This window comes from Leuresthes tenuis, unplaced genomic scaffold (assembly GCF_036924035.1).
Source record: "Leuresthes tenuis unplaced genomic scaffold, fLeuTen1.0.hap1 SCAF_16, whole genome shotgun sequence".
Lineage (NCBI taxonomy): Eukaryota > Metazoa > Chordata > Actinopteri > Atheriniformes > Atherinopsidae > Leuresthes > Leuresthes tenuis.
This window is the reverse complement of record NW_027325370.1, coordinates 18825702-18886709: the sequence shown is the minus strand read 5'-3', so window position 1 is coordinate 18886709 and position 61008 is coordinate 18825702. Positions and strand designations below refer to the sequence as shown.

At 42.1% G+C, this 61008-nt stretch overlaps 2 protein-coding genes across 2 annotated transcripts; one reads left to right on the top strand and one right to left on the bottom strand.

Moving 5' to 3' along the window:
• The first annotated feature begins 593 nt into the window (after positions 1-593).
• bcl2l1 (BCL2 like 1) lies at positions 594-30937 on the top strand. Its single transcript, XM_072366648.1, has 3 exons — positions 594-726; positions 4301-5059; positions 26162-30937. Exons 2-3 carry the CDS (start codon positions 4505-4507, stop codon positions 26303-26305), a joined length of 699 nt encoding a protein of 232 aa, XP_072222749.1. The 5' UTR covers positions 594-726; positions 4301-4504; the 3' UTR covers positions 26306-30937.
• A 2126-nt stretch (positions 30938-33063) lies between these two features.
• On the bottom strand, positions 33064-37427 carry cox4i2 (cytochrome c oxidase subunit 4I2). The gene is made up of 5 exons (XM_072366649.1): positions 37342-37427; positions 35071-35164; positions 34295-34459; positions 33546-33677; positions 33064-33460 (listed from the first exon to the last, which is right to left on the bottom strand). The coding sequence occupies exons 2-5, from the start codon at positions 35162-35164 to the stop codon at positions 33327-33329; spliced, it is 525 nt and encodes a 174-aa protein (XP_072222750.1). The 5' UTR covers positions 37342-37427; the 3' UTR covers positions 33064-33326.
• Between the last annotated feature and the right edge of the window lie 23581 nt (positions 37428-61008).

The following is a 61008-nucleotide window of genomic DNA, read 5'->3' as shown; positions in this document are numbered from 1 at the left end:
ATGTTGAGCTTTAAAAGTGTAATCTCATTGAGAGGGGATTGAAAATGTGGAAGAATGTTTTTTTCTTTTCTTACTATGCCCGCAGGGTGGCACTGTAGTCAAACTGGCAGTTGGCTTGAAGCGCGCTAGATTTGGGGGTAACAAAGGTTACTATGGAGACCCCTCATATCTTTTGTTGTCAATTTAAGTGGAAAGATGCCTAACAGCTGCTACATGGGCCCATGTAACGTGAACGTTATTAGTCAGTAAAGCAGTAAGTAAACAGGGAAGCACTGGGAATGTGATAGTTGCACTCAACTCCTAACTTCTACAACTCACATCAGGGTTTAGACATGATGCTTTATTAAACTTGCCTACTTTTAGCCTGTTAGCACTAACATTAGCGAGCCACGGCTAACGATACCTGGGACTTCCTGTTGGCCCCGAATAACTCAATCAGTTAATAACCCGCAAATCGTATCAAATCAATGAGAAGACTCTGGTTTGTTTCCTTTATTATATTTCATGTAATGTACGTGGAGCTCGTGAGCCATCTGGCTGGAGTGATCTGAGCCAGGCTGGCACTGACGGTTACGTAGCTGTGGGCGGACCTGCGGTAACTAGTAGCTGGGCTAGGCGATCCCTGTCGGCGTTAGCCAAGCAGGCTAGCAATGACGGATTGGATCGCTCCTACCGGGGATCGGTTTGTAGGCCACCAGACATGATTTTGTGGAGACCACCCTACAAGTAAGAGCTCTTGGTCAATGTATGAATGTAACTGGGATGTCTGTGTTGATGGCGTTGGTGAAATTATGCGAGAAGTAGCGCCGGTAAGGGTGGATTTTCCTTCCTGCTACAGCAAAGAGGTCGACAGATTTGGAAGAAGGTGTCACCTTAATATAGTTCATTAGATATTTGAAAGCCGAGTGTATTTGTGCTTGATGATAGTTGTAATTAGGAGTTACTGTGGCTACTTTTACCCGACAGATACACATTAAGGAGCGTGCAGCTTACCGCTGTGAGTCTGCACACGTCTGTGAATGTAACAGTGACAGCCATCTTCACTGCAGCGACCACAGTCATGTTAGCATAGGTGGAGCAGCGTCTGTCCTCAGAGCTTGTTAGGAATTGCGTGTTGCAATGCTCATTGCTGCTGTGGTGAAACCTATTTAAAGCTGGAGCAGGGTGGTGTCGCAAAGTGGCATTTTTTTTTCCTTTTTTTTCTTCATGTGATGTGATTAAATGTCCAGGCCCCGGTGGTAATGTCAGGAGAAGGATATGGCCTGTGTTGCCTTCAGGAGCTCCACCGTTCGTTCGATGAGTAATTTAGTTTTAAAAAAATAATAAATAATTGCTTCAAATATTTGAATATATGCCAACTGTGTGAGTCATGGGGAAATGTCATGCGTCAACTATATTTCAGTGTATTTACAAAGCCAAAGATTCTCTGAACAGTGAGTGACGTCCAAGTACTGGTTACGAGCACAGTATCGAGTAAATATTAATTTACATCGCTTTTCAAGGTTTTTTTTTTTTAATTACCTAACTGAGGGAAGACACTATTATTTCGTCTCAGGTTGGATGACCAATCGGACGTGTTTGGAGGGGATTTTTAATCCAGCAAGTGCGAGAATCTTCTACAAGACCGATGGAGCTGCGAACGCGTCCTGTTACGTAATAGGGGGTGGGCTGGGCGTGCACGTAGGATTAGGTTTGTAGGAGAGTACGGGCGACACACACAGTCCTGCATACAAGTGACTATCCAACACCATTCCTGCATTTTGACAGCTTTTGGACAGACAAAGCGAGACACTGACAGATTCCGAGTTTTTTCTGATTGAAATAAGCGGTGACCGGACGAAGGACAAACTCCCCTGGTTGGCTTATTTTTTTTTTATTACCCAGCGCTGGTAAGACATTTTACTCCTCATATCTGAAGCAATCTTTACGTCAGAGAGTTAGAATTGAAGTTCGAGTTAATGTTTCGCCTGGAGATATAAATAAAATCGCATATGGGGCTGACACAACCCGAGAATAATGTACCATGGGGAGTTTAATGCCTTTAATGTGTATGTGACAGTCCAGATTCCACCTTGATAAACATAAAGAAAGGGTTAATATTTAAGCGAATATCTTCTATAAAGCGTGTTGCGTTCAGGTGCAACTTTTCCCCGCTGGTGTTCCTGAGCTACGCAGTGTTTACATCAGTGGTGGCCTATTAAAACCCGAGCCACGTGTTGGGAGCTGGGGACCATGTGGCCATTGTAAACACTGCCGCCGCCTTGTTGGTCTTTATCGGCTGTGTTGAGCCGTTTCTCTTTATTTTATGGATAAAACAGCTTGCTTGTTAAAAGTTCTACTGGAACTACAGCAGATCTATTGCATGATCTTGTTTCTGGCCTGGTTGTGCTCATAGGAAGAATAGTTTTTGTATTATGTAATGACGCCAGCACGATTTGCATGGAGCTTTCATACATCTCTCTGGCACTCTAATTATTAGGGCCAGCCACTTATCAGCTTAAATGTCAATATTGTTACAGGGAAGGTCAGGTTGCCATATGACAGCCAGTAGATAGTTTGGGATCATTGGCGGGTCAGTGTTGCTCCCACATCTTTTTGTGTATGCCAAAAAAATAGGGTACAGTGACAAGGGAAGACAAGGGAAGGGCTTTGGAAGTCAGCTGCTCCCTCAGACTGTCTTTGTTTCAGGGATGCAGCTCCACTTTCATTCACTAAACTGCCTGGAGGACATGCCCAGAAATATTTTAAGAACTCTTTGATATGTCTTAGTAATTATATGAAGCTGGTGTCACTGTTATGATGCAAGAAAAAAGCTATTGTTTGCTTTTGTAGTGGCATTGACGCAAAGGTTAGAATAGCGCAGCAGCTTGTCTTTGTATCTTTGGGTTTAACAGCAGATCGAAGTGTTACAGCAACAGATACTAATCACCTCTCACTGCTATTTTATGAATACACGTTTTCTTATGTCAACACAGATTTAATATGTAGTAAATTGTTATTTTCTCAGTCATTTGACATGCTGTGAAATCTGCGAAAAATGTCAGCTATCGTGCCAGAGATGTTCTCTGTTTCCTTGCTTGATGTAGAACACTAGAAATGTCGAAAGCCTACATTTTGCTTCCATGCAACCAGACTTTCTTGTAATCGTTGCAGTAGTTATTCAGGCTTTCTCAAGGTCTTTTAAGGGTTTTCTTTGGAGTTTTGCTGCTTTTTCACTCATTTTTCTTTTTTTTTTGTGGTCCAGGCCATAATCCTGAACACTTTCAGAGGAATGTGTTTTGTTTGTTAAGACACTTAACTCTGACCTGTGAATTATCCGAGCAGAAAAAGAAAAGAGTAAAGCTTGTGAGAACTGTACAAACTCTGTTTTTGTCCTGTAAACTGTAGTTTGATTTATGTGTGCGCATGTTGCAATCAATCACAGCACCTATTTCCTGTTTTCCTATTTCCGTCAGCTCTGTTTAACGAAGACATGCGAGCCTTTCTATCATGGAGTTCTAGACTGTAGTTGTAGTATGATACATCAGTGGTAAACCACAGAATTACTCAAGAAATTGTTGCCTGTCGAGTTTGTGATTTTGAGTTCAGTATGAGTTCGCTGCATTCTGTACAGATCAAGTACAAAGACACCCTGAGAGGACAAGTACAGGCAGCTGACGTCTACGATATGATGGAAGAGGAATCTTATCGTTATCATGTTGTGTTGAGATCCTGTGTAAACGAATTTGGGATAAAGCCGAGAGCGTCAGGCCTGTTTAAAAGACTGAATGGAAGCCATGACATGAGGGCACAAGGATAAAGTGTGTTAATTATTTCGCATCACATTGTGGAGGTAACAACTTGTTGGATGTCAGTTTTCTGTGCAGATTTGAGGGTGTGTGTAAGTGTGACAGCTTGCAGATCAGTTTGAGAGCAGAGTAACTGGAGCTGAGACAAAAAAAGGTGTCCAAAAGCTCCGACTGGAGGTCGGAGGTCACTGATAAGGATGGGGACTGTCTGCGTGGAGCATCAGGCCAGACCGTCTCTCTGATCTCTCCTCACCTTCCTCGCACCATCCCGCCCTTTGTCTCTCACGCTCACTCTCTCCTTCTCAAACGCACATTTACTCGACCATTGTCTCATTAATATTATCGCCATCTGCTCCATATGCAACAGCCCAATTAGAGAGATGGTCTTTGACCCCACTTGTCCAAATTTAATTTGAGAATCCACAGCCGTCCCTGCGCACACACACACACACACGTTATCATATATGGATATGCTGTGCAGACTTTGACCTTTCATTGTTGTCTCTCTGCAGGGCCTGAGCTGATTTGTCAGCCTTGTGTAGGTTTGGTTTTCACCCTCCAAGTGTCCTGTGGATGTCAGCTGACCATGGTGGTCTGAACAGAGGAAACTCAGGGAGAAGCACGGTGTGTGTTCACTCGTAACACGGCAAGGCTTGACCAAGAGAGGAGCAGAAAGACGGACTGGAGCAAAAAGGAAAAGGATATTTAAACTCAAAATGTCTCAGAACAGAGAACTGGTGGTTTTCTACATAAAGTATAAACTCTCCCAGAGAAACTATCCTCTCAACCACATAGTACTCAATGAGCCTCCGAACAGGACTGGTGCAGGGGATGGGGGAGTGGGCGAGGAGCAGAGGACAGAGACACACGCCAACGGGACTTTTACCGGGACAAGTCCCGGGACCCCGCCGGTGTCCCCTCTGCGTCAGCAACCGCCGCCGTCAACGACGAGCCTGGACGCGGTGAAAGAGGCCCTCCGAGACACAGCCAACGAGTTCGAGCTGCGATACGCCCGCGCTTTCAGCGACCTTCACAGCCAGCTGCATATCACGCCGGCCACGGCCTACCAAAGCTTCGAGAATGTGATGGATGAGGTGTTCCGGGACGGAGTCAACTGGGGTCGCATCGTGGGGCTTTTCGCTTTCGGCGGGGCGCTGTGTGTCGAGTGCGTCGAGAAGGAGATGAGCCCCTTGGTGGGCAGGATCGTGGAGTGGATGACGGTCTACCTGGACAACCACATCCAGCCCTGGATCCAGAGCCAGGGAGGATGGGTGAGTCTCAGAAACACACGCACACACGCAAACAGAGTGTGTCTCATGCTGTTTACTTGCACAGCCTCGCTCATAAAGCTCCCTTTAACATAGCTGGGTCTGAATATTTGGGTGAGGTTAGCTCAGACTGGCTGCATGGGAAATTTCCGTGTTGACGTTTCACTTTATGCACCCCACCCGGCAACAGTCGGGTGGAAAAATCCCATCCTTAAGGTTCCAGCTACTTGTGGAAAGGTGCACGCTTTTGTTTGTGTTTATTTATAGCACATTTTGTTTGCTCGTCTGCAGCAACCACATTCTGTGAAGACTTAACCTGGTTAAATGTGCTGTGTTAGTGTCCTGGATGCATCTTGTGCCTTTTGCTCAGCCATGAGGCTCGACTGCTTGCCGAGCTCGAACGGCAGAGCGTAGTATTAATTTCACCAGTCCGTGAGCCGGTTACCCAGCAGCCGACCTTTCCTCGCGACCGTGACACGGCGCAGGGGTGTGGTTGGCTGCGTGACCAACAGAGGAGAAAAGACTCCAGATTAGATATGATTGTGGACGCAAGTACTGCAGAAGTCAGCAAAGAGCCGTGTGTTAAAACAGTAAAAACAGGACGTTTGTGCGGTCAGCAGCTGGTTCAGCTGTCCTCTAATTGATCAGCGGCTCGGAGCTCAATGAGCTGAATCGAAGCAGGAGCTTAACAGGCTGCATCAGGGCTTTGGAGCTCTCTTTCAGCCCGCTCGCCCGCCTGGGGATCGAAGTTCTCATCACAGGGCAGGATGAAGTCCAGGGCTCTTACAGATAGCCCTTTGTTTCTCTCTGGTCAGTTGATTGGCTCTGTGCTACCACCACCCCCCCCCACATCTCACCGTTTTATCAGTATGTTTTTTTCCTCTTGTTTTCTCCACCGAAGCAGCTGCATGCACACGGCAGCTTTTGTTGTTTTGCTTCTTTTTTTCTTTTTTTTTTTTAAATTTTAATCTAGGGGTAGATATAAAGTGGTCCGTCCTGGTACAGTACAGCCCGAGTGTGTGTGTGTGTGTGTGTGTGTGTGTGTGTGTGTGTTCGCGCGCTCCTGCTCACTTCGACGGCAGTTAAGGTCAGCTCTTTTCCTTTGTCGCAGTCATTTGATGGCATGAAGGAGAGCGAGAGGGGAGGGGCTGTTAATGTCCACCCCAGCGCTGGATAACGCCAGGTCGAAGGTCGATCCTATGGAAACTGCCATCTTTGTGGCTGAAAGCTTGAAGAAACCTTTGTTTGGCAGACTCTGGCTCCGCTGTTGTTCGTACTTTAAATGTACGGCATGCATTTCGCCGTTCGACTGAAACCTGGGGATCCCTCATCACAACTTGAAAATAAAAGCACTTTTATGGCGCAGTGATCCCGGTATTGTCCTGTTGTCCATCCACTATGAAATATCTCAGCAACGACCGGGTTAATTACCAGGACATTTTTGCAAATATCTCACAATAAATTGCAATAATTTGGGACTTCTTTTAATCTTATTGTCACCGTGAAGTCAGGATTTTCCTTTCCCAAGAGCTATGGGCTGTGATTATGACTTGCGAAGACATTTCCAACATCTTCAGCTGTAATTTGCGGTTCTTCTGATGGACATTGTGCTTGCTATCACAGCAGCCTTTTATCTTTGTTTTTGTTCCAGCTTTCAGAACAGCTGTCCAGCCAAACAAGGCTGCTGGCAATTTTCAGAAGTCTGCATCTTGTAGGTTCTTTTTATTTGGTTAGTAATTTTCACCAGCGTTTTGTCATGGTAACTAAAATGTGTCCACGAGTTGATGGACGGGGGCTGAAAACATGTTTACCACGAAGAAGCTGCGGTCCAATATCCCATCGTGATCATTAATAGATATTTCTACCGTTGCTGTTTTCATCAGTGTAACTAACACTAATTTGGGTAATCTATGATCTCATACAGTCAAACTGGTATAAAAACCCACACACACTCCTCAAACATATGCACGTCATTCATTTTGCTAAGCAACAAGTAGAACATCAACATGGCTTAGCATGCAGCCGGCTGATGCTGGCTTGTATGTCAGCGTAACCCGGACTTGGGAGAAGTGAATGACTTCATCTGAAATGCTGAATGGGTCAGTGCGTGGAGTCTGTCAGTTTCTACTGTTTCACTTCTCCTGCGGACAGAGGACATTGCCACGAGCACATGATGCCACTTCCTTCCCTTCTGAGCTCCAACTTGTTTTGTAACGCGTTGTCGATCCTTTCGGCCGACGATTTTGATGCAGCGTCTCCTGCGTTGCTTGATCAGAAACTGACTCTGGAGACATTTCAGTGGGTGGTTTACCGCTACGGTGCGATAGCTTTCCCCCCCCGTACCTTTTCTGTTTTTCCCCCAGCTTTGTCACCATGTCATCACTGCGGTTTTGTCTGTTCAAAGCCTACCTACACCTTCTCTGAAACGCACAAGTCTCTCGGTAAAGGAAACCACACGGGACTTTGTTGGGTCTTTTTTCTTCTGTCTTTTATTTCCCTCTTTCTTCCTTCCTTTCCTCCCCTGACGCCTCCTCACAGGGATGCAGTCAAAGCCGTTGGCAGATGTGGGTATATAGCTGTGAGGCAGGTGTGCCCTTAGTGTTAGCTGATGAAATATCAGTCTTGCCCTAAGCAGCACCAAGGTCACTTTCTGTTTCACTCAGCTATTTCTTCAGTTTCACGATCTTATCCATGCAAATTCTTAAAATATTTGCTGTTTTGAAGAATTCTCTTAAAGGGATTGGAGGAAAAACAATCTCGGGGTGTTCTGACAATTAAAAGGGATTTAAATCGGTGACAGAAATCAATATTTTCAAGCTTAATCTCAGAGTAAAGTGTTAGTGAGCTCTGGGGTTTTCCCCGAATGTTGGGAAATTAAGTGAAAGTTTCAAAACAAGCTTGTATTCATCATGTAGTCCTCTTTCTATATTACTCTACATTTCGTTTAACAGTGAGGAGTTTGTTACAGTAACTGTAGGAAAAATTCCAGATGATTTTCAGACTAAATGTTGTGCTATATGAATTCATTAACAGGCACCGTACAACAACAACAATCCGTCTATACACAAGCTGCATTTTCATGATGATTTCTCTTCTCAGAGCACAAATAAGTGCTGGAAAATGCTGGAAAAACAGTCGAGTTGACAGTTAAATATTGAAAAAGTGAAAGGTGTTTTGCACAACATAGCAAACCTCGCTGCCATAAAAACTGAAAACCTCAGCTTAAACGATCCCTTTGGAGCTTATTTTGGAGCCTCCTCTGTCCAAGGTGCTGAGATATTTAGAAGTAGGTAAGGATGTGAAATGAATGTGCTCAGCCGGATTCTCCTTCTGCAGCGAAAACGAAGCGCAGGAGTAAAGCCATATACTGTCAGATAATAAACCTCCTTGGCAGGCAGCAGAGGTAGAGACAGTGCCATCGACCTAATAATGCCTTTTCCCGCAGAGCAGGCGATGGCAGTGATTACTCAGTAGAGACCGAGCTGCCTCAGGGCAGGGGGTACGGGGTTATTACCAATTATAGATGAATAATATCTCAACCAGCTTCTGGGGAAAACAATGTATTTTTCCCCTCTGACAGACTAATAAAGGCCAAACTCGCTTAGACAAACCACGTTGCCGTGGTCCGGGGACGCTTGACTGCAGCCAGATGGGGATGAGGGAGGATTTCAGGAAAGAAATGAGGTGAGGTGGGGGCATGTTGTAGCCCAGTTGTTGCACTTTGTGCTCACGATAGTTTCAGTGGGTCAAGGGAAAGTTAACTGCAAGAAGAATGAGCTCGTCCAGTCCAGTCTTCTCTTATTCAGTTTAGGTTCCTCTCTTTCTTAATCACCTCAGACACAGAATAAATCCCAATGAATAAAGAGACAAATGTCTTTTCTTTTTTGTTAAAAAGTACATTTTTAAGTGATTTATTGTCAGTAAATCCAACACTAATAAAGTTATGTTGGCCTTCAAAGCTGGACACGTGTAATTCCTCATGGCCATAGCACTCCATTGTTGTCAAAAAATTATAAAGAAATGGAGGAAAAAAAGAAAAAAAAAACCTCACAAAATGTAGTTCAGTGGAACGTTAAAAAAAAAAATAGCTTCAGAAAAATCCCTGCTCTAGTCTGTGTAGGTGTTATTTACCAGAAACTAGTTTCCATCTGTTTTGGGAAATTACCCTTTAAAATAAAATGAAGTTATATTCAGAGCAAAAAAACATTAGCATATTGGCAGAAAGCCAAATCCACTTCAGAGAACTCCGGACGAATGTTTTCGAACAAAGAAACGCGCCGCGTTCACACGTGTGATTATGAATAAATGAGACTGGCTGTGTTGTGAAGTGGGATCGACTCTGGGGCTGTAATTTAAGGCCTAGAGAATATAAGCCCATTGACTTGTTTTGACTCGGGGAAACACCTGAGCTTCCTTTGTGCCTTTCTCCTCTGCAGACGTATTTACTCTCGGTCTCTCTCTCTCTGTAATTAACATGCATGTAGGATACGCAGTTAAATCGACGGAGTCGTCTGTCAGACGGCTCTAACGTAGAGGAGCAGGAAATCTCACCCTTGGGACCTATCCAGACCGCCTCCGTCTCCTCCTCCTCCTCCTTCCCCCCATCCCAAGCCTCATCTTCTATACATCTCTCCCTCTGTTCTCTCCCGTGTCCTTCCATCTCCTCTACGCCTCCCTCTGCCACCAATCGATTTCTGTACCTTATTTTTCTTTGTGCACCCCCCCCCCCCCCCCCCCTCCCCGCTCTGGTCATTGTTTTTGAACTGCTTTCTTTCCCTCCTTGTGTCCCTTTCCCTCCATCCATCTCTCGTCCTTGGACTCCGGTGGCTTAACGTATCGCAGACATGTGACCACACACACCTCGTAAATCTGGCCGTTCTGCGTTTGTCCGTTTATTTTCTGTAAAATAAACACGCGCGCCTGCGACACTGAGATAATTTCTATCGATTCCATCTGACTTTATCTGGGCTCACTGCCGCCTCACCTGCACAGCTGCCACCATTCCTTCGCCTGTCCCCTTCATTCTCCACCTCCTCTCCTCTTTATCACGAATGGCTCACGTGTGGCTAATTAGTGGAGGTGTTGTTTCTCGTGGCTGGCTGGGTTTTGTTTCTGCTCGGGGAAGTTAAGTTTCCCAAACTGGCGGCGTGTTTGTACTCTCACACGTGGCGTGGCTTGTTGTTGTTGTTGTTGTTGTTGTCGTCTCACATATTTGAGCGTTTTATTGTATGGTGGCGCAGTGCAGAGGGGAGGAGACGGCGGCGAGTCAGACTGATCATGTGACTCAAACAAAGGACCTGTGGCCACACATACACCAAACACGCACACACAGAAATTCGCTTTACTGGGCTTTTTTAGTTGTGCTCACAGGTGTGCTATCGCTTTGCAGACAAAACCATGGCTGAAAAAGGACGAGCGACTTTGTCTTTGTCCCTTTCTTTAGCTCTTGACACACACAGAATCCACAACCAGACAATGCCTCCACAAACCCTTTTCTGCATGGAATCGGCGGCGGCGGCGGCTACTTTTGTTCCAACGCCGTCGATAAACGCCTCTGTGTGGTGGGCGGCTCTATGCAGACGGATCACATGAATGTAGCTGCTCAGCCATGGATGCGTCTCCATTGTTTTTGTATGCATGTGTTCAACACATGCATTACGTCTGTGACGTCAGATGTGTGGATTTATGTGTGTGTGTTTATACTCGGGAGTGGGTGTCATAGTCGCCGCTTGAGAATGGCAGCAAACAAACTGCGGGAGATTCACTTGCCTCCAGCTCCATGGCAGCAACATTGGGGGTATATTATGGGTTTTTAGGTGTTTGTTGGTTGGAGTGTGTACGGACCTGCTTATCTCTTCATTGGAGAGAGACATGGCAAAGCTGTTTTTACCCGATTTTTAAAAACTGACTGTAGCATTTCACTAGACACTAGAGCACAGCTGGAGCGACCATGTGGAGAAATGAACAGTACTGTGCAAATGTCTTGATCCAATTGTCCCAAGCAGCCAGACTTTCTTGTGCTCTCGAGGAATAGTTTTTCTTAGGATATTTGCTCCTTTTTTCACTCATTTTCAGTCCAGTCCTCGTGCCTGACCATTTCAGAGGAATGTCTTTTCTCTTTGTTAAGCCACTTAGCTCTGACCTATGACTCATTCAAGCAGAAAAAAAAGACTAAAGAGATGACACAACCAGTGTTGTGTCCACAAATAACAGACAACTTGGCAAAGGACCCATTTTAAATTGTATCTTTAGACACTTTGTGTAAAGCAGCCTGTCACAAAGACGCATCATTTGTTCCCATTTCTTTAGTTGCATCTATGAAAAACACCAAAGATAACACAGTTTGACAGACAGAAAATGGCATTTTTGCACCAACGAGGAGATTCCCAAAGAGCTATTAGCTGAAAACTTGGTATATCTCAGCATGGTGTGCAGTGTGTCCTTAAAACATTTGAGGAAACTGGACAAGTGGAGGACAAAAGAAGAAGTGTCAGGTCTAAAAATGATCTACAGCAGATGAACAGCATCTGAAAGTGATGTCTTTAAGAAAGAGGAAAAAATCCAATGTTGACAGAATTCCTGAAGACCACTTAAAGAAATGACAGAAAACTTATCGAAGAGGGTTCAGGCTGTGTTGGAGAATAAAGGAGCTCAGACCAAATACTGACTGCTTTTGCCTTACATTCTGTTGTCCCCTTTATGTGTGCACATGTTGCAATAAATCACTGCAACCATTTCCCCATTTTCTTGGCAATTTCTAAACAAATGAGGGGCTGTCCAAGACTGTTCCACGGTACTGCACACGGGCAAAAAAAACCCCCATTAATTCATCACATTTGAGCATCTGGAAGCTGCAAATGTTTCTAATTTTTGTTGAAAAACTTGGCAAAAACAGCTGTGATATCAGACTGATTGACCAGTTGTTTTGCCTTTTATATGCTGGATGATTATTGTATTGGCCCATTTAGATAAATCTTCGCCTTTTCCCAGGTTTCCTAACATTATCGAAAGAAATTGGGGTGATTTCAAGACTTTTTCACAGTGCGATATGTTACAAACCACCTGATAACCACTGTGTGTGTTTGCATGTGGGTGCAGAGTTGATGATACAAACACAATGAATAAATCAAAGCAAGGCACTGTTTTCATCTTCTGACAAGTTCTAGACTATTACACATACACACAAATATATATATATATATATATATATTAAAACAACGACTCCCCATTGTGTGTGTGTGTGTGTTTACAGCTGGTGTCAGAACATCAGCTGGTCATGTGACAGAGGAGACCTGTAGCCCCAGAGCATCCCTCACACACAGGAAAACACACAGCAGGGAGACCTCAGTACATCCCCTAATGACTACATTTGCAGCGTTTAGACTCTCTTCATCTGTGTCTCCTTTCTGTCATTTTAAAAACCCACACTGGTGTCCCAGCAGCGAGACGTCCGTGTGCGACATCCAGATGCTGTTTATGTTCACAGGACAGATCTCCAGCTGTGGAATGGATGAATGTGTGTGTCCGTACCGCCAGCACGAGCTGTTGGAGAGGCTTTGCCAGACTGGCAGACATCAGCCTTCCTCCGTACTGCACCGTTACACCCCCCCCCCCCCCCCCCCACACACACACACACACACACACACACACACACACACACCCCGGAAGCCTAGTAACACAGTCGAGAACGAAGACAAGGTTGTAGATAGGCAGACGAAGGCAACGCAGAGGAAGGCAAAGCGGGTGACTCAGCTAGATAAGGATACGGTATGTAGGGCAACAGGTTAAGACGACATGAATGGCGAGGTGTGTGTGTAGGGTACCACTCTCTGTGCAGCGTGCATGTTGTATGTACACAGCAGCTGGATGCTTGTGGTGTGGAGACGGTGAAGACACTGTATTCAGTTGCCTTCTTGCTGCTCCACTTTTTCATAGCTTAGTGGTGAAATCAGGTCACAAGCATGTACCCCTCCTCTCTGTCCCCCCCCCCCCCCCCCCCCTCCCTCTGTCTGCTCATCCCCTCATTTTCTTTCTACTTCTTCTCTCTAGCCCACATCCCCGCTCTTTCTGCTGGGACTGAGTCAGATTTTGTGTCTGTCTTCTGTCTTCCTGCAGTAAAGCCACAGCATCTGCCCGCATCTCTCTCTCCTCTCTGATCCTTTCCATCCCTTGCCATCCTCCACTCTATCTGGCTTTTTCTCTGCTCTCTATGCACATATCTGTGATCAGATTAGAAGGCATATCATGGGATTAGTGACTCTCACGATATGTATTAAAGTGGAAGAGCTGAGGGACGGATAGAGAGCGCTGATTAGTATTTCATGGTAAAGTGGTGCCCAATCTTACACAGGACTAAATGATGATAAAGAGCATCAAGGGCATCACTGTTATATTCATCAATGAAAGGCCGGGGGGGGGGGGGGGCAGTAAAGGCAGACACACAGAGGGAAAGGAGATAATCGAAGCAGAGAACAAAAACAAACTTGTCTTTATCTGCTGCTGAAGTCTTCCTTGGGAAACGGTTTCTTTGGTGTCGTCGAACTATATAAAAATATAGCATCAGTGATGTGGTTTTGTAGAAATTTGTCTGCCACCTCTTGCTCTTCTTCTCTCCTCGTGGGTTCCCCCCCCCCCCCGTCTCAGTTTCCAGTAATTTTCATCACCCCTCTCCTTTCAGCCTCGCTCTCGTGTTCTGGTTCCGTCTCATTGCTCCCCTGCTTTTTTTTGTCTCGCACCCTGCTTCTCTTTGTTTCTTTCTTTCTGTCTAACTCGCGGTTTCTGTTTCTCTCCTCCAGTCCTTCCAGACAGATGGCAGGTCTCTGGGTCATGGTGAGGTGTCAGGGTGGGGTGATGGCCTACAGGGTGGTGCGTTGTGTTGCTGGAGACATCCAGCCATGGAGCATCTCTGGTCTTCTTCGCTTCAGCTGCACTGTCTTAAACATGTGCTCTCTCTGCCAGACATGCACACACAGTCCAGAGTCCTGGGTCTTCCTGCTGTTTCTCAGCAGCGTATACATGCAGTGGGTGTGTGTTTGTGTGTGTGTGTGTGTTCGCTGACAGAATTGGGTTCTGTATAGAGACGGCCCCCAGAGTGCGGCAGGGAACAGATTGGAGTCTGAGCCTCCTTGTCCTGACTCATTAATCTCCTCTTTAATTCATGGTCTCACCGCCGGCTCAACTCAAGCACGCACACGACTCAGACGTAGACACACACAGCGTTTGCTCCGAGGTCCAAAAGTAGATGAAGGAGTACATACAGGCCACGTCGGTGCTTGGCACAAACACTTGCAAGCGTCTCCACCAAAGGCAGGATTCATGATTGGATTTCCTCTTGTTTTTTTGTTTTTTTCTCTGCTTGGAAACGATCCATCACAGTTCAAACCGGTTCTGCCACTCCCCCCCCCCCCCCCCCCCCCCCACACACACACAATTCCTTAAATGCCAGCATCTTTTGTTGAGTCACAACTGGAAGATAATCTTCCATGCAGGTTGTTCTTTGGACTGCTTTCTGGCTGAGCTGGAGTTTTCTGTTGGACTCGCACAAAAGAAAAGGTTCAAAGTTCTCGTCTCGCCACTTTCTCACAAGCTCCCCGACTCGCACCCTGTACTCTCTTTAAAGCTGCGACAATTGGGTCCTTTTGCGCATGGTGCTGCTGCCTGTCAGCTTTAAAATGTCACGTTCTGTAACTCAGAGCGGCACGTCAGGAAAAATATGTGGAGGGGAACCTCATCCAGAGCTCCATAGGTAACGGAAGAAGAACTTCTCCTACACGAGACGTGCCCATTTTAAGCATCACGATCCAAATGAATGCACTATTCATCAGGGATCAGCAAGTGCAAGATGCATTTTTCATATTGTCCTCTCACAGTTGGTGTATTTTTGTCAATATGGGTTGTTTTTTTTTCTTAGGCAATTAATTCCTTTATGCCTCGCCTTTTGCCTGTTATTTTTTCCCCCCCTCTTGCTCATGAAAAGGCTTAAACTAAGTGTCTGAATTGAATGTTTCACTCCTCAGTGCTCAGCTCCACGATAATTCTTTCCTTTCCTGGTCTTGTGAGTTTTTTGGCTGCCGACCTGATTCCCTTATCCAGTCAAATGCCTTTGCAATTGTGATGAGGATGAAAAAGGAACGGAAAGCCTTGAGGAGGAGCAGGAAGGGATGCAACTCGTGGAGTTGATGAGAACACAGATAAAGAGGGAGGAACAGACCCTCAGATTGTTGGCTTTTCTTCTGAACTGCACACAGATTTGAATACTTAAACTTATGAAGACTTAAACTGATGTCATGCAACCACAACACCAGTAGAATAATAAAAATACTGGTGTTTATAATGAATACAATGATTCTAATCATATGATGCCGATGACATGGCACAGATAAGCATGGCATTTATGAGGTTATGCTGCATTTGAACTATGATGCTGAACCAAATTTAGAGTCAGGAAACTGACATGAGCACTGAGTCAAAAACAGCAGTCCTTGGTTTGTTTCTGTGGGAGAAGCAGAAGGGTGGCCAAGGCAGGCGACTCCAGCAAAAAGGAAAAAAAAGATGTTGACATCATTAGCAATGAGAAGCCAGGTTGGAAGATTAATGAAAACAGGAGTCACTGCGTGTCCTCCAGCAGTATCCAGCTGAATCAGGTGCCTCTACCAGCACACATATCAAAAACTGAGCTCATTTAGAAGCATTTGCGGTTTATTGGATGAGTTTCTGTAAGCTTTGTGCTATCCTCCCCCAGGCTCTGTTAGGTTGGACGAATAGCACCTGTGAATTGCAGCAATCCGGTTTCTCCACAAATGCTGAGGAGTTGTAGCGCTGGTTCGATCCCCAACAGCCGCAGTTCACATGTCAAAGTAGCCTTTACCAGTGTGTTCTTTACTGCTTTGGATAGAAGCATCGGCTAAATGTAAAAATGACCTAAAGTATCACCAAATAGTAAAAAAAAAAAAAAAAAAAAAAAGCTAAAAAAGTACCTTCAATACTAGTGGAAAACCTTAGGTTAAGGAAACATTTTGTGGGGATTTGTAAGGGCGAAGGAAAAGGGACACACTAAACTGTAATGTGGGCTTGCAGTGGTGACGCTGCTGTTCAGAAATTTGACCTTCGACCTGCGTTAAGGATGCACGTGTGGACTTCTGCTGCTCCATTCAAGCTCATTCGGAGAGTCTCCTCTGCGTGCTCCAACACACGATGGGAGTGAACCATTGCCCTCAGCTCGATGATAAGCGGTATCTCGTGCTCCCCAGACAGATCTTTTCGCAACCCCCTGATGTGCTGTCATATGTATTTTACTCAGGAGCGGCCTGCACAGCCACTCTTCCATAAATTCCTCCCTCAGGTTCTCCCATCTCGGCAGAGGACTGTGACTTCTGGGTTCTTGTCGGCATCCTCCTCTGTTAGCTGACTTCGGCTGGATGTTCAACTCTGTGAAGAACTTCTGCTGCCAAGTGTTTTCCCTCACATAATAATGGATTGGGTCTCTCCGAACTATCAGAATATACTATCAGAATATATCAAAACATGTTTTTTTTGTAACCTCGTCCAGAGCTCTGTCACAAGACAATTTCATTAAGGGGTGGAGACTAGTAGGAGGTCTTTAAAGAAGGAAAAGAGTCAATTTCAGTCGAAATCCAGAGCTATCTGAAAGATAAAAGAAAAGAAACAGAATGTGCTATGTGAATAAAGCACACAATACGTTTAAATTTATCATCTTGAATGCAGTTAGTCGTTCAGCCTGACTGGGACACGTTGACGTTCCGTCAGTATTTTCTCTGGAAGTTTATCTGGATCTTGGTTGATGAGCTATATCTCTTCATCTGGCCGAGACACTGTGATTACTCCTGTAGCCCCTCGGTGGGCCGTTTGTCAGAGGGCACAGACCTCGCAACTTCATACTCTGCCCACATGAAGTCATGCAGTTTCTCCGGTCAGTACACTGTGTCATCCCATCCTCCTGTAAACGGCTTTTCATCAGCCTGACGCACACAGCCGTGACTTTAATCAGCAAACAAAAACACACGGAGGGATGTCACACGCTGTTCTCTGGGCACACGGACACTGCTCTGTCTGTGTGTGTGTGTGTGTGTGTGTGTGTGTGTGTGTGTGTGTGTGTGTGTGTGTGTGTGTGTGTGTGTGTGTGTGTGTGTGTGTGTGTGTGTGTGTGTGTGTGTGTGTGTGTGTGTGTGTGTGTGTGTGTGTGTGTGTGTGTGTGTGTGTGTGTGTGTGTGTGTGTGTGTGTGTGTGTGTGTGTGTGTGTGTGTGTGTGTGTGTGTGTGTGTGTGTGTGTGTGTGTGTGTGTGTGTGTGTGTGTGTGTGTGTGTGTGTGTGTGTGTGTGTGTGTGCATAAAACCACGTGTTGTTCGCGTAAACATCCCAAGTGTTGCAATTTACAGGAAGTGTTGCTCAGCTACAGCCAGGACAGATGACACATGAAGTACATGAAAGAGTGCTTGTGATTGTCAGGGACCATCAGAGTCTGGGACACTCGCTTCTTGTGAACTCTCAAACTCTGATCCTGCTTTATTCTTTATTCCTTCCTTAATTTTGTGATGATTTAAAAACTTTGCTTTTCGAGGACTGTCTGCACTCCTTTTGCAGAAAGCTCAAAGACATGGCAGTAGATGCGTTTTTTTGTAAATTGTACGTGATTAAGAAGTTAAGAGACTTGTAGATACTGCCCCACTCAAAAGGAAAGTGAAAGAAGCATTCGTTTCTTTAACTTTCATCCTGGCTGTTCATTGAAAGCCGTACCGGATGCAGGCTTTGTTTACGAGGAAAAAACGGCATTCCCACTCCTTCACACCCACTTCATGACACATGCACAAGGAATTCAAAAATCCTTGTGGATGTGTGTGCAGTAGATTTTTTATTTTTTATTTATTTATTTATTTCAAGGTTTAATTTGAGACCATTTTGTGAATTTAATCACAAACATATGAGGATTTCAGGGGGAAAACTGCTGAACCGTCGATCCTTATCAGCTCAAGTTTAAATCCCAGAACCAAGGAGAAGAATCCAATGATTTTAGAAAAGTTTGGAATACCAAAACGCTCCCTTAACTCGTCACAAAAATGTCACTGTGAAGGATTTATGTGCATCTCTTTCTCTCCATGCCCGCAGAGCGTGACCTCATACGTTGAGTAACTTTCCACTTTGCCTGCCCCGCTCACATGTCTCTTCTCTCTGGATGGGACTGGTTGATCTAGATTTTTTTATTTTTTTTTTGCCAAGTCATTGTTCTTCAGAGAGCGTGTTGCACACATACACACGCCGTTTGATAGCGGGCTCGCGTGAGCAGGCGGAGTCTTTGTCAGCCCTCGGAGCAGGTAGAGAACCCTTTCCGCTGGACTCTTGCCTGCTTGCGAACGACACAGACAGACTCCGCGCTTCAAGCAGTTTCCTGCCGCCGCTTGTGGTCGGTGTGGAACGTCATGTGATCTGTCGGTTGCTGGAAAGCGGCCCTTGACTGTCGAAAGCGAGAGGTCTAGATCAGATGTTGCAGGCAGATACAGAAGCCTGTTTAAATGCAGAACTGCGAGCTCTCTCCTGATATTAAACGGCAATTAGGGCACAACATCTAATCATTTAGTTTTTCAAATTACAGTCGAGCGCCACCAGTTTATTCAAAATGCTTTTATGATACACAGTAACTCCACAAACATGAGGTTCAACTGACAATAAAGATCTTAAAGTGATAAACATTGCATGTTGATTTTTCAGTATCTGGTGCAGAGAAGTCTTTCTTCTTCCTTCTTTCTTTTCGGGGACATTTTAAAGGTCCCAATAGTTCCCTACAGTCTCTCGCTCTGGTGGAAATCTAGCTTTTAACCTTTCTAACATGTGCAATAGATGTTTTTGTTGTGTGCGAGTTATAAAACGTATAAAAGTGAGTTTAGACGGTCTACGTAGACTATTTCGAGGAACCGAATCCAACCAATCCTGAATGCTTGTGGGGTGGGGCTGTAGAGCTCATTAGCAGCATTAGGGAAGGCTGGTGTTGGCTGCCTTACTGAATGAGAAGGAAGAGGTAGAGTCATATCCTGTGGAATTTGAAAGGCATGAGAGTTCATTTCCTGGCAAAAACATAGATACACAGATAGGTTTTTAGATGATTTAAAACTGCCAAAGCCAAGAATCCAATGATTCTGCTTCTTCTTTAGGTAAAAACCCTCAGGAAAACCTGCTCCTCTCGGGATCAAATTTCTTTAAAAAAAAACTATTCTTTTAGGCTGTTTGTGACCAACTCTTTACTACTTGTCAACAGCTTTAAACGCAGTGGCTTTGAGTGCAGTTCCAGCTGTTGATTTACACAAACTTAAAAAGTTCCAGCATCCGTTTAGTTTGTAAAATAGGCTAGACTACACTCTTTTCCACATTTTATCATGAATATCAGGATCTGTGATATTTCTGTTCCAGAATTTCCACTCGGTTGTTCACTTGATATACCTCTTATCAGCCATAACATTAGGACCATTAGGCAAGTTAAGGTGGCTTCTTAACGTTGATGTGTTGGTAGAAGAGCAAAAAACCAGGCAAGCATGAGGATTTGAGCCGCTCTGACATTAGATATATCGTGACGGCTAAACAGCTGTGTCATAACATTTTCACAACTGCAGATCTTGTGCGACGTTCCTGGTCTGCAGTGGTCAGGACCGAACAAAATGATCCAAAAATAAGGAAAAGCAGTGAACAGTGACGGACGCAGGGTCATTCAAAGCTCACTGATGCACGTGGGGAGCCGAGGTTGTCTCGTTTTGACTAATATGAAAGATGCAGTAGCCCAAATTGCTGAAAATGTTGATTCCGATTCAGATAAAAGGGGTCAGAACACAGTGCACCACAGTTTGTTGTGTGTGTGTGGTTGCTCCATATGCTCTCCGAGCCTTGCGCTGTTGGCCTTCATCTTCACAGATCGATTACACATACAACTGTGAATATAAGCACTGTTCTTTTCCAAAGTGTCCCCAGCTTATTGGATTTCAATCCGTCTTCAGGCTCACTTTGCCTAAAAGGGAGAGGACGTGAGGCGTTAATCAGCGTCTGGTGTGTGTGCGTCTGTCATGGTCAGGAGGTTTCGCCATCAAGGGATTTGAGCGTTGCAGCTTGTTATGGTGCAACACTGGAGCAACCAACAAATCCGATGAATGCTGATGAATGGGAAGCTATTGCTAATTATCGCTAAAATGCTCGTTTCTCCACACGTAGTATCGGGCCATTTATCAGCCGCGGATATGGACCAACAGACCCGGACACACGCTAATCGGCTGCTTTCTGGTAGCCGTGGTAACCACCTGCAGAATCTTTTTACCTGTGCCCCCTCTTACGTTTTCACTCTCTTTCTGTCTTTGAATCCAACCTTCTGCTTTCATGAGCTAATCCTTCCCTCATCCTTCTTTTACCCTCCCCAGCTAACGAAGAAAGACAAACTTAAAGACGTAGGAAAAACAGGATGGGGGAAGAAAAAAAAAACGAAAAAAAGCGGAGCCGAGGCCTGAAAGCGCTCTGCAGGCTGCTGCCTAGCACCTGATTTCCTCTGGGAACACAGCAGAGATGAAGGAACGAAAGGCGTGACCGTGTGAAAGGAGAAGGGAGAGAGCAGATAAAGACGGGGTTTACCTGTCAGATGGGACAAGAAGAGATTGAGCATATCAAACCAACAGTGCTGCTCCGACATGTGCATAGTGAATTGACTGGTAATTCTGGAGTCCCACGGGCCTTCAGTTGATGGGGTGCTGAAATTAAAATAAGGCTCTTTCTGATTTCCAGGCTAATAAATTACATTTGTGGAGGGATAGCGGAAAAGTCGTGTTTCGAATTATGTGTGCAGATGCAAAGAAGCAGGAGCGACGGCCGATAGCTCCAGGTGATTTATATTCAAATTTAACAAGTGACCGCGGCAACCTGAGGACGTTTCTGCCAGTGGAAAGGTTGAATAGCAGTGTTTTATTTCTCTCATCTCTGCCAGCGTCTGCACTGGTTAAGCTGTCCGAGATGGCCGATATATGAGAAGTAACAGCTGGTTTATAGAGTCATTTTGTGATGGAGGCAGGTGTGGCCATGATTTTTATGAGTTACTACAAATATTTTTGTGAGCCTTTTCTGAAGGAGTTCCATGAACTCTTGACATGGCAGGGTTTGCAAGCCTGTGGCTCACATTAATGGAAATCTGACCAAACTCATTTATAGGCCACTTTTGTCTTCCTGAGTCTGGTTGTGTCTAATTTTATTTTTGACTTATTGTCAAAAATTCCCACTAAATAGGTCAAACCAACAGTAAATGCATCATACGTCATGTTTTATGTGTATCCAAACCCTAATACATCTTGACATTAACAAAAATGTGGAATATTACCAGAATCCTTCAAGTCATACAATAATATTTATGATGATGATAATAAAAATACATTGGTGCCTTTTTTTAAAAAAACCCAAAAAAACCAAAAGACTCTTACCAAAGCTTAGAAGAACAAACGTGTAATGAGCCCCGTGTTTAACTTTACGAAATTAGTCCAGCAGGGATGTGTTGTGGCAGTTGCAGAGTTTGTGGTGGTCTGAAATTAATGGGAAGGAGTTTGAAGGGATTGTTCCATTGGTGTTAATTATTAGGTTATTGACTGAAGTGTATCCAATACCCCCGATGCTGTGAACTCTGTTAACTGTGTTAATATTCAACAGATTCTACCGCTTCTGACTTCCTCTGTGGGATATCATCGTACGCGTAACCACAGCCGAATTTACTGCACATTTACTGTGATTTTTGTCAGATAATGCCATGGCTGTAAAATCTGAATTTTATCAGAGCAGAGCGACAGTCTGGAAATGCTTCAAGCTGTTGACACAAAGTCTTAATAGGCTGATTTTCTGGCACATTTAGCTATATGACTGAAAAAAACGGACAAATCTGTTAATCAGAGGAGCTTTTTGGGGGGAATTCGGCAGTATTGAAATACACTTTTACTGTATGTGCAAAAAAGGAATAACTATGGTACGTGTGCAGAGTGCCTAGAGCCATTTCAGTCTACTTAAGCATGAACATGCAGGAGTGATTCATACCCCAACCCACAATATCCCGCTTTTAGGGGTTCAGGCTGATTTTGGGGGGGAACGTTTTGATGAGAATTAGAACAAACTCAGTGTGGAATGTTTTTAAAGTTACTCGATATTCAGATGTGGGGGATGAGAGAGGGGAGGACGAAGGGAGTTTGGATGTGTAGAGTAAAGTTTGGTGTCATCAACATAGATGTGAAAGTTAGTTAGGCCCCAACACTGATCCCTGTGGGCTACCATGAGTAACTATTTGTACCTATTTGTGCTATCCATAGAAATGTAGCATCATTAGCATGTTAAATTTAAGTATTCTTTAAGTGTAATTACATAGCTATTGTGTTGTAATTGAGCAAATATAAAACATCTTATGGTAACTGATAATCATCGTAGCTGCTATACTCCATTTTTAGCGTTTTAGGTGTGAACAGTGTAGGATCTCTCCCAGTCGACTATGAGTGAGTGTGTTGTGTTAAATATGAAAACACAGAAAAGGGATGTTAAAGTTTGAGTAGTATGTTAGTGTTTCTTTTATTCTTTCCATCCAATAGCTTAAGCATACGATCAGTCCACCTTATTTCAGAATAGATTTTCTCTTTACTGAAAGCATGTCTTGGCATGTTCGTTTTACAGGTGTCAGTCAGTCATCACAAGGCACAGTTGCGTCCTCTACACCCACATTCTTCACATTTTTCTGGGAGGTTTCACAGGATGGGATAGGCAGTGGACAGACTGCCCCTTCCTTCAGAAAGAATAAAGAAGCAGCAGTAAAACACTGACTCATAGTACATGCTGTAGATATGTGTTATCTCACTACGCCATTATCTACTTAAGTGCCATTTGTTGGTCTCCTGTGGCCACTTTCGGCTGCTTGACTTTTAATGCTGCTCTCAGTTCTTAAGAGCAACTTTGCTGAGGCACTTATTGTAATCCTCATTTACTTTCCCTGAGTTTTACTTGCGTCTATCCGTCCATGTTGTCATCATGAGTTATGGGCTGCATCCGCTGTATCCAGGCCTGTACAAAGTTCAGATGTCGAAGCTAAATATTTACTTTTTCTTTGGCAGCTTCCTCCCATACACGCATCAAAGAGCCTCTTTGATTCCTCACACTTATTAACAAGGTTTTGGTAGAGAGTGTCATGGGGTTAGTTTGCAGGGACACACGGTTTCAGTGAGCAACAGATGAGGAATGAGGAGTGTTGAAGAAGGAATTCTTGCCTTGAGTGAACTTCATGTGAGGGACGAGCATCCCTCCAGCGAGGCCTTAAACCTGCTTCTGTGTTAGATGTGGTTGCATATTTTGAAATTCCACAGATGCCACTGACGGACTGAGATACACACTCGAAACAGTTGAGAATAAAAGCTCCTCTAGAATGTTTTCTCAATGAGATGGGCCATATTTTACAGTAGAAGTGCGCGCATGTTTACTTGGAGCTAAACCATGAATGAATAGAGCTACTGTGAGGAAGAGGCTTGGCTCTTGTAGCCCTTCAGATCCACGGAACAGTGACTGTGTGCTACCACTTTCAGCGTGGCTCAGATTTCTATTTCTAAGCCGAAAAGAAAAGACGGTGAACAGGAGAAGCTTCTGTGATGTCGATCTAGTGTTTGAAACCGAATGACAGCTGATGTAATGACCAAGAGGGCTTTGTGTGCAACCCTGAATCAGCATTCTTCAGTTTTCTTTGTGTGTTTTGTTGCAACATGTTGTGCTCTTGCCAAATGACCAGTTTGATCTAGTTAGGCTTGCCTTCTGTAAAGCCTTTCAACTGGACCTGGCTGACTTTATTGCACATTTCCCTTTGTTAGCTGATCCTGTTTAAACAACAGGAACCAACAATGTGTTTGTCGCAACGCTTTCTGACTCCATTAAACTGTCTGTGGCACTCAGCTTCAGACAGTCTGACAGATCAGTGGGAATTTATTGGTTTCTGTTATTTTTGTTTTTGTGAAAAATACAGACTAAAATCCATCCAGCACCGCCAGCGGTTAGGACAATGTATGGTGGGATTTACTTGAGAATAAAGAAGCCAGTGTTCATTATAACGGTGGTCACTGAATGCAGCACAGGAAGAAAGAAAGAAGAGGCTTCGGTCCCATTTGTGCGTAGTTTGTTGCTGCTGCGATAACGCACGTTTTGGAGCTGCCGTTTTCTGACAATGTGGTGATGATGTCACACCTTAGGACTGAGGTCATCACCGACACAGTCGCCCCCTTATCTCCCATTAGCACACCCACACTCTTCAAATTCTCAGAGATGGCATTGCGTCCTAACGTCTCTGTTATCAAACAGAAGAAACGCTCCTGGACTGAGTCAGGATCGTCCCCGTTATGCCACCTCGCCACCTCTCAGACATTTCCTCTCCGCAGATGTCACCTCCTTCGCCTCTTGGTTTTCTGTCAATCATATGCCTGACAGGTGTTTTTACCCAGAGCGAAGAGTTTCGGTGTCCCCAACCTACAAGCCACGCCATTTCCTCACTGATCCTGTTTGTGTCGTTACTCGTTTGCTTGAGATTTACATCGGAAGAGGTTGATTAAATTCTTGAGAACTTCCTTTGTTTATCTTTTGCAGGGTGTCAGTTTTGCTAGAAGTGATGTCCTCCCACTAAGTTTCCACCAGGGTCACAATCCAATATCTTTGCATTGCCTTTGTTTTTGTAACTATTCTCGTTTAAAGCGATGATGTCAGGTCGGTCTGCTGTGCTGTGTTTACCACAATTTACGGCGATTGTCTGCTGAAATAATCAATTATTCAGCATGGAGCTTTATGCCTACAACCACACTCTTAATCAATGTATGGTGATCTCACATTTTTCATGCTGTAATTGGTCGCACTGATGGACTGTCCTCAGGCTCCTCTCATCTCTCATAGTCTGGAGAAACTAGAAATGCATTCAAATTTTTTAAGAGGCCATCATTATCGCAACGGAAGAAACGTATATTCCTTTAACGTGTCTGTGCCGCGGCTATAGGACTTCCATCCATTCAGCCACGAACACGTGCACCATGGCCTCCGTGCACGTGTTTAGAGGGAACCTCAGATTTTAATAGGTAATACCCTGGTATCCTGGGAACATCCCCACATGTTCTATAACAAGGGTCGCGTCAGTGTTGGACTCAGATGCTTCAGTATCAGTAGAAACTCTTGGAAAAATAACTTTTACCTCCTATTTGTCACCACCCTTTACTTTCAGGAAGTCTTTTCTTTTCATCTGATCACCTTTCATAGAGTTTCCTGTATCAGCCACCCCTCCTATTTCTGATTAAAAATGACCCTCTGCTGAGTTCACTTCTGACTAAGAATCTAAGTCATGCTCACATTTGTTTTACAAATGTTTGCTGAGATGAGGCTTCAACGCTGTCGTGGCGAGGACGAGCTTCAGGAGTGAGTCAGTGGGGCTGCGTCCATCTCAGCTGATCAGATGTCGTGTTTGTGTATGGGTTCGGAGCCTTATTGGCGCCTCCCAGTGGCCCTGAGAAGGAAACTGCGTACTCGAGCTGCTCATTTCCAGGAAATGATTTCAGTGGGCGGCAGTGTGGGCTTGGCAAATTGAGGACAACTGTGGGAAAGAATGTCAACAACAGCAGTGGTTGTGGAGGGATAGGCTGCAGCCCTGATGGGAGGCTGGAAAAGCATGGGGAGAGTGGGGAAATTTGTCTTTAATCAAGGAGATCTTGTTGTTACAGTGCAGCCAGCATCGATGCAGGTGGCTTTTTAGTTTTTTTTCTTTTTCTCTTCCTCCTCTCTGGTGTTGAATTACCTGTATGATTACTGCAGTGGATGGAAATTTCCACATATGTCGGTGTGGGTTGTGACAATCATACAGATAACCAGATGTGGATGCCTCAGCAGCAGCCCGTTTGCAGACCTTTACAAAAGGGAATCTACCTGACTTACTAAGCTGCCTTTTTTTCGTTTTATTGTTGAATGGAGAGTTTTTGGTTTTTTTTTGGGGAGCGCTGCATGATTGTTGGTTTTTGTCACGTTTGAAATCACCTCACGTGTGCTGTCAGATTCTCCGGGGCTAACCCTTTGCTCTCCGTTTCTCCTCAGGAACGCTTCGCCGAGATCTTCGGGCAGGATGCGGCGGCCGAAAGCAGGAGGTCTCAGGAGAGTTTCAAGAAGTGGCTGCTGGTGGGGATGACCGTGGTAACCGGGGTTGTGGTGGGTTCGCTCTTCGCCCAGAAACGCCTGTGAGAGGACGACCGTCCTTTCTGTCTTCTCGCGTCTCCCCTTCCCAGCCGCCTCCCCCCACTAGTCTCAACATTAAAATGAAGGTCCTGTTCGTCTCAACAGAACTGCAGAATATGTTTACTTACCCTTCGTCGCGCATCCCACAGCAGACTGAGAATCCTTAAAAGTGGTTGAACTTTTGCGAAAAAGACAGCGAAAGAGTTTTAGTATTCTTGTGTTCACTTATTCCACCACAATACAAACATGTGGTTATACGACACAGGCTTGTTATTTCCTTATTCCTTCCTTATTTCCCCCACTGTCCACTTGTTTCTCCATTATTTCCCTGTGCTATTATTAAAGATCTCATTTTCTTTCTCATTCCTGAATGTTTGTATGTATTAGTTTTAACAAATTTTCTTGTTTCTTAATCTTAAAGCGGATGGCAACTGATTCTAGATTTACAGTTAATCCAGACCTGTCCGATCAAGAGTCAGTGTGTTGTGGAGAGTGTTGAAGCTTGTTTTGTTGCCCGTCCCCACAGACCGCTCTGCAACAGCTTCGTATGTGCCATATGGGGCGTGGAAGCAGGGGAGGATGTAGCACCTGCCCCTGATCACCTTCTGTAGTGTCCGTTCCCCGCCAGCCCCCCCGATCACCAACACTGAGATCATAATCCATCTCTCCATACCCTGTTTCTGTCGCGCACTCTCCTTCCTGCTCATTGCTTTTATACGAATGATAGAATCAGCTGACTTATGCAGATTTTAGTTCACAGAAAGGTTGGACTCTTGACCTAAATGAACAAAGTCCCCCGCTTGGTTGTGTTTGTTGGTGCGTTTGATTTTTGTATTTCTGAAACATTAAAATCTCACTTCTCCCTCTAAACTGTGCTTTATGATCATGCTTTGCATCAAGTTGTTCTCGCTGCTGTTTGGTCCGCCTGCTGCCAGACTGCCAGACCGCCGTGTCTGGCAGGCTCCCAGAATCGGTTAAACCGAGGCTCATATAAGCTGTGGCTCACACCTTCCATGCTCACCATGCAGTAGCTGAAGACTGCAGCAAACACTGTAGCAACACACGCATAAAGCAACGCTGTTCGCAGCCACACTCGTACACTATATGCTGATTGTCCTGGGTAGAATACGCAGATGTAAATCTGTCATTATTTAGATTTTACTGGCTTTATAAAGAAAGAAATGTCATTATGATACAACAGTGAAGCACTTGTAAGCAGATATAGGGACATTTTTAGGTACTGGTGACAAGTCGCGCTTTTGACTCGACGTCTGACAGTTTGACACAATTTATCTTCCAGTTGCACTCATGCAATCATTGTCAGGATGTCTGATTTACTCTTGAGCTTGAATTTTCATTGCTGGTCTCAGAAATGGCCAATTCTTCACCAAAAGCCCGCTTGCCGGATTTATTCCAAGGTTTCTTGTGTGTCCCGTGACCTTCATTCAGACAGATTTTATTTATTTGCAATGAAGGAATCTGTGAGGAAACTACAGTACTGTGCAGAAGTCTTGAGCCACCCCTCATTCCTTTATATATAGCCAGGAAACCTGGAAATAGGTGAAGAGATTTACTGAAATGTGCAAACTTAAATGGAAATATAGGATATAAGACAAGAGTTTGTACAGTTGCTCTGAGCTCCTTTATTCTCCAACACAGCCTGAACCCTCTTAGACAAGCTTTCTGTCATAGTCCTCAGGAATAGTTCTCCAGGCTTCTTGAAGGACATCCCAAAGCTCTTCTTTGGATGTTGGCTGCCTTTTGTTCTGTTCTCTGTCAGATGATCCCACACTGCTTCAATAATGTTGAGGTCTGGGCTCTGGGGAGGATTCATCCCTCCATAAGACCTGTTGCCACTGATTTTCAGTCCACTTCTTGTGTCATTTGGCATAGCTCAGCCTTTTCTCCCCGTTTCCCTTCCTTAAGAATGGCTTCTAGAAAGCCACCCTTCCATGGAGACCATTTCTGATGAGGCTTGGGCCAACAGTAGATGGATCAGCTGAAGGTCCAGATGCATCTCTCAGGTCCTGTGTCAGGTCTTTGCTGGATTTTTTCCTCTTTCTTAAGGACATCACTTTCAGATACTGTTACATGAATACATCTACTGTAGATATTTTTTAGGCCTGACATTTGTCCAGTTTCCTTATATTTTTCAAGGACACACAGCACACCATGCTGAGAAATGCACCTACTAGCTCTTTGGGAATCACCTTGATGGTTCAGAAATATTATTTTCTGTCTGTCAAACTGTGTTATCTTTGGTGTTTTTCATAAACTAAAGAAATGGGAGCAAATGATGTGTCTTTGCAACAAAGAGCCTAAAGATACAATTTAAAATAAGTTCATCTGAAAATGGTCAGGTACAAGAACTGGACAGAAAATGAGCGAAAAAGCAGCCATTGTCCAAAGAAAAACTCTGAAAGACCTTCAGAAAGCCTGGAGAACTATTGCTCAAGATCACTTTAAAAGATTACAGGAAAATCTGGCTGCTTGGAAGGAAACAGAAAGAAATGAGGGCTGGATCAAGACTTTTTTTTTTTTTTATATAAGCTAATTATCCCCTTCTCCCGTTAAGATTTGTACCTTCTTGTAAACGACTTCAGAAAATGATTACCCCCACGTCTGTTTACAAATACTTTATCATGGCAGTTTGTTTGTACAGCTTAGGGTTTGCGTGTTTAATTGTGGATCATCCGAACAGTTCCAGCAGTCAACCAGTTCCACTTTCTCAAATGTGAGGATTTGCAGTGCAAACAGCCATTAGCTGTGAGCATAATTGCTCATAGAAAAAGTTCAGCTTGGGTTTTGGGGGGGGGGGGGGGGGGGGGGGTTGAAACAAAGTGCCACAGTATTTTCTGTGATTATTTTTGCAATAACGTCCCAATCGTGTGCTGCAGTTTTAAACTGGACATTTCTGCTGTTTCTTTTTACCCGCCATGTCTCTTTTCTTTTTTTCAGCCATTATTCAAAGCTGTCATTTATCAGCGACACACTTCATGCTTGGTGTCGTCATCGCCACACAGAGCATCACAACCTTTGGAAGATTTATGTAGCAAACTGGCAAAGCAGCTGTCTTTCAGGAGACAAAGCGGTTCTGCATCAGATGTCCTTTTTGTTTCGGTAAATTTGATTTATTTTTTTCTTTTTTCTTCTTAATCTGTCGTGTTGTGTTTGTTTGCAATCTTAAGCAAATCAGCAGCTGTCGGTGGCCGCCGCAGCACTGTGAAACGAGGCAACTAAACTTTCAGATCTCATCTCACACACTCACTTCAAGTTATCCACGCATCCCCTTCACAGTCCACCATCCCCTCAGGCCCCTCTTCTCCTTCTCCGCCGTCCCCTGGCACATCGACTCTGTCAAATCTCCAGCCGTTTCTCCTCCTTCATCAGCTCCTCCTTTTTCTCCTGCAGTCCCCCGGCTGTCACCGCGCCTAGTCACGTGTGTCAGTCACAGCTGGTCCACCTGCTGCCTCACACAGACACACCTCAGCTCGCACACGCGCCGGTAACACACACGCCTGCCAAACAGACGCAATCCCCAGGAGACGGAGGGGGAAGGAGACCTCGTCTTTGTTTCTAAACACCTATCCATCTTTAATTCAAAGCTCGAGTCTTGAGCGCTTGTCTGGTGTTTAACACGCCAGCAACAGCCAGCTCCGTGCATCTACCAGGATCGCTTCAGACTTGCTCTCCTTCCAACTCAACGTCCTGATGTGTTAACGCAGCACAACAAAGGCAGGCGCTGTTTTCTCATCAAAGCAGAGACTCCGGCCGCGTGGAGCCACGTTAAAGAAATAAAGACTAGCATTTATCTGTGAAACATCACAACATTCTCAGCGGGAAGGCCTCCGTCTTCATAGCAGGTCTCGTTTCTCTCCATTCACTGACGGTCAGACTAAAAAACTGGAGTGAATATTGATACCTGAAACGTTTGTGTCTTGAGCATCGTTTTATTTGCCAAGGTCTGCTCTCATACATTCCAGTACAGTATATATATCTATTTTTCTAGTGTATGCCCCATTAAGAAGCTGCTCACAACCTTTTCTCTGCTGTCTGGGCCCACACTTAAACGACTTCTATTACTACACTTTTTGTGTGTGTTTGTATGAGTGTGTGTGTGTGTGTGTGTGTGTGAGAGAGAGTCTCTGTCTGGCAACATGTTCTTGGAGGAGGCACAAATGAAGGAAGAGTGACAGCATTGGCACGTCCCTATATATATGCTTGTTATTTAAACTGATTAGAATAGTACATTAGCTTAGTGACATATTTAAAGAAAACAGAACTGATGGCTTCTAAACTTAATTTATATTTGGTGTAAAAAGCATAACTGTGCCCCTTCAAATGGCCTTAAACTCCATCTTTGCATTGATGTACATTGTCAATTGTGGGTTTTTTCTTTTTCTTTTTTTATGATTGTTTGACTGCTGCAAGATCAGAAAATGCAAACAAAAGGGAGAGGATATTTTCAAAAAGAAGAAGAAAAAAAAAAAAAAAAAGAAGAAAGTTGGTGTCTGGTCCTTTTTTGTTGAGTGCAAAATTAAAGATCGCAACCATGTCCAATGGTCTCTTTGTATGTCTTTAGAATGCCATTGTAAAATTTTAAATGACGCTGTACCCAATAAAGCTCAGTGCTGGGGGATGTTCCGAGTCTGTTTTTCTTTTCTTTGCTGACGTTTTGGAATATTCTGTATATTACCAGAAGACCTAAATGACAGCTCAGTCAGTAACAGGAACTCAGAGGTGAGTATAAATACATTTTTTTTAAAAAAAGGTCAACCATGATGTAATGAGGATATTTAGATTAAAATCTAATGCCAGTCTAAGCCCCAGGCAGTGTTACAAAGTCATTCACCTCTGTTGGAATGGCACAATCATGGTTTGAAGCAGAAAGATCTCCGATTTCATTTTGAAGCCAAACTTCAGAGAAAAAATGAGGAGTGAAGATCTTTGATCGGTTTATTATTTATAACTACGAAGGTTGAAAGGAAAAAAAACAAGCATTTGTAACATTATTCCACGCAATTGTTACTGATGCTGGGAGGGGGGGGAATAACTGGAGACTCCAGCCGTTGATATTTCACCAACTGAATAAGTAGTTTTGATAAATGAATGAAAATAATTAATTTCTGTGATTTACTGTCCACCCTTCTGCTTATAGGAAGGACATGGAGAGTTATCCCAAACGTCTCAAAGACTTCATCTTGAACTTTAATGCCACTGTTCAAATTCTCAAAAACTTCAGTCCAAGAAAACCATCGTTGGCCTGTCATTTTTAAGAAAGAGGTCAATCCTCAAATTCTATCCAGAAAGCCCAAACGAGATGCAGACACGGCTTTGAACTTCTGTCTGATGTTCAGAAAACTCCACAGCATGCTTGTTTGTCTACCAAATTGAACCACCGCGCATCATTAGGACATAACGGCATGCACTCGAAGCAGAGAACGTTCAGTTTTCTCTTTCAGGAAAGCACCTACAATCAGAAACACCGTCGGCCACAAATAAAATGTTCCCACAAAAAGGAACTCGTGACTGATAATGTGCAGATGATACTAAATAATTCAACCATCCTCATACTGGAGGGAAAGACCCTATGAATCGTAGGACACCACATGTCATTTATATTCTCCTGAGACCCAGGTCCCCATATGAGAGCATATACTGTATATACTTTTTCTCTCTCAAACACTTCTTTCAGTTCAAAGCCAATGCTCGTGTTTTACACTTAACAGGTTATACTCATTTCAGATAGCGAGGAGACATTTTAAAATGTGTCCTCGCATGTCTCGCAATGTCTCCTCAGGCAGAGATTTTAGGCCTGGGATTTAAAAGGATATGTTATCATGCCCACGTGGCATTACATATGTTAGAGAAACCAAATGACTTCTAAAATGGTGAAAATCCAAGCATAAAGCCACCTCTACTCATGAAGGTTTGTGGGGTGGAGAGGAAGAGATATTTTGAAGATATACACATTTGACACTATGACACCAAATACACCTAATTTTGACTTTATCTTGAAGTGTTTTCTTTATCAAGACAATATAGCCACAGACGGCACTGTAATGGACCTTAAATGAAGTGGAGTTGGGTGTGGCTTCCAGCCCCCACCTCCCACTCTTTTTTGATATTTAGACATTTCCTCTTTTTTTTTTTTTTAAAAACAAAAAAAAAAACCCAACATCTTCCACCTTGGTGGACGGCAAACTTCTCACAAGTTTGCACATCAACAATTCAATTCAAAGCTTTTTCCCCCAAGATGCAAAGGCATGTTTTGGAAAATAGTTCCCATCTAAAGCGCCAGATTCCCACGGTTATATTTTGGACTTCCAGCTACAGGGATGCAGGTCTTTGTAATAGATGTGGATGGTATGGTGGTGGGGCAGGTAAAGTATTTGTGTTGAAAGAATGATAGTAAAGCTTCCGTTTATCAGTAGCAGTGTCAGTTACTGCAACTAACACTGTGCTATAGGCAAGAAAAATAAGAATAAAGTATGCAGCTTAAGAATTCTGCATACCTATAAATTACGGATCTTAACTCTGTCAGGTAACATTTAAAGAAATAGTCCAAAACTTAAGACTCTTGGCTTGAAATTAAATGTTGTACACCAGAATGTACTGCATCTCTGACTTGTTGTACAGTAGAAGTGTGAAGTGGGTGGAAATGGAATCCTATACTCCCCATACTTGGATGAATCCCTTATAAAAAAATAAAAAAACCAACATGGTTACAGATGAAAGCAACATTTCTTTTATTATTAATGTGTGGTTACACGAGGAAGGCCACAGTTATCCCTGTGACAGAAGGCTGCAGTGGTTGGAGGGGAGGCTGGCTGGAGAACCAGAAGTAATGCAGAGTGAAATCCCCCCATGACAGACAAACAGTTAATAAGCTCCTTTCCTCTTAGCGGCTGTTATATTATGTTTAAATTCAGACAGACTGTAAGGACAGCCTCCGAGTGGAAGAAAATCATGACCAAGGTGACAGGGTCACACTCTGTACCACCTCGGCCCCAGTCCAACCATTGCTTTACTTCCACTGGCCCTTCTCATAGTCCCACTTAGCGGAGAAGCCTTCGATCGGGTTGATCCTCATGTCCAGCATCCTCTTCAGCTGCTTGGCCTGCCAGTCACCCTCAATGGTCCTGGGGTGTGGAGGGAAGACTGGGGGGAAAAAAAAAAAAAAAAGATTTATTGATGAATCTCAGAGAGGTAAGTTCCTGTCAGAGCTAAAACGGGCAGGTTTTACCATAGATTCTCTGCCACCACACCACCAGGCCAGTGAAGCCAATAAAGAAGAAGATGCCACCCATGACAGTCTTCCACTCTGATGTCTTCTGCTTCATCTCTGGGTAAGTCTGGCAGAAACTGAGACGATACACTGCAGCAGGGGAGAGGTGTTTCATCAGTATGATATGTAGATATCATCCCTGTTAAACTCACTGCACCATCCCTCTATCACTTCCAGTTTTTAATGTTTGTATCTCCCGAGCTGCGGGTCCTTCTTCTATAATCTGTTATTCAGCAGTAGAATAAGTATTCAACTGGTTTGATAACTGTAAGGTGATATATCAGTGGAAACATCTCCATAACAAATAAATATCCTGCATTATCAATCTTCTTTTAAAATGAGCTAAATGCTATACTGCAAGAAAAAAAAAAAGAAATTAAAAAAGAGCACTTTGACTTATTATTAAAACATGACACAATAAACCCAGTGAGACCCGCAAAACTGCCTTGAGTAACTCCATTAGTTACATCAGACAGTGAGACTCAGGCCACAGAATCGAATAAACATTATAATGCCAGTCTGCATGGACAAAGGATCCCTACACTTTACTTAAATGATTAGATATGATATTTGACCACTGTTACTTGTTCTAATAACTTCCTGAGTGGTATAAGATGGTGTCATTATAGGTGAAAATACTAAAGTGATATGCAATCACCTCAGAACTATTTTCAAGTAAAAACTTTGGATTGTGTGACCTAACTTACAGGCAATCTTCTCCTCTTTGGTCAGCTGACCCCAGGGTCCTTTCTCCTTCTGTTTCAGCTTCTTGTCAGCATCAGTCAGGACATCTTTGTAGGCTCTGTCAGGCAGAGGGTGGTCCACGCGGTCATAATACATTGGCCGAGACATGTCAACCGTATCCGACACCTCTGGTGGGACAACATGGGGTCATTTGCAGGACAAAGTGCTTCAGCATTGTAAAGATATTAGCTGTTAAAATGCATCTTCTGTCATGTCCTTTACACAATCCAATAGAGACACGAATGCCCCAAAGGAACATCTGCCTTTATGGACATCTGGTTATTGTGGTGCAGCAGTGCCATCTGCTGGTTTGACACACACCATGAGCTTAATTATGACTTTAAACCTTCTCAAGACTCCCCAGCTTTGTCTCTCTCTGCATACGTCCACACAACACGTTTCATGAAAGGTTTTAGATGTAATAATGATTTACACCTCATGAGTTTCTGAGACGCTTTAGGATTGACAACAAAAAAGGGGCAGACGCCGTTTGTTGCGGTTTCTGTGCCCAACATGTTTAAACCTCCCCGTTTCCCAGCACCATGTTGACAACAGCCTTATTAAAGAAATATTAACAGTACTGCAAGAAATGTTTTCAAGAGCACAGAAGCTCCAATTATTCGTGTGTCATTTAATTTTTGTTTAAAAAATAATCATACAAAAAAATAAAAATCGATGCAACATCTGAAACTGCCAGTTAACATCCACTAAGTCAAAGAAGAGGAAGAAAAGGGGTTACCATGACTCGCCATCCTCACGCTGTTAATGGGCGTGGCCTCCGTCGCGCGCCTCGCCAAAAGGCTTGCCACGCGCACTGTAATCAAGCGCTGCATCTGGAAATAGATAAGTAAAAGTTTATTATATATTTTCTACTGTAAAACCAGGTGGTTATTCTTGCTTTATCGATGTTCTGTACTATATTCCTTTTTTTACAAAAGAAAAAAAATCTACTTTAATCTCTTTAGAATTATTTTTTGGGAAAGCTTTAATGACCTTCTGTCTTCAAATATTTGTGATTAACTATGCGATATTTCTTCCGATAGTTAAGTCAGAGACCGTTGATGTTTTAGAAGCATGATCAAATTTTTTGTGTTCGTTTTTTTAATCATTCTTCATTCAGCCACCTGCTTAGTGTTGCCAATTAGCACTCCTGTTCCCACTTATCCATCACCTTCGCCCTCCTTATAAGATCTTGTTTTAGATTTGAGTTCAGCCTTTTTCTTGGTCTTTGCAAATACTCCCTTTTTTTTTCTTCAAACGTCTTATTGAATTAATCACGTTTTTGTCTGCTTCTCAACCTGCTACTTATCCTATTTGAACTGTATCTTAACCTATTGGCTGCTACTTCTTAGCTTTGATGGTTTGTATGTTTCAAATTAGAAAATCAAAAGGTCAAGCTGAAAATGATGGTCAGAGAAACACCCAAAACACAGAAGGGGAAAAAAAATTAAGGTAAAAAGGTACAATTCTAACCTTGATTAATTTGGCAGATGTGGCACTCTAACGTTTTTTAACAAAGCTTTTACTAATTTTGCTTACAATGTGTTAGTATCTCACTATTAGGCATCATAAAATCCCTCTGATGCAAATCAGGTTGTATTCATGACTCAGCAGGGTGCTGAGAATCTGTTTTGCTATTTATAGATTATACCCACAAAAAATATGCACAAACTAAATTTAAAGAAAAAACAGCCCTTTTTAAAAAATAAATAAATAAAATCATCTAGTTATGCCAAAAACTTATAGTGGCCACACTCTCTGCCTGTTGTTCACATTAGTGAATCAAAGGATCTCATTAGGTGCTTTACAAAGGTGGCTGGCATGAATGCCAAATCCCTTCTTTATCTCTCCGGTGACCTCATTATCTTTCACTGCTCATCGCACATTGCACTGTAAGCTAAAAATGAAAAGTGAGTCATTGAAATGGAAGCAAACTTTGAGATCTTTGACACTTAAATGATTTGATCTGTGGAAGTTCTTCCAGAAGTACACTGGAGACGCTGCACTGAGAAAGAAGGCGGCTTTGAAGTGACAGTGATGTTTACCAGGTGTTCTTTGCAGGGATACAGACCTGTCTCTGTTTTATTTCTCTGCTTGAGTTTTTATGGTTGTCCTTAATTTGTAAAGCTCTGTGCATTGCACTCATGATTGAAAAGTGCCAAATAAATGAAGAAAGTTATTAAGTTACATTTATCTCCTTGATTAACCTAATCATTACTACCAGTAGTCCTAATTCCTAAGTCTAAATCCTACAATTAAGTGATTTTATTTTTATTTTTTTCATTTTTTTTTAATTACACCAACCTGAGTTTGTGCTCACAATGTAACTGTGTGAACAGATTTACTCTCATTGCGTTTGGAAGGACATTCATTTTCATTCTGCTCCCTCTTACTTGAACACTTCCCCACTGATTTAGACCAGCAAAAAACAGGTCACTCTCTTTCAAAAATTCCCCTTTGCCAACAGTCCACACAACGTCGCAAAGATAGCCAAACAAGCGCACACACAAGGCAAGCGAAAGAGACAGAACTTGGCAGCGAGTCAATGTAAGAGTTCAAGTTGACCTTCTTATAAGGACAGAGGTAAATCTCTTTTGCGTGATTATTTGTTGCAAAAATGCATTAGATAAGCAGCGAATCAAAATCTGCATCAGTGAAAAATACCACGGCGCCTTCATGTTTACATTTCTGCACAGCTGTTTATTCCCTGCAAGAGAAACCTTTTTCAGGACTACAAACTCTTATTACAATCTTCTGTAGGTACAAGATCATCAGCTTTTACATACTTAATTTATTCTCTAGGTTGTGTTTTATCTTTGTATACTAACACACGTCCAGAAGTTTCTCAGCTCAATCTGTGTTGCTGTCCTTCCTGCACGTCCGCCACTTTCCCTAAACGTTTGTAATTGGAGTGTGTGTGTGTGCGTGCAAATGTGGGGGGTGTATTCCTGCATCTATCCCCTCAAGTTTTCCTCCATCTGTTTATTTGACCTTGCAAAAACATACTCACAGTAGTCCCGAGATTGGAAGATGCAGCAGCAAAAGACCAAATCTTGTGAGAAAACGGCTGTCTTGGCCCTCTTTCTTGTTTTGTCTGTGCTGTTATCGCCTCCTAACACCAAGCAGGAACCAACTGGTGGGCGGGTGACAGAGGCTGCAGGGGAGGAAGAGGGAGAGAGAAGGAGGGAGGGAACTTGGAATGGGGGAGAGATAAAAATTTGTACAAGCAAACATCAAGCAAAGTATGTGAAAGGACTGGCAGAAAGAGAGGGGGCTGAGTTTAGCCTGCAGGACAAAAGTGATACAAGGACACTTTGTCTGTCTTATACCGTCCTCGCAGCTCCGGCTCAGACCAAGCAGAGATTTTGGGGTCCTTTTTTAGATGAGGTTTCATGCGGAAACTTGGGGACTTTCTCTCACTTTCTTTCAGCGGAGAGTACCAGACTGTGTGAGCATGTGAGTGAATAAAAGGGTGTGTGGAAATAAAGAGTTTTCTAGAATTGCCCCCTTACTAACACCTCAGTGAGTGTATGTTGGCACCAGGCCACCTTTATCCCATGGCTGTTTGGTGGCCAACAGTCAAGGAGGGGTTGAATGAGGACAGACTTATTCGCACTGACCTCCTAACAACCAAAGCACAACTCTAGTTAACCTTCAAACATTTCTTTTGTTGGACCCACTAATACTAGATGTGACCAAAAGTGCAAATGGGCATTCTCTGTCCTGTGATTTCATTGCTATTATGAGTTTAATATAGTAAAGAGGTCAGTCAGATGTCTGTGCTTTATTGGTCAACACTCACATTGGGTTATATAACACTTCATGCTCTAGCTGGCTAACCCTGTGTTGGTTTGTCGTCTGCATATTCACCTGTTTTTCCTACATCCATCAGCCAAACAGGTCAAAGTACAGTCAGAGAGACAATGTCATTTGGCAGGAAGAGGAATGTACTCATGAATTATTGTCCTGTTTATATGTCTTTGTATGTCACCTAATCAGATGGAGGCTGTGTAAAACTGGTGCTGAAGTTTACTCGAGTAAAGTTTTGAGGCATTGAATATAATGTTATATTTGTGATTAACTCTACAGAAGTTGATCTAACTCAAATAGAGAAGCTCTTTAATAAATCCTACCTGTATGAATCTTGAAAACTTAAAAAATGTCTCTTTATTTGCATCTATGAAAAACACCAAAAATAACACAGGTTGACAGATAGAACATAGTATTATTTGCAGCAACAAGGTGATTTTCAAAAAGCTGAAAAGTTGGCATATCTCAGCATGGTGTTCAGTGTGTCCTTAAAAATCTGAGGAAACTGGAAAGTGGAGGACAAAAGAATAAGTGTCAGGCCTAAAAAACTATCTACAGCAGATGATGAACAGTATCTGAAAGTGATGTCCTTAAGAAAGAGGAAAAAATCCATCAAAGACCTGACACAGGACCTGAGAGATGCATCTGGACCTTCAGCTGATCCATCTACTGTTGGCCCAAGCCTCATCAGAAATGGTCTCCATGGAAGGGTGGCTGTCAAGAAGCCATTCTTAAGGAAGGGAAACAGGGAGAAAAGGCTGAGCTATGCCAAATGACACGAGAAGTGGACTGAAAATCAGTGGCAACAGGTCTTATGGAGGGATGAATCCTTCCCAGAGCCCAGACCTCAACATTAATGAAGCAGTGTGGGATCATCTGACAGAGAACGGAACAAAAGGCAGCCAACATCCAAAGAAGAGCTTTGGGATGTCCTTGAAGGACCAAAGGATATTGATCCACTTAAACTGTCTCCCTGCCAGTCTGTTACAGATGCAAGCAGTCCACTCTGTGGCTTCCCCATGCTTGGATGAAGGACTTGTAAAATCTAAGTCTTTCAGTTGTCATTTTTATAAAAAGAAAGTTTGGATGATATGGAAAATAATGTTCATCAACGTAAAATTGACTTTTAAAAAAGAATTTCAAATTCGGTTCAGCACATGTTCAAAAGTCTGCATCTCTGATGGTCTGGGGCGTATCTTAGTATCCATGAAACTGGAAACCTGCTCAAACCCGCACAATCAGCAACACCGGGACCCCACAGGGAGCTGTCCTCTCTCCCTTCCTCTTGACCCTGTATACCACAGACTTCAGTTATTGCATAGAGATCTGCCATCTTCAGTTTTCTGATGACTCTGCCATAGTTGGATGTATCAGCAGAGGTGATGAGGGTGAGTACTGGGCTGCTGTGAACAACTTTGTCACATGGTGTATGCAGAACCATGTGTAGCTCAACGTGGCAAAGACGAAGAAACTGGTTGAGGATCTGAGGAGGAACAAGACACCGGGGACCCCGTTTCCATCCAGGGTAACGATGTGGACGTTGTACAGGACTACAAATACCTGGGAGTACACATTAGCAATAAACTAGACTGGAAAAGAACAATGACTCCCTCTACAGGAAGGGCCAGAGTCGTCTCTATTTTCTGAGACGCCTGAGGTCCTTCAACATCAGCCGGACTACGCTCAGAATCTTTTGAGTCTGTGGTGGCTCGTGCAATCCTCTTTGCTGTCGCATGCTGGGGCAGCAGGCTGAGGGTAGCGGATCCCAACAGACTCACCAAACTGATCTGCAAGGCCAGTGATGAGGTGGGAGTGGAGCTGGACTCTCTGATGCCAGTGTCAGAGAGGAGGATGCTTTTGAAGCTGCACAACATCTTGGACAATGTCTCCCACCCACTCCACAACAGACTGGTTAAACACAGGAGCACATTTACTAGAAGACTGATTCCACCAAAATGCACCATAAAGAGCCACAAGAAGTCACTCCTCCCCTAAGGATTGACACCTTCTATGGTGGCTTGGGGTTTCCATGGTGGCCACTGGATATGTGCAATTCTTTGTAAATCATCTCTGTTTTTTAAATTAATCGTGGATACTCTACTTAGATTTACAATATTTGCTATCTATATATATTTCTCTTTTTGTATGCTTAGTTAGTTTTATTATGTAATTGTTATATTCTATTCCTTTTTCATGCTCTTTAAAAGGGTGCAGCTGTAACAAAAAAATTACCCCCTGAGGATCAATAAAGGATTCTGATTCTCATCTGAAAAGGCTCCGTCAATGCTGAAAAGTATATATACAGGTTTTAGAGCAACATCTGCTCCCATCCAGATGATGTTCTTTTCAGGGAAGGCCCTGCATATTTCAGCAAGACAAAGTTAAACCACATGCTGCATCTTTAAGAGCAACATGGCCTCACAGTGGAGGTGTCCATAGAAGATTTGGAGCACTACCTCAGTTGTCTAATTAAGTAATAGTCTCTTATCAAATAGTTTAATCTTTATCTTAAGGCCTTCTATGAGCTTTCTCACTATGTATTTAAGCTTCTCTAGAACACTAAATCATTTCCTTGTTGCTCTTGTCTATCCTGTTATTCTGCATGGATATAATAGTTAACGCGGAAGCCTCAGAGAGCTCTCCAACTTCTTGAGAAAGACACTGTCTGTCTGTATAATTAACTGTTCCGATGCTACCCAACCAGTTGGTTTAAACAGCTACCAGAAAAACATTGCCACCTTATAGCCTTCAGCTGCTTTGTTGGATTAAGTTATTTAAATATTCAAAGTTCTACGCAGATGATTTCACAAACTCATGGCAGGTATTGTCAGAACCAGATTTGAGGAGGCCAAGGTTATACCATCTCCAGTAACTTTATGTTTAGATTTCTTTATGTTTCTTTATGACTCTTTCAGAAATGTTTGGTAACTGATCAAATTGATAATAAAACTTGAAATGTAAGAATGATCTAAAAAATAGGTAAGCTGAATAAAATCAAACAACATAAATGTGCTTAAAAAAAGGCAACAAAATCCACTTAGAAGGAGTAGAGTCATTTAAAACGTGAATACAATTACATAAATGATAAAAATGTGAACATGATGACAGACAAGCTTTAAATTGAGAAGACTGAACAGGGAGGTGTGCGTTCTTTATGTCTTTGAGGGTGTAAAATCAGCAGGAAAGACTTTTTCTTTTATTTCCAACAATAGATAGCAAAGGCATTTCCATGTCTAACTGCAACTCAAACACAGATATTCAACAGACTGTGCATAATTACACGTTAAGGAATAATATACGTTTAAAAAAAATATATTTTTATGTCTACATGCATGAATATAACATTTATCCAAGTAAAAAAAAGGCATCTATTTGCCATTTAATTATTTTTGATCAGATTATTCAATGTTGTGACAGTCATTTCTATCCAGAGTTGCCTTCATTTTTCACAAATATCTTGTACTGATGAATGGAGAGCAGAACCACTGTAAGGTCTTCTTCAGCACATCCCAAATCTTCCAAATGGGGTTCAGGTCCGCACTCTGTGGTGGCCAATCCACGAGTGAAAATTATGTTTCATGCTTCCTAAAACACTCACCTCACAACTTGAGGCCGACGAATCCTTGCTTCGTCATCAAACCTGAGTCATCAGGGAAGAAAGTAATGTATACCATGTGTGTCCAGTAGATGGCAGCACCACACAAACCTTGGAGGCAAAGGCAAACCTCAATTTGGATGCAACACATTAGAAAATCAAAACCGTTTCAAAAGTACAAGTAATATCTTTATCACTTGCGTTTGAACTAATATCTGGTGCCTGACTTGCGAAAACTGGTTCTTTCTTTTACTTTTGTTGAACCTGTACTTGCTTTAAGCATACGGAGAATTCAGTGCCAGAACTTAGGTTATACAGTATGTATATGTAAGTCATTTTCAACTACAGTTAAGTTATAAAACAGTCCAATGACTTATTTTATTATAATAATCATTAAAACCTCCTTTAGGTCTTCTATCCATCCACGCTCCAAATTCCTTCGTCATGCTCAGCTTCTCATATTTGTATTTCTGTAATTTGAAGTGTAACCATTTGCACACCTATATATACTACAGTAAATATAACTACCAAAATTGTATAATTAAGTAATTGTTCAAATGGTTCAATCTTTATGTTAAGTTAATCTTAGAACTTTCTCACTTTGTATTTAAGCTTCTCTAGAATACTGAATAATTTCCTTGATACTCTTGTCTATCCTGTTATTCTGCATGGATATAATAGTTGACGTGGAAGCCTCAGAGAGCTCTCCAACTTCTTGAGAAAGTCATTGTCTGTCTTTATAATCAACTGGTCACATGCCACCCAACCGGTCGGCTTCTAGTTTTCTTTCCTGGAGAATCATCTGAAACTACTCTAATGTACATTTTCCAAAAAATGCAGCCAAGGAAACTGGATGGAATGACGTAAACATCAAGCTTGACAAACGACACTCACTTTCCAGTCAGAAAGCTGCCCCCTCGCTGATGTTTAACGAAGGTAAAGACAGCAGCTGCTAGTGTAACACAAACACAGTAGGGCACGTGTCCCTGATTCTTTCATGGAAATTAGGAGAGGACCGTGACGGTGCAGATATCCCCAAATTCACTGCCTCTCCCCTCCTCCATCACACACTCTTTGTGCCCCATCTCCCGTGGGGATTCACCCCTCTTTGACCCCCAGCCACCCTCCCCTGTCCCATTAGAAATGGAGGTGTGCCTCCATCTCTCCTGAGGAAACGTTTGCCATCCGTTGTTTCTCCTCTCCCCATTGTTCAGCCCTCACCCATCATCCCTATTTTTTAACAATAAAGCAGCAGAAGTGAAAGGAGAAAATCAGCTTGGAGTCAGTCTGGCACTTTAACCGAACCCTACACACACACAGCAGTGTGCCTCCTTAAAGCAGACCTAACGAGAGATAACTTGAACATGTTTCCCATCTGACATTCTGACGAAAAGCAGAATCAGCCCACAGCTTGCCGACAGCAGAACTGATGCCTTTTGGTATAGATGATAAGTGTCTCTGAAACATAGTCATCTTTTACTGTCTCCACTTTTCAAGATGAACACTTCACTTTGTCATCTTAACAAATTCAGTTCAGTTTACCCTGCAGGGACTGAGCTCAGATGGTGACGTTCTTTGTCGTCTCTTTGCAAGTATTCTGTCTCCGGCTTCTGCTTCACCTCTTCGTACACTGCAACATAACAGTTCCTCATCTTACTCATCTGAGGGGAAAACACAGGGCAGAGAGGCAGAAGCAGCACCAACTGTCACAAGAATATATCTCCAACAAAGCCTTAATTCCTCTAACATTGCAAATGTAGGTCAAAGAACTCAAAAACCCATTCTGACGATGCGTGGCCTCAGATCTCTCTGTCATGGCTTGGCCTTGTGCTGTGTGAAAGCCTCAGACTCGTGCCTTGTTCAATCTGCCACTGCCCAGCCTCAGCATGCCTGGCATGTTGTACTGTAGATTTTGTCTGGACTTTGGCAGAATATGGCAGCAGTCATGTGTGTGTCAGCACGTGAGTGTGCATAACTATGTGCTGCCTCCTCTTCCACCCTTGAGGCATTGTGCATAACTGGGTCATACTCCTATCACCCCCATACTAACGATGTTGCTGTTCCTCGTCCTCGTTCCTCTTACCAGTGGCTCTTGTCATATTCTGCCATGCTGATTTGTGTTATATTGGTGGGCCCTGTGTTCTCGCCCCCTTGTTGGCATTTCCTCAAAGAGAACATCCAAAGCATGACTAAGGATGAAAGCGACTGGTAAGCGGCGATGATCAAATGCTCGCAATGCATGCATAATCCACAATAGCAGCGACACATACTGGCTACATCAGATTTTTAGATCTGCAGCAGTGGGTGCAGAGTTTTCAGTATTTAAGCATGCCTATATTCGACACTTGTGCTGTTCAGTTGGTGAGGGGTCATGCTGGCTCCTCTTATGTTCCAGGATTGTCCCCAGATGAGATATTTTTGTTATTCTTTCATTATGATCTGACTGCTGGAGATATTCAGAATATCTCCTCTTCCAGTCAACACACTCCTATCAGACATCAAAGCTCTTCACTCGATCTTTGTGTTCAGACAGGAGGGGAGGCTAAATTTAACCTCACATCATTCAAACATATATGATTGCGAGTGTACAGACTGTTCAGGCAGCCTGGTGGTCTGTTGCCACACAGCAAGAAGGGTTATGGTTCCAACTTTGACTGGGGACCTCCTGTGTGGAGTTTACATGTTCTCCCTGTGCCTGCATGGATATTTTTGGTATATGTGGTATATATTTAGATAACTTATTAATGCAGAAGGTTTCTTTTTGCACCAGGTACATCATCAAAGTGTTTTAGTGCCTAAACCTGACCAAACAGCAGCTCCAACCTGTCTCATGTCCATTGTGCCTCTTTCTGATGACACTAAACATTTTAGTTTGCTCGTGCCAAACTAAATGACAGAAACATGCCTGATGTGCATTTTACGTTTGACGAAATTTCAAAATTTTGCTTCATGTTGTCTTGAAAATGGCTTGAAAGACAGCCAATGTGGCTCCTTTTATGCATGATTTTATTCTTTTTGTTCTTTGCCTTAAGTTTTACATCATAGGTGAGGCTGAAAACCTACATTGAAGCGTTTTCTTTCTGCATTGTCTTCCTGTTTTAATAATTTTGGAATGGCAAATAAATTATCTGGCTTTCTATCTGCAGACACTGACAGGCTTTCCAATATATCGTTCAAGTTAATCTGAGGCCTGGTCAGTAACATATTGTGACAGACATCGTGATCATCAAATCATCTTCTATATTTGCATCCACCCATGGAAGACTTCCACTGTTTGTTTTTCTGATGCTGACCTGGATAAAGCTTCTCCTATGTTTTCTGCCACATACTCTTACTTTCTCTTTCTCTGCTGCTCTCAGTTCCTCGGATAGTCTGCTTCTTAAGTAGAAGTCTGGTGTGGTGCGATAACATTGTCTTTGTTTGCAGGCTTGGCATCAAGTTTCCAATGTGCAAGATCTCACCCACATTATGCAGTTTTATGATTTTCTCCAATCGAGGAAAGAGGATGTGGATGAAGTAGATCTATCACATCTTATTGATCTTTCTCTCCTACAAGTGTTTGTGCAGCAAAAACCATCCGACGTAGATCTATTTTATGATATATTGCTAAATACTCAACAGTTTGTGTATTGCTCAACTTGGTTGGTTGGATGGTCAGGATAAGGCAAAAATGTCAGATCTCTGTCAGCAGAGAGAAGATGTCGAGCTGAAGTCTATGCAGAAGCCAGCTCCAGTCAGATGGAAGAGAACCCATCCATCCATCCATTTTCTATATCCGCTCAATCCGTCGGTCGGGTCGCGGGGGGTCTGGACCTATTCCAGCAGGCATCAGGCGAGAGGCGGGGAACACCCTGGACTGGTCGCCAGTCCATCACAGGGCCACACAGAGACAAACGAGACAAAAAACACGCTCACTCCTTTTAGACAATTTTAGAGTCACCAATTAACCTAACATGCATGTTTTTCACATGGGAGGAAGCCAGAGTACCTGGCGAGAACCCATGCATACATGGGAAGAACATGCAAACTCCACACAGAAAGGCCCCAGCCGGGAGTTGAACCTGGAACCCTCTCGCTGTGAGGCGTCGGTACTTGGAAGAGAACCCTTTAAATGAAATTTCCAGCATTCAAATTCACCGGGGAAATTAGTAGAAGCTGAGGAGAATAAGATGGAGGAAATGAAAGATACGTGTCTGAATGAGAGACCAAATGAAAAGACACAAAAAGAAATACACTTGTACAAGTCAACTTCAGCTCGCCAAACATCTAGAGAAAATGTAGAGTTTTCCCATAAAAAGGAAAAAAAGTGAAAACTGGAGGTCTTTGTAGTTCTCACAGTTCTGATAGTGACATTTTCAAAAATCATTCTAAGAAAACAAAAAGGAAAGGATAGTAGAAGAATATTCTTGAACTGGCTGAATGAGCTGATTCACAGTCACTATCGGAAATAAAACAAAATCACAAGAGCTACAGAAGAGAGGAGGAAAGCCACCAGTTCTACCCAGTAGGATCATTGTATCAGCTCTGAAACAAACTTCATCACTGTTTCTTCTCTGTCTGACACTCTTTTAACATGCTAACACTGTAATCCTCCACTGAAGAAAAAAAAAAAAAAAGCAAGGTTTGGACCGGCCTGGACAACCAGACCACTGACAGATGTCTGGGAGACAAAGTGGAGGAATGAAAAGGTGCTGAGGACTAAAAAGAGAAACCCTGTTGAAAAATGCGTGGCCAAACATGACATCAGTGGTGAGTGTTTGGGCGAAGAGTTGCTTTTTATCTGAGGTTGTGAGTTTTTAAATCCATTTCTTTTAACCAAAATGATCTATCAACTTTATACGAGTGCTTTAACATCTACCTCATTCGGTTTTGGACTTTCAGCTTGATTCAGACTATGATTACAGGTTTGAAACATCCCCTGGAGCAAACAGCTGAAATGGTGCCAGACAAAAAGAGGAAAACCATCCAGATCAAACCGAGCTGTAGTTCAGTTTGTTTCTATTGTTACAAGAACTCTGCTGCAGGGATGAACTTGATATTTCCAAAATATGTTCTTTTATTTGGTGTTTTATGATGTTGGTTAAGAGTATCTCATTAGTTTCTGAACTCGCAGGCGGTTTGAATTTTTAAATCTCAACTAAGGTGTTTTAAATCCTGAATCTGATTACAAAAATCAAATGTCTCACTGTAACACTCATTCTGGTACTGTTAATACAGGTTTTTCCACTCTGAAGTACTAATCCTGTCTCATGGACTTCAGCCAGAGGGAAGTATCTTTGCAACATGTACAGGATATGAAACATTTATATCATATTGAATTTTATCATGAGCAAGAAAGACAAAAAGTTGTGTTTTTTCTTTGTGTGAGCTGAGCAGTAAATCACTGCTGGGTTGCTTCCAATTTTGACTCTTTTTAAATCCGATTTGGTCACCTATTACCAGTTGATCTAAGGTTAATAAGAGAACTAAGCTAAACTGCCAGTTATGTTTCCTCTGCAGCTCAGTGGGTAAAGGATGGCCATTAGAAAAAGAAACAGCTGCTCTTTCTTTTTATTGAATAATTTTGACTTTTGAATCAAATCCTGAGTCCAATCCTGAGTTTTAAAGCCAGGTATATATCACAGAACTTTTACATCCCTATGTCTGCAGTAGCGGCTTGCTGCTACAAGGCTGAGAAATAAAGGAGGCAGAGCTTTTGCAACAGTTTGCCCCCTGACTCGGTTACTCTCTCCCGGTGAGACTGAGACCTCTGGACTCGGTGATCTCTTTTGAAAATGCAACTAAAAACTCATCTTTTTAAACTTCCTTTTCGTTAAAATAATTTTTTATGTTCTAGCATTTCATTGTGACGTATTTTGTGACTTTTATATTGAAAGGTGCTACACAAATACAATTTTACTGACTTTACTTACTTATTGTTACACTAGGAGTCTGACTCACTTGGAATTTGGGGATTTCAAATTTTTGTTCAAGCGTTTGTTTCAGGAACAGGAATTCTGTAACGATTAAATAATAAAGTAGTTCCTATCCTACTATCTAGGTGTGTGATCAAGACAAATTCTTATGTAAAGGATCATGTTATTGGAGCAGAAATAAAACTAATGCTTGAAGCTTGAGATTGTTTTGTAAATTCAGATTCCAGACTGCACGGACAAAGTAGTTAAAATAAGTGAGTTAGTTTTCAGGGTTTCTCTCTCGTTGTTGATATTCTTGTCAGGTTGTTTCTAGCTCTGTTGTATTGGTTGGTTACCATGGTGGTGAAGGGTCGGGTTTGTCTATTTCCTGAAGGCTGTGAGCCTTCCTCTGTGTGTCAGGAAACCCTCAGTTCCCATGATAGATCACATGTGGACACAATACTGGGGTCCCGACCCTGTGGAGTTCCCATCTACGCAGTAATTAACTTAATACCAAATAATCCAGACAAATGTGCTCTCTTGTGTCACCTCTGTCTATTTTATTAAGGGGTTTAAATCACCCAGGGTCTCAGGGAAACGTGACAGGAATGAATCACCCCCTAATTTATGTAATCTGTGCTAATGGTTTTTATTCTATGGATGACAGACAAAGCAGCTGTTATTTCAGATGTGCTCATGACTCATGAGTCCATGCTCCAGATGTTTCTGCTTCTTTGAGCCTTTTAGAGAAGAGAAAATAGAAATGTGTAGTTGTGTCAGAGAATTTGAAACAAATGTTGGGAATGATCATGTTTTACTCTAGCTCAAATGACTGTTTTGTATGAAAGGCGCAAAAAATTAAACGGAACTTAAAAACGTCCATTTAATGCTTCATACTCATGGTCCATGGGCTTCTTTGTTTAAGTGTTGACCATTTTTCATTCTTATGTTCTGTATCTAAGTCTTGTTTATTTCTTGCACGTTAGTCATCTTTACCTCTTGCTTTATTTGATAGAACACACACCCCGGTCGGTACTTTAGTTTTGCTGCCTTTCCTTGTTTCACACCTATGTTTAGTTATTTATTGCCACTCACCTGCTTTGTGTTGGGGGCTGTTTAAACTTTCCCGGAGGTATCCATTTGCATTGATCTCAGCCCCCACAGATGGGTATTTTTTCAACGCAGACATGCAGTCCTCCATTAAAACCCCCATATAAACAGCATGTAAATCTTGGAGATGATGCCACATGTTGATTAAATGAACCAGGAGGGGCGGACAACAACAGACTTCTAATAGAGGATGAAGTAACAAAAACAATAAATAACAAAGAAGCACAGGTGAAGAGCTGAGACAACAGCAGCTCTAGACAGTCTTCATTATAACACTTTGTTTCACTTCATTGCAAAGCATTTATTTGTCCACTTTAACTTCTGTCCTCCCCACATCAGAGCAAAGCTAAAGCACCAACAACAACACCAACACAACCAAGAGCAGCCCACATATGTCTGTTACTGCAACAACAAACGCTATAACATGCAAACATGTCTTTGCAAAGCATTCATATAGAGAGCTAAAAGAAGTACAAACCCTCAGTATTTATAGTTCCAGGCTTCCTTTGTTTCTTGCCAGACATTGTCAGTCTTTTTGCGCGTTAATCCTCCATGCTGAGTCAAGTTTAGTTTCTTCCTTGCTCTGCTTTTCATATTTTGAGTTTTGATTCAGGATTTTGTTTTAGTTAGGTTCCCTCATTCCTCATCTATCAAACTGTGAGGCTCCATTTGGGTCCTCCACATCAACCGCCTCATGTAAAATAAACAGATTTCAATAATCAGTAACAAAATTTGATCTAATTCAATTGACTGTTTAAGGGACCTAATTATTAATGTGTTTCCTTTTAATTGTTTCTGGAAGTACATTCTGTGCTCCTCACAAGATGGCTTCTCTGAAATATAGACATGAAATATATGTATATTCACTTTATGGTGGGTAGAGACACTTAAATATTGTAAAACTAAAACCACAATCTGAAAAAGCAAGTAAAGGTTAATCAGACAGTAAGTGTTCAAATAAGCACATTCTGTGAGAAGACACGGTTGACAAGTATTAAACCTAATCTATGGGGAATTTAAAGAAAACAAAGCAACATACCTGAACAAAATGGTTTACTTATATTTACAAATTGTAGAGATGAAAACTGGTTTCTGTGTGTTTTAGCAGCTGGAGGTAAGTCTTGACACACCCACAGGGGTGTGTTTCAGGATTAAACACTTTAAACAAGATTTTTGATAACATGATTAGCAAATGATGTATTCTATAATAGATACATTACATACAACTGCAGATTAGAGCTCTGCACACACCACAGCATGTTTCTCCAAGTTCACACAGAACTGTCTAGTTAGATGAAAATGACATTGCAAAACAGAGATAGAAAATGTTGCTAACATATTATTGTATACACAGCAACACACACACAATAATGCACACACCTTAGGTTAGAACCAACCTGGGAGATGAACCAAGGTGTCCCAAAATGAATGGTTTTATTTGCTGAATTCCAAACAGATGACCTGCAGAGAGTCCAGTACGAACAATGCTGTCACATCTCCTCTAACATGTTGCACCATTCTTACCTCACATCAAGCTTATAATGATGAAACATACTGACGTTCACACTGATCAACTTTAATGTAGACACATGTAACACGGAGAGAGTGCAGCTGAGCTGGCACACAATTGTTTGTTATGAACTCTGAAATGATATAAAGAGACTAGTTGGGAAAATAAAAATTCTAAACTGCTCCAAACTATAAATTTGATTCTTAGTTGAATTTAGTTGTTATAAATAACCAGCCATTTACTCAACTACTACCTCAAAGTGACGTTTCAAGTGAGAATGCTCTTGGTCACATGGTCACATGACATCCAAGTGCCCAACAAACCATACAAAACAGATATTTAACTATGTTTTAACATGAATGCATGAACACCTAATAAAAACTGCTGAAATTATTCTGAGATAAAAGTTTGGCTTCTGATACTTCTTTCGATTAATGCCCAACCTACAGTGGATGTTGATGAAATAAATGCTTAACAACAGTCACTTTACAAAATATACTGTGACACAAAACAGAGAGAAAGGATCATAGGGTGAGAAGATTTGTGCATCTGTTGATTAAACAGCTCACATGTTTGAAACTCTTGATTTGGCCAGAAATGAAGGAACAAGGAGTGTAGAGAAGCATTAGACCACAGACTTGTGTCAGGCCACAGGAAATCTGCAGTTTAGGCTACAATATGTTAGTCTGATGTTTAAGTATTAACTGACATAAATACTTATTTTTTCCAATGACGACGGAAGCCAGAGCAGCACAAATTTGAGATACAAGAAGAAAGACTGAATGAACATCCAGCAATATTTGTTTATTCGTACAACATTAAATCTCTAAATTACTCAAAACAGCTGAGGAAACTTACTTTATTTTATCCTCCATCGCGTCAATCAATTCCACAATTTCTGATAAGTAAAACCTTTAGTCGAAGAATAAAATTGTGCCACCTTTAAAGGGAGATAACCAAATGTGGTAGCAGTTGTTGAAGCCTGTTTATTTGGAGCGCACATAAAGATGTGCAAGTAGTATTGTGAACATGGTATGACATATTCATCACTGATACCCCTCTCATACATGTGTAATCAGTAGTTGGTGGTAGTAAAACACCATGAAAGGCAATGAAGAAGACTGGCAGGTTTAATGATGATGGGAGTTGTTCAATCACGTTTGTCAGGCATTGGGATGCGTCTTGTTGATAAAACACCTTGAGGATTGTGCCTGAGAATGTCAGGATTGAAAGAAATTCACAATTATTGACTCCTTTTCATGAAAGAAAACTTGATCTGCACAGCACCAATCGTGGATTAAATGTGACTCAAAGTACTCAAAAATAAGAGACGAGGATAAGATATGCAGAGTGTCACATGAAAAAAGTAGATGAAATGGAGTTGTTTAATACTGAGTGCACTGGGGCTCAATATTGTGGAAATAATTCTCTTTTATTTCCTCGCTTGTAACTTGCTTGTCAAGATGTCAGCTTTGCCTATTTTGTCAACATATTTTTGTACACGCCACTCTCTCCTGTTTCTTTTATCTGTCTGTACAGGCCCGTTTTTTCTTATCAATCCCCGTTTGCTCTATTTCGATGGCGTGCACATCGAGTCGTTGCAGAGGGGGAATCATAATATGGATAACTGCTTTTTTGCTCTGAAGCGAGAGTGTCTGAAGGACCACAAGGATTCATTTTTATTTCTCTATTGAACCTAATTTATGTATTTGTCGACAAACACATCGCAAACATCGTGTCACAAACGCTGCAACCTTGTTAAACTCTTGCCCCTTTTTCCATGTTAGGCAGCTTCTTGCACCAGCATCCGATCCATAATACATGCTTTGGTGAAGTGCCTCTACATGTGAGGGTCTGCAGAGTTTTCATGCTGCTGCAGTCCCGCACGTAGCACACTGCGTGTCCTACATTATGAAGAATGTGGAGGGGGGTGGGGGTCTAACACCCAAGACACTGAGAGAATGATGAGATCAAGGTTGATGAGAGGCTGATGACTACGCTGATTTTGTGGTGGAAGGGGGTGATTTGTAAAGAGTGCACACATTCATGTACAGATGACAGAATGTTTGTCAATTTAATGTTCTGCTACTATGCCAATATCTCTCTGTTCGTGTTATATTTTCCCTAAATTATTCTGCACCTTCACATTTCAAGAGATCACAGCAATAAATGTCAGTTTTTAAAAGAAAATGTCCTTGCTTGAAAGATGTTCAAGCATGAAGATAGACCACCGTGTCTGAAGGTTTCCTCCACAGCTCCAATCAGCCAGGTCTGTCTTACAATTTTAATTCTCACCTTGAGAGTGCTGAGTGATTACAAGTAAAAACCCTGTAATTTAATGATCTAAATTAACAAGAAAAAAAAAAGTGTTCACCACAATAAAAAGACCAGTACCCGGACTCTTTGACCATGAAGCCACACTGTTGTAATAGAAGCAGAATGTGGTTTAGCTAAAGCATGCCAGAAAAGTATTTTTCTTACACCACAGTACTGACAAATGTTTTTCCTAAAAGTTGCTAGGTTAGTCAATCAACTATTTAATCAAGTACTTAATTGAAAATAAGTACTTTTCAGGATGATTTTTCAGGATGATTTGCAGAAGACTTGCTTAATCTGGCAGCCGTCAACTGATTGTGAAATGACTGAGAGAGTGAAATGGAAATAAGTTGCTGGAAAAGTATACATACAATCAGAAATGTGCAGCTCCACAAGTCTGAACCTGAAAGCCCAAGGTACTTAATTATCAACCAGGACTATTTCAGGTAGTAAAATACCTCCCCGCACTTTGTTTAGTCTCTGGCCTGTGCATTTCATTCTGTTTCGCTCTTCCTATGATCTCATAGGCAGTTCTTGCTAATATAGGAGGGTTCTCCACTAAAACAGCTCACCTGGGTCTTCCAGGCTATGAAAGCTTGCTCATGTGTTTCATTGGTCCCTCTAATCCACGAGGCATCAGCCCTGTTTTATGCTTGTACCTTCAACATCTTAACAACATATGCACTCCTTTTGTTTGAATATATGTCCTGCATTTCAAGTAAGTCCAGTGGTCTCTCTAACTGTAACTTTATTTGACTAAGTTTGTGACACCGCACAGTGATGGGGACGAGGTCTCCCCAAATGTCCTTAATGTGTGCAATTTGTAATCCTGCCCCTGTGAGCAGACACTAAACACCTGCCCTGCCCTCTTTTCAACATCACTTGCAACCTCATAAAGGGCACATTCATGCTAAGCCCTTTTGAAAAAGTCATTTTGCTTTGCTACTCTTCTCCCAGAGGTAGAAATTTAGTGCAGTGTTATGAAAATTTCTGGTAAGTGTGCCAAGCATTTTACATTCTTAGCATTCACTAATGGCAGCTTGTTGGCTGCTGTGTAGAAATAAAGTGAAGCCGTGTGACCTGCTTTTCCTTAATTACATAAAATTGAGTAGAGCAGCAGTTTTCCAAGATAAACATAAAACTTTCAAAAGAGAGATGCAGGTGGAGGAAGGTTGGAGAAGGACCAGGTGATGATAGAATTGAGTGATTATAACTTGTCATCCCCCATGGGGGTGTATATGCATGAACTCCCACCTGGGATATGACCCCGACTTTGCAGTTAATCTAAACCTATATGTCACTGGTTAAAACTTATGAAAGCACAAGGGAGGGGGTTAGAGGAGTGTGCGTGGAGGAGACCTCCAGAGACCGTTACTAGCACCAGGACTCAAAAGCTCACAGGTTGAGCATTTGTCATAACAACGTTGGTGATGGTGATGGAGGGGGATTGAGCACAAAAGAACCCGACACATTCAGGCTTGACCCACGACACAGAGAGTCTAGTTGCGCCCATCCGCTCCCTCCCTCCATCCTGCCAGCCCGCCTTCCTCCTCCATCCCCTCTTTCCCTCTCGGGGATCATCATTTGCTTGTTTGGAGGTGTGGAGCAGCAGCTGGTCGTCTGCAAAAAAGGCAGAAGTGTAGGTTTTAAACGGGTTGATGAGTGGAAGGGGGAGGAGAGCATAGAAAATAGGAAAATTGATCTTCTTTATGAGTTTTCTTTAACCTTTGACACAAATTTGCATTATTGTCAGATGTCCTTAACCTGGGTGGTTGCTTTGTAAAATTAGTTATAGATCTATTACAATTGTTCTAATTTTCTTTCACTTAAAGCAATGGTTTTGACACTGATAGCTGCTGGTTACTTAATGTGAGACTATAAAAAGAAGAAGTGCAAGCCTGTCTGTGCCCAAATGAAAGAAAAGCAAGCATGAAGCGCCTCTATGTTAGAAATTGAAACTATGATTTGTATTTGTTTAAACCGTACAGAAGCTGAAGCATAAGAACAACAGGCTCTTTTAATGTTTCAGGTGGTGGGACAACTGATACCTTGGCCAAAAGTTCCTATTAAAAGCACTAAATTATGAGAAAAGCTCTGTAAAAATCTTACATATACTGCACTTGGAATTTCTGAGAGTTTAAAACTTAACACCAGTGGCCTTGGCTGTGACCGTGGCCTTGAGCTCCAAAACACAACAGTGTTGAACAAAATTCAGACACTTGCTTAAGGTGGTTTTTGCCTGTTTCATCGACCAGATATGATATAAAATTCCAGAAGTTCCAAGAGATAAAAGTACTTCCTGAAGAAGAGCTCCCTCCCTTTTCCCTTTCGTGGATGTCTAGTATTTATTGAGGTCAGAGCTCTTCTTCCTGGTTAGGACAACTACAATTTCTATTGAATTACAACTGCTGTATAACGCTAGCCTCTGGCAACACTACACAGCCTGCTTTGATAGCCTGTGTCTGATTTTCATTTATTTTTTTGCAGATTTCCAGAGATTTCTTCAGATCTGTTTCACTGATAAACAGGAACCCAGCTATGGTCCATGTCTGCGCTCTGATGTAGGCTTTTAACGATTAGTGGATGTACATGATGTTCCACCTGGATGTGCACTACTCTTTGGCAGATCAGGCTGTGGTGGGCTGGGCTGCATCCAGAACCAGAATTTCTCAGTGCATAGTAGAGTATTTTCATGTTGGTTTGGGTAACTTTTCTCCTTTTCAAACCAGCACCTCACTCAGATTATTTGATCTTTTGCTAGCTTGTTTTGGAAAGCTTGAAAAACGTGATCACACTTAGCTGTGAACCAAAGCGAACCAACAAAAGGAGGCAGTCTCTTTCTTACTGTGTTTACTTTCTCACTTTGTCTTTCTGAAAAGGAACCAAAGCTTGGATGAAACTCAACACTTTTATCAACTCATCTACTGTTTCAGATCAGAGCAAACAAGTGATGAATTTAAAAAAACGCACATAGAGACGCTTGCTATTGCATAATGTACCTGTGGACACAGCCAGACTTGTTTTTGCACCCTGTTTCCAATGTTTCTGCAAATCTAGTCAAACTAACAGTTGTTGCAGTTGGAGCTTTGCACAAAGCAGACAAACATGCCCGGGGAAGTGATACTCAAATCATCCACGAGAAAAAAAAACCCCAACTTTATCCAGTGTAGATGAATGACTTTCTTGGTCTTTACACAACCAAAACACTTAAACCAATATGCTTAATGGCTCAAATTAATCATAAGAAAAAACAAATGATTAAAAGAAAGTCTTTCTGGTCAGATTTTTATTTTTTTTCTCTCTTTTTTTTCAACATCTTTTGCTTTGTTTCTCTTTTGTCTGTTTGCCAGTTGACTTGCATGCTAACCCCCAAGGGTGTCTGAGTTGTCCCCGAGGGAACCTGCTGCCAAACGCTGGTAAATCACCATCTGTCACAACCCTGTGATCACCTGACCTGAAACTGTCGCCTTGACCTTTACCCCTCCACCCCCACACGTGCCTGCTGGCCTGTTACTGCATGTGTGTGCAATAACCAACAGCATGTTGAACACAGAAGTCTATATTTGGAGACTAATTGTGTCATATTAACACCCTACATCAGTTAAACTAAAAGGAACAGCACAAAAGGTCATACAGTACGCTTTGGTCTTCTTATTTCTCTTTTCTTAAAATAAGAGCTTCCTTTTCCAGCTTTGCATCTGCTGTTTTTTTACTTATTACTGTTTTCTACAGACTATGACAGACATTTTTTCCTCTGTCAATGTCACTCCTGCATAAATGCTAATCCGATGAAAGTGCATCAAAAAGAATTAGAGCATCATACCTGTCCACACTTTCCACTGCAATAGCCTTCTACTAATGGTGTACTCAAAGTACAAATTGATGAAATGTGTCTTTTTCTCATCTATTATTATCATTAACTGGGGTGGGGATTTTGGAAAGACCATGATAATAGATCAGACTTTAGAATTGGAAGGAGAACAAAGAAATCGACTTTAAATTAGCTAACTTACATTGGAGACACAGCTTGAATCTGCTCCTGTTTCTACTCATCTGCATCACATGTGCACCAGACAGTGCTGATTGTTGAAAACGATGGAGTTGGAGCTAATCTGCTGGACAAACTAGGTGGTAACACTGCTTCTACAGAACTCCAAGCATCTATTTCTAAACTCTGTTCTATCAAAATAAGTTTTTCTGTAACATGTAAAGTATGTTGATACCAAAACGATTGGCTAACATGATGATCAACTATCCGGTCAAGCTAAGTTTATTTGGATTAATATAAGTTGAACTTGAATTGAACTTGTTTATTGTCTCTGTAAATTGGCTCTATGTCAATGACATTAATTAAGATGAAAATACATAAATCTAGAAGATAACAAATATTACTGTGTAAATGCATTTGAATGAAATTATTTCAGTATTGTCTACATGCATTGCTGTGTTCATTTCCTGTGGAAGTACTTGAGGAGATCTGTACTAGGCCCTTTGCTGTGGTCCAGTCAATTGAAAACTCATTGATAGAAAAAAATCTTCATTCATTACCTCGGGAAATAAACATTTAAGGTTAAAAAGAAAGAGGGGCATCTGAGATTTTTTACCTGTAAAGTTTATTTTGTGAAAACAAAGACAATCAATCAGTAACTATTTAGATGTCAGTGGTTGGATGTATTATGACGAGCCTGATGAAGTCCAGCTGTCGAAACTCTGGTAAAACACTAATGTGGTTCTCTATGTATACTACAAATGTTGTTGGAGTTTTGACTTCTCTGGACTTTTCTTTTACTTTCCAAGCACTTTTGAGGTAGGTGAAGTTGTGCTAGGAGCGAAAACATTTTGCAGATGGTGATATCCTGTTGGCTACACCGAACGAGACCTCAAGTGGGAAATGTGGCGGTGATGATGATGATTATTAGCACCTCCATGTGTGGAGAGTATGGGGGCAGCGTCTGCAGTGATCTGGATGCTGCAACAACAGAGAGCTGAGTCAATCTATATTAAGATCATTATCTGTGGGTAGTGGCAAAAAAAATTAGATCAGGAGGGCCTCAGGAGAGAGTTATTCTTCTCTGCATCAGAAAGTGCTGGCTGGAGTGTTTTGGAAATCCGATCAGGATAAGATCCAGACATCTCTCAAGGGAGGGGTTTTGGGCATGTCTCACAGGTTGGAGGCCTCGGGGCAGACTTAGGATAAATAACATCTCCACCCTAGTGTTACCCTGAAGCGCTGGAGGAGATGGCTGCCAACTTGGTCCCAGATAAGGAGCAGAAAATAGATGGATGGATGTTAATTTCTTTATTGAGAGTTGATGCTTTGGAGTAAGTCCCCATAATAAGAAATATTTTCATGTAAAAAAGAGCGCTGTCCCTTTCCTGTAGCATAAATTACTGCTGTTTCTTTGTGAGAATAGTGACTTTTATTGAAGTAAATAAAAAGACCATTAAAGTTGATCTTGATTGGTGCCTGCTGGTCAGCCTGCATGTCAGCTTGTAAGTTGCAGCAAAATCCAAGATAAGAATGTTTTAAACACCAACTGTTTTTGGTAAAACTCACTGCTGGGAATTAAAGGTCATTCAGATGTTACATAATCTTTTTAAAAATTTTTTTTTATCTGCTCTCATGGAGGAAGACAGAAAGAGAACACTGTTTACAGAGACTGTAGTGTTCCTGCATCCCCACTGGAAATTACAGCTCCCAGAAAGGCGCATATTGTTTGTAATATGTTTCTGTGTTTTCAAGTGGTATCTCAAAGTCAGAGCCAAAAGAAACCCAAAACTATCTGTGCGAAGAGAGAGCCCAAAAAGTGAGACATATGTTTTAGTTGTAACTGGGTGTGCTGACGGTTGAAAATACTCCTCTAAAACAAACAACTTTGTAAGTTTGCATTCGACGTAAAGGATTTTATATCGCAATGACATCTTTATTACCCAATATTTGCCATATATTTATAGCTATATTAACTATGTAATGTTTGTTTTCATTAAATAATTGGAGCCCTGTAAGCACACCCATGTCTTAGTGGCTGTTACCACATCTGTGGAGCAACTTGTTGACTTTATTATGAGCCCGCAGAGGATCTGAATGTACTTATCAAGTAACTACTTTTTTATATGCATGTGTAAGTTTTTCCGTTTTCTCGCATTCCAGCGAGTGGAGGTAACACAGCTGTACACTACCATTATAAAACCCAGAGGAACGCTGTGGTTGACTCTGCTGGAAGTCTCGTCTGCTGCCTGGGCAATTGCTCTGTCCACAACTCACGTTTTAACTGGAGTGCCAAGGCAAACCGAACTTTTCCTTCTGCTCGAGACTTTACCCGGTTGGGTTTCTCTGACTGCTTGCCCTCTTCTTCATGTGACATGTCTGTTCCTAATTAAAGATGTTTCAGATGAATAAAACAGTTTCCAAGAAAAAAAAAGGGCCGCACGACTGCTAACGAGTCAACAAAAGCATGTTATTTTTAGACATTAACTTTTCTAAGAAGTTTCATAAATAGTTCTGTGAGGGAAGCTGCAGAGTGTTGATTATGAGTTGGATAAATGGTTGAATGAATTGGATGGAAGAGTTTGAAGAGGAAAGCTGTCATCTGTGATGGACGACTTGTATCCAAGCCAGTCATTTCTCCAATAGCAGCCTTTGCCTGTGAATAGCAGGAAACCACCCGTATAAATAGTTCCATGGTCTCTTGGGCCTGATGGAGAGAGTTGATAAAAACAACACAAATCAACATTTATGGTCAAGGTGAGAAAGAAAACACCCTGTTTCCAGAGAAGAAACTGACTGGGAATTCTGCTACAAAGAATTTCCAGGTTAACAGAAAGGTGACGTGCCTTTGCCTTTTATATACAGTTTTACATGGGAAACTCTCAATTTATTGGTATTCTAATATAAAAAGCAACAGAACCATGATTATTTATTTTTACAATATGAAAAGTCTACATTATCAGAAAAAGTAAACAATCCTCTGAGTTGACTTTTAGTGGAAAAAGGCACAATTTCCAGTGAGTTCTTATCTCTCTCATTCAGACAATAGTACTGCCCCTGCATGTTGGATGCCTTGCTTGACTGAAAGGAATCTAGGTTTCAGGAGAACTTCCAGGGAAAGTGTATGTCACAATAATGCCCTCCCTCACCTTCAAGCTAAAAGTGAAGTGGCATGTTAGTACACCTTTCCATTTGTATAACCACAGCTCCATTCATTTGTTTCAGTCCCAGCTCCACTTTGTCCCAGTTGCCGGCATCCATTACTGAGATCATGTCCACGAACACAACTAATTTAATTAGCTTATTCTGGATTTTAATCATGAGATTCATCCCTCTAGCAAGAAGAACAAATGAGGTGCACTCATACCAAACACCTTTTGAGGCTCCTGAGGATTAAATGTTAGATTTGAAATCTGAGTGCCTTATTAACGGACTGAGCCAGTTGTTTGTTGAAAGCTTTGATCCGTCTTTCCAGTTAATTCAAATTTGTTGCTTTCTTTCCCTTTCTTATTTTTTGTGGATTTCTGCAATAAATTCAGCATAAAGACAGTTTAACCTTTATCCTTGAAGGAACTGAAACCACTGTAAAGTGTATTTAATCACTTCCTGTGTCTCGAGTGTACTAATGATGCATCATATACAGTATAAGCCTCTGTTTCCAGTGTTTTACTGTATATTACAGCCTGTGTGACAAAACACTGCCATAACAAATGATAACATCATGTCTACTAAGGCCGCCTTAATGATTTCCTTCTTTCTGAAGTCCAGTGGTTTCACCGCAGGTCAGAATCTCAGCCTTCACCGGCTTCCTCCGGCTTTACTGGAAGTCCCTGAAAGAATTATCAATAACCTGCGAAGGTACAACAATAGTCAGCCTGCTCTCTATTGAAAGTGAAATCCTGGACAACAGGTCATCCTATTACTCTGTGGTGCGTGTATGTGTTGTGTTACATAAGACTGACATGACTGTAATTCCATAAATGCAGCAATAAACTTTTTGGCAAATGCCCAAGAAAAGTGAACATGATTGTATAAGCACAGCCCTGAGCTGTTTCAATTTATGAGAACTATGAAAACTTTGAGAATCTGTATTTTTACGGTATCCAAGGATGGGCTCGATGCCAAGAGTTCAGTATAGCAGATAAGGCAGTTATGTAAGAAAAGTAACTAATCATCCTAACAAAATTAGGAACTGCCAAGCCTAGCAGTGTTAAAGTTATAAGGAAGTGCACACCCCTGCTTGACAAATACTAAATATAGGCACAATCCCACAATCAGACACCAGAACTTTTGTTTGTGACAAATATGGAGTAAAAACTATTTGATATAAAGTTTCATCTCAGTACATTTTTGTCTATTGGTTAGATTCAATTCACTAAACACCATGTGCAATTTTCCATGAAAACTGATTATCTGTTTTCTTGTCTCATTTCTTTTTTTTGTCCTCGCCTCAT

What these genes read in the sequence shown, in the direction of transcription:
- bcl2l1 (XM_072366648.1), top strand. Translation starts at nt 4,505, where the DNA reads ATGTCTCAGAACAGAGAACTGGTGGTTTTCTACATAAAGTATAAACTC. An exon ending in TCCAGAGCCAGGGAGGATGG is followed by an intron (nt 5,060 to 26,161) that starts GTGAGTCTCAGA and finishes GTTTCTCCTCAG; the next exon opens with GAACGCTTCGCCGAGATCTT.
- cox4i2 (XM_072366649.1), bottom strand. Translation starts at nt 35,164, where the DNA reads ATGCAGCGCTTGATTACAGTGCGCGTGGCAAGCCTTTTGGCGAGGCGC. An exon ending in CGTGAGGATGGCGAGTCATG is followed by an intron (nt 34,460 to 35,070) that starts GTAACCCCTTTT and finishes TTGTCCCACCAG; the next exon opens with AGGTGTCGGATACGGTTGAC. An exon ending in GTGGTGGCAGAGAATCTATG is followed by an intron (nt 33,461 to 33,545) that starts GTAAAACCTGCC and finishes TTTTCCCCCCAG; the next exon opens with TCTTCCCTCCACACCCCAGG.